Source organism: Oryx dammah, unplaced genomic scaffold (assembly GCF_014754425.2).
Source record: "Oryx dammah isolate SB20612 unplaced genomic scaffold, SCBI_Odam_1.1 HiC_scaffold_20, whole genome shotgun sequence".
Classification (NCBI taxonomy): Eukaryota; Metazoa; Chordata; class Mammalia; order Artiodactyla; family Bovidae; genus Oryx; species Oryx dammah.
In genome coordinates this window covers 63,020,282-63,092,370 of record NW_024070204.1, presented here as the reverse complement: position 1 = coordinate 63,092,370, position 72,089 = coordinate 63,020,282, and the positions used below count along the sequence as shown (strand labels likewise).

Sequence of the window (72,089 nt, the reverse complement as noted above, 5' to 3'; positions counted from 1 at the left end):
TGTTAAGGAGAATCTACGTGGTCCATTAGGGAGAATTCTATGTAATGCATCCATAGGTCCAGCAAGTCCCTGGAGCACCAGGAAAGGATGGATCTGAGGCCATGGGCTTTGCCGGGGTCTGTCTGTCCCAGAGGGAGACAGATACAACGTATGGAGTCTCTCTTAATTGCAACTCTGATCAATAACAGACTGGCAAAGAAAGGGGGAGCAGATAATAATTATGGCAGAGAGCAGAAGCTTCTTTGAGCACTAGCTTAGGAATTTCCTTTAATATAACTAAAAGGCTGATATTTTCAGCAATAAAAGGTGTGACGCATTTTCTGACAAGTCAATAATGAAGGATTATTATGAATGAACAATAATTTGGTTTTTGATTTCTATTTTTTTATGCAGAGTTTCATATATATGAAAATGACTGTGACAAGACTGTATTCTGTTAAATGAGGGGGGGGAAACCACAAACCAAAAAAACCCTCCAGAGATTGCAACAGAAGAAATAAGACTCAGTTAAAAATAAATATTAGATCAGTTTTCTTCACACTTATTTATATTGGGGGGGGTGTGGTGATGGGTTTTGAGAATCAATAAGCTAATTTATATGAAAATATTTTGGAAAACATAAAACCTACACACATATATAGACATGATTCTTTTGTGGCTTCATTCCCACATCCATATTCTTCCAGGAAATGAAAAACCTCTAAACTTTGGAGTAGACCCAAATCCTTAAATTAGTTAAGAGAAACTTTTGGCCTCATGTAAAGCTCATCTTTCTTCAACATTCCCACCCTATGTATGAAATAAACCATTATTTAACCCTTTCTAGAAATAATGAGGAAAAAAACAGGTGGCATTGTGTTTTCTCTTACCTCAGTCAGATGTATATTTGGACAGATAACTTTCTCCTCCCTTCTAAAATAAACAAAGTGATGGTGTTTTAAATCCCTCTTCTAGTCTCTTGTTCTATTTCTTTTCTCTAATTATTTACCTACTGATCATCTCTTTAACCTCTAAGCTTTGAAAAGTGGGATTAGTCTGCAGTATTTATTGAGCACCTGCTACAATGCAAATCCCTTTATTCCCAATTTAAATACAGGGAACAAATGCAAGAATTCCCACCACCAAGTTGCCTCTGATAACAGAAACATACACTCAGGCAGCAAGAGGAATGAGCCATTTCAGCAGCAAACAATGGGGTGGAGGGAAGGCTAGGAAGATCTTTTTTCACTTCTCCACTTAACAGAACCATAAAAAAAAAACAACCCAAAAAACCCAAACTCAATTATCTGTAAACTAAACTGAAGTTGCTTCTTGAAACTATCTTTCTGGTGTGGCAGTTCATTCACAAAGCACCTAAAAGAGCTTGGTGCCTATATGGTATGGAGGCACTAAACTCCTCCACTCGGAGAACTAGGAATTTGAGTTTCTTCTCAAGTTTTTAAGGCTTTTTACCAATCATTCACCCATCAGTCTTATCCCTAGCCACCAGTTCTAATCAGTGAAGAACTGAAAAGGAGGCAGAGGATCTTCATGATCAGGCTCATCACAAAATGCTCACACTACAGTGAACTGAGGCTGTGACCTTCAAGGAAAGCGTTTCTGTTCACATGCGTTGGTGGAAAGACTCATTTACAGAGGCACAGTGAAAAGCCCTGGGGCACATTTTTCTTGTTCTTAAACACTGTATTCCAAATCAAAGAAAAACTTAAAAATACATTTTTAAAAATTTTAAAGAAAACATTTTCTTGTATTCTTTTCTCATTTTAAAATATTTTCCATTTGCAGACACTGTAGACACACTAATATGCAAACTCCTAAGTCAGGGTTCGGAAGAGTTTTTCAGGACTCAAGCATTAAGCTCACCTTAAAGTTCTAAACTGAGGAGGGCAGGTCCCCAAGTTTGGGTCTTGTTTTCCTCTTCAAAAGGAACCAGGGGTACAGAGACCAAAAATAAGATGTCGAGGCGCTGTGTTCTGTTGGTCTATTTAAGGAATTTAATATTTCTCTGCCTTCCTCCTCCTTCCCCCACTCTCCTCCCATATGCATATTTAGCAGGACTCCAGCAAACCATCCCCCACATGTCATTAGAACTGTGTGGGATGGGATCCCTTATTTTGGGGAGTTGGTGGGTGCGAGTTGTTATTGTAACTCTATTCTGTAACTAAAGCTCTGGCATGTAATAAATCTCTCCCCAAAGACTTTTGGATCTTTGATTTGAAAAATCGGATTCCTTTTGTGGAAACAGTTGACAGGAACCTAGGAGGATTAGTTGCATTCCACACAGGATAATTTTTACTGGCAACATTTTGAAACGATTTGGTCCCTTTCAGACCTTAAATAATGTCCAGAAAAATGATCTAACGAGACTAGTATTGTTTTCCTTTGTCTGTGAATCCGTTTGCCCCTTGTGCCAACGTCTCCGTAGAGTTTTGACAAGGTGCTGCTTCCGAGCAGTGCACCAAATTAATTTTTGATCGCCCTTTCTACTTGGGTTTACCTCCTTCGGCCAGGGGCGCAGCAGTGTTTTCCCCTCGTCAGCCCCTGAAATGAAGCGGGAGCCGGTGGTCTGTCTCTCGGTGGCGCCGCGTCTGGGAGGAGGCGCAGGGACTCGTCGCGACTCAGCGAGGCCCGCGCGCCCCGGGCGCAACGGCCGGGCCCTCGATCGACAACAGCTCCGGCTCTCGGACTGGGCAGGGGTCGGCGAGGCTGCGCGCACTTCCTAACCCTTCGCCGTCTGACAGTCCTGGGCTCTCTGTCCAACAGAACGCGATGCTGAAAGCGAGAGGGAGAAAAGGGAGATAATTTTGCTTCTCCTTCCTCCCTAAGTACCCCCCTGCCCCGAAAAAGAGCCCCAAACACAAACCCAGGAGAGGCCTGCCTCCTCCCAGCAGACGGCCGCCGTGCTGCTGCGCGCGGGCCGCGGGCAGCCGCGCTCCCCGCCTCCCCCAGCCCTCTCCACTGTTTATTTTGTTGTCAGCGGACTTATCAAGATGTTAGTTTGCTGGAGGTTCTGACCTGCCCGGGCGCTTTGGCTGCTCAGCCCAGGCTTTCCCCTCTGTTTTTACACCTGCACAAACTCCACCGCACTCCCCTGTCTGATTTATGGCCCAATTAAAGGTTCAGTGTTCTTGAAGCCACCCGCGCTGCTCCGGGCCACGGCGGGCGCAGGAATGCGCGGGGCCCTGCCGCTCTGCGCGCGACAACCCGGAGCGCGCGGCCGCCGGGCGGCGCGGGTGAGGGGCCTGCTCGCGGAGCAGGGCGAAGGAACCTCGCACGCACCCAGCGTACGGCCGCACGCAGCTAAGCCTCGTTCTCAAACCGAAGTTCTTTCCTTCTTGGGGTTTCGGCTTTATTGAGACGAAACACAGCTCGGACAGCCCGCGAGGCCCGGGGCGGGAGGGCGCGGGGAATGGCCACGTGGCGCGGCGGGACGCAGAGGCCCCGCACCGACCTTCCGGTCGTGACCCCCGAAGTCCCCGCTGCCCGGCCCGCCGGCCGCCCAGGCCGCGCCTCTGCACCGTTTTCCGCGGGAAGAAGGGGCGGCGGCGGGGCGCAGCGGGCCGGAGAGGCTCCAGGCCGGGGCGCGAGGCCGTGCGGCTCTCGGCCTCGGCCCTTCCTTCCAGCTTCTCTCCGCAAAGGCTGTGAGAAGCCGGAGGTGCCCGCTGTCTGCTCCGGCAGAGCGAGGGAAGCGCGGGGTCAGCGACCGCCCAGCTCGCGGATCCCGCGGGAGCCGAGCCTCTGCAGGGCGGGCTGGCTGGCTCCGGCTCCAGCCTCCTTCTTTTCGGCCTTTTCTTTCTGGAGAGAATAAGCAGCGACCCAGCCGAAATTGGCAGCATTGCGCATCTTCCTAACTCAACTCTTGTCTTCTTCCCATCTATCAATCCACCTTTCTAATTAGACTAATTAGGAGCGCTCTGGAGTGTCGCTAGGCCCGGGGACTGAAACGCTTAGAGGTTGTGAAAAGAGCCCTGAATGGCCACGCTGGGGGCCGGGCGGGGGTCTTCGCGACCCATTCAGCACAGAGTAACAGTGGCAACATTTATCCCTGGCCATTGAAAAGAGGCTCGATTAAAACGTTTGGGAACTAACGCCCACCCTGCATCCCTCCTCTAATTAGAGGAGCCCGGGGCGATTTCGAGAAGGTCGGGATCCCGCAGACACAAGCCCTGAGCGCCACTGCTTTCCGCCCTTTCATCTCAGTCCATTTCCTTCCCGGAGACAGAAGTCCGCCACCTCCCCACCTGCTGCTGGCCTGCCTTTCCCGCGCACCGCTCGCCCCTCAGTTTGCCCAGGCTGGGGGCCCAGACAACTGCGGTAGGACATGCAGCGGGGCGGAGAAGTTGAGGGCAGCCTACTGGAAAAGCACCCTTTAGCATTTGGCAGGCTCCAGATTTTCCCCTCCATCCTCGGGAATTTTCACACTGCCTCTGTATAGGTTACTTTCCCTTTCTGTTAAAACATGAATTTTCCAAGTCAAGATTCTGGGAATGGGAGTCTCAGGTGCCCTCTTGATCTACTATGCTAGCATGGCACGCTGTTACAGGAGTTCTTCACGCACATAATTATTTGTACCTTCTCTTACCAGGCTTTTAAATAAACGTGTATTATGTGCCTAGCCAGATTCTTACTGTACACGTCGGCCTTCTTCCTTCCGTATTGGCACATGCCAAGATACGCCTTGGGACTTCCCTCGTGGCTCAGACGGTAAAGAATCTGCCCGCAAAGGCAATGCGGGAGACCCGGGTTCAATCCCTGGGCTGGGAAGATCCCCTGGAGAAGGGAAAGGCTACCCACTCCAGTATTCTGGCCTGGAAAATTCCACACACAGGGGAGTGTCCCCAGCTGTGGGCTCGCAAAGAGTCAGACAGGACTCAGAGACAAACGCTTCATATACGCCTTAGGAAGCTAAACTTGACTTGGTTCAATTCCTCAAGCAAGTTACACATTCTAGCCACCCCCGCCCCCAGGTTTATATGCAGGTGTTAGCTTTTTCATGGCTTAGTAGCAAGGTACCAAGACACAAGGTATTAGGAACAAGTGACAGAAATGTGAAATAGCAGACACATTGCAACTACAGATTTTGTGTATGTGTAGGGTTATTTGTTCATTTTCTTGGTGAGAGGGTAATATCTGATATTTTAAAAAATTTGAAACACATTTTGCCCTAGAATAAAGTAGACTGAGAAGGGTTGAGTTTTCTCCTTTTCTTCCTTCCTTTTTCTCTCTTTTCTCCCCGCCTCCCCCTTTTTGTTACCTTAATCCTTCTTTTTGGAAAAGTGCCAGGTATACAAAGAAATATCATCAGGTCACTCTTCTTGATCTTGTTAATTTAGAAAAGTGGAACCTCAGCAAAAGATGCTATTAACTAAATGTCAACCCACAGCATGTAAAATTCCTTGGACCCAAACTTCAAAAAAAGGAATGAAGGATGTCATGTGAATGAAAGGAATTGTGGAATTTTTAAAGGCCTAAAGTGATCTTAATAAATTTTTATTGCTTCCACACCCTGCTTCATAATATTTTAACAGTTATAATATGCATGGCATTGCAACAAAAATCTAACTTGTTAAGAAGCTGGGAGGGGCAGAGAAAACGAGGAGAGACAAGCAAAGTGGTTCACTTACAATGGGGAAAATTATAATTTGCAAAATTTTAAATCCTGGAAGCATAGAAGTGAGAAGCCAAGACTGATTCTGGTCTGTGATTTTAAATCATCAAACCTCTTACTTTTTCATTTCAGTTGCTAATTTAAATTTTAATTAAATAACAGCAACTAAAGTACTCAACTCCTAAGCATACAACTTGGTAAACTGTGTAACCACTACTTAGATCAAGTTACTGAACATTTTAAACACCCCAGAAGATTCTTCCATGTTCCTTTCCAGTCAATACCAACCCCCCCCAACCACTATTCTCATTTCTATCACCACAGATTGTTTTTAAATGTTGAACTTCAGATAAATGGAATTATACAGTTTGTATATAGCTTTTTGTTTGGCTTCTATTACTCATCAATATATTTTTGAGGTTCATCTGCTAAAACTCCTATTTATAAGACAATTTAAGTGGTAAGTCAATTTATATAGATCAAGAAGGGCAGACAGACACTGGAAAGCTTTAACTTACTCCCAAATTGAAAACAAGCAACATTAAATTAAAAACAAACATCCCTCCCAGCTCTACCCCTCCTCCTCCAAAATACATCATTATCAACCAGCAGAGGTAATTTTATGATTACAAGTACATAAGTAAACAAATAAGATGAAATGGTTTACCTGCAACAACTGTTAGTTACATCATTATCAAGATGTAATTGTGGGTGAATGTAGAGGAAGCAGAAGCCACAAGCTGCTTTTGTCATTGGATTCTGTTTCCTACTCACCATTTCAACAGTAGGAAGTACTTTAGGCCTCTTCACAAAGAATGGCATGAACTTGAGGAGGGAACATAAATGCATCCAGCTTGTTTTATCTCAGACATGCAAGTACTTAGTGCAACAGCCTGTCAAGTGCACTTTGAATTTTGTTTGAAAGTGTTCATTTTGCAACTAATCTAGCCATCTATACTTGGGTCTCATCCATGGGTCATCATACAAGCCAGTTAACTTTGAACAGAGAAAACTGCACCCTATGAATGAAAGAAGCACAGCAAACCTATTGGATTATGACGGTCCTGCTGTCCCCTAGGATCCCCAGCAATCCAGCCACAAAGACTGCTCTCTCACGAATTCATGAGGGTGACCAACCAGAGACAACCAGTAAGCCCATCATTAGTGCTCCTTCCCTCCAAAGAAACAGTAGAATGCAGCCACTACTGATTTTTTTGCCCAGGAAGAACAGCATTTTTAGGCATGGGCATGTTTGTGCCATGGGATAAATTATGAGATGAGATAGAAGAGACTAAAGTGAGGTTTTGATTGCTTATTAGTGGACATTGGTAAAGTTGAAGAGAAGATATATTTTTATAATGTTAAATCTAAAAAGTTAACATAAATATAAAATAAGCCATGAGCTTCATATTCAGGAAGGCACTGTGAAGACAAAAAGTCATTTCTACTGAATTCGCATCGTACCAGTCATAGTAATTGAATCAGTAATTTCCAGAAATAGGCAAAAAAAGAAAAACACTACATTCCTATTATAATAGCCAAAATTGAAAAGAACCATAACACCAGTTGCTAGTGAGGATGCAGAGAAACTGGATCTCTCATACATTACAGGTATGACTATAAAATGGTAGTCACTCTGGAAAAGAGTTTGTCAGTTACTTACAAAACTAAGTATGCACCTATCATACAGCCCAGCAACTATACTCCAGGCATTTACCCAGGAAAATGAAGATTTATGTTCACAGAAAAATCTGTGCATAAATGTCCACAGCAGACTTATCTGTAATATCGAGAGGGAAAAAGAAGACAACCCAAACGTCCTCCAGGGGGTGAAATTCTGGGATATTCATACAGTGCAGTGCTGCTCAGCAATGAAAAGGAGTTAACTGTTGGGCTTCCCTGGTGGCTCAGATGGTAAAGAACCTGCCTTAATGTGGGAAACCTAGGTTCGATCCCAGGGTTGGGAAGATCCGCTGGAAAAGGGAATGGCAGCCCACTCCAGTATTCTTGCTGGGAGAATTCCATGGACAGAGCAGCCTGGTGAGCTACAGTCCACAGGGTGCAAAGAGTCAGACACAACTGAGCGACAAACACACACACACATTAGTGATGCAAAAAAAAAAAAAAAATCTTAAATGTGTTATGCTTACTGAAAAAAGTAAACTTCAAAAGATTATATATTGGATCATTCTATTTATATAATGTTCTTGAAATGACAAAACTATGGAAACAAATTGGTTGTCATGGGACAGGGGAAAGGGTGGAAGGAGTTTATAAACAAAAGTGTAGCAGGAGCGAGCTGTAGTGATGAAAGAGTTCTGTGACCTGTTTGCTGTGGTAGTTACATGACTCTATAGAGGCCCCAGTGACTCAAGAGGTAAAGAAACCGTGTGCAATCAGGAGATGTAGGAGACACAGGTTTGACCCCTGGGTTGGGAAGATCCCCTGGAGGAGGAGATGGCAACCCACTCTGGTGTTCTCACCTGGGAAAGCACACAGACAGAGGAGCCTGGAGGGCTACAGTCCATGGGCTCACAAAGGGTCGGACACAACTAGGCACACACGCAACACAAGCAGAAGGGAGTTCTAGGGATGAAAGAGTTCCGCGCCTTGTTTGTTTAGTTACATGAATCTACAGATGGGATAAAACTGCACAGAACCACACACACACATGAATGCATGTAAAAACTGGTGACGATTAAGTCCTCTTGTAACCTATAAGCTACTTAATGGTGTCAGGCAATGTCAGTTTCTTGGCTTTTATATTGTACTGCAGTTAGTTATAGGACATGTCACCACTGAGTGGTGGAAACTGAGGGGAGGGAACTGAGCGAAGGGCACATGGAACTCTATGTACTATTTTGGCAACTACTGAGTCTACAATTATTTCACAGTAAAAAGTTTAAAAATAAGTAAGAGATGCTTTAGTCAATGTCCTGTTAGTAGAAGGCTCTGTTGATGACAAGAGCTTTCATTGGTTGGTTTCTCATAATTAATAACAATGAATTTAGCCCTGTCCTTGCTACAGATATTTTATAGGCAATGTTTAAAAGACATCATTTAACACTGAATTTTCTATTGATAGGCCCAATGCTGAAAATTTCTTGGAAACTAAAACAATCCGCCCATTTGTTTGAAAAACTTCATTCTTTGAGGGTGGATTTGATTTTTGCAAATAGCCAAATGCCACTGAGAGTTAAATACCATGAATAAGACAGATGACTACATGGGGTGAAACAGCTTTTTTGCAAAGCCAAAGTGTACCTGAAGATTTATCATCTGGTGTAAACCAGTCACAAAAAGAGTCCTCAAAATGGCCTTGGGAGTGAGAGCATCACTGGTATCACGTGACCTCCTATGATGACTGCTCAAAAGGAAACACTCATTTTCATGCGTAAGATCTGACGAAGTTTTAAAAATCTGATTTCATTTCTAGAGCATGGCTGTAAATTAAGTCCTTAGAAATGTGTGTCTTATTTTAAAAATAGTATGTTAAACAAAATAGGGAGTGTTCAAAGGGTAGCAGTTACCAATCTCTCTTTAAGCAAAGCACTACTCATTACCATATCTGTTTTGTAATTGAACTATGGCCAATGAAACATTAACATTTATTAACTCAAGACATGGCTGTGACTCTCTTACTCCCTCTACCAAAGTGTTTAAAGGTGATTCAACCAGTACTACCACTAGTTACGTTGTTAAACATCTCCATCGACACGAAGAGTGTGTTCAGTCCTCATAATCAAGAGTTGGCACGAATATGGCTCTGACTCAGTGCAGAGCCCGCCCAGGAGATTTGGTCTGCCTATTGGTAAGTGGACCATGACATAGAAACGATCTTAAATTCCCACCATAAGCAGACCCAATCATGAGTGACTGGATTTCAGACACATCAGTTTTGAGTCCTGATGCCACTGTTTTAACTATGGTACTTGTTCTTTTCCTTGAATGTTTTATTGCTTTATTATTTTATTTCCTCTAGGAATTGTGGAGTTCTAAATATTATTAGTGGTTTACCACTTTTGCACACATGTATCCTATTATTTTTGCAGATTTATATGTGGAGAGAGAGCTTGGCCTCTTTATTCCATCCATTCATCTACCTGCTCACATATATGGGCTCCCATCTGTTTAAAGAGGCAAGAAGGGACCACACAGAATCTAAGACTTGAGCAGAAGAACTTGGTCATGAGTATCTGACAAAAATTCACTTTTATTATAGAAAACTCTCTAGTACTTTATCAAAAAATTTTCTTACTTATTGATTTACTTGAAAACAGTTTATTATTTTAAAAATAAAGCAACTTAAGAAATATTACTTGGCATAATTTCAACCAAACTTCTTGAAAAGAATGTAAACATTTTCATTTAAAATTGTAATAAAATACATGAAAAAAGTAATAACAAACTAAAACCACTTCTTATGAAATGCTATAAAAGTGTCAAAACTTGGGAATTTGTTACCAGATTCTTGGGTCTATATAGTATTACAAGCATAACATATATTAAAGATTGAAGAAAGTACAAATAAAGACAATATTAAAATATAGATATTAAAACTAAAACAAACGATCAAGGCTAGCCAAAGACCTACATTTGATTTTTCATTCATTTACCCATCTTGCATTGAGTGGACACCTCAGTATGTCTCAGCCATGGTGTGATGTGCTGTGGATACAAAGAAAAAATAACACATCTGGTTGGAGAAGTTGGGGGAGAAGACATGCATACTAATTCAAATATAAGCTTCAATAGAAGTATGAATTGATTCATGTAAGATCATAGTGAAAGAAGTAACTATGCTAAGAGGATCAAGAAAGGCTTTGTAGAGGGAGGTAATGTTTGAGATTAAATTCAGAAAACTAAGATAATGGCATCTGGACGGTCACTTCATGGCAAATAGATGGGGAAACAGTGACAGACTTTATTTTCTTGGGCTCCAAAATCACTGCAGATGGTGATTGCAGCCATGAAATTAAAAGACACTTACTCCTTGGAAGAAAAGTTATGACCAATCTAGACATCGTATTAAAAAGCAGAGACATTACTTTGCCAACAAAGGTCCATCTAGTCAAAGCTTTCGTTTTTCCAGTAGTCATGTATGGATGTGAGAGTTGGACTATAAAGAAAGCTGAGCGCTGAAGAATTGATGCTTTTGAACTGTGGTGTTGAAGACTCTTGAGAGTCTCTTGGACTGCAAGGAGATCCAACCAGTCCATCCTAAAGGAAATCAATCCAGAATATTCATTGGAAGGACTGAAGCTGAAGCTGAAACTCCAATGCTTTGGCCACCTGATTCGAAGAGCTGACTCACTGGAAAAGACCCTGCTGCTGGGAATGATTGAAGGTGGGAGGAGAAGGGGACGACAGAGGATGAGATGGTTGGATGGCATCACCAACTCAATGGACATAAATTTGCGTAAGCTCCGGGAGTTTGTGATAGACAGGGAGGCCTGGCATATTGCAGTTCATGGGCTCGCAAAGAGTCAGACACGACTGAGCGACTGAATTGAACTGAATGTTTGAGATGAGACTTGAAGAAGAAAGAATATTATACAGGGGAAGAGAATTATAAAAAATAGCAGCATGAGAGGGCAGGATAAAAAACAGGATGTTTTCAGTGAGCAGATAATTGAACACTAAAATCTCATCACATGGAGTCAACCAAATGCCTATAATCAGTGGATACTCCTAGTCTGGTCAACAAAATCTGAGGTTTCTTTGACAGGGACTAGAATCACTTCAGAGGTGAAGAGCAGGGAAAGGGTGGACTAGGGATCCCTTAACTTGAGTATGTGGTTAATTCTTGTACAATTAACACTTCCAGCATATTTCTATTACCCTGACTTCAAAATGGAGAAGTTCTATGGGGCGTATGGTTTTCTGAATCAGGGAAGGAGAAGGGTGATTCCAGAGATGTCGCAGACATCTAGAGCCTGTTCTTAATGTCCACCTTGATAAAAGCTGGACAGGGATACAAGGGTAGGGGTGAGACTACTACCTGGGGCCTGCTGGAAAGAGTGAAGAGAGTCAGCCAGGCCCCGAGGGGTCCTTTTGATGAGTCACTGTGGTACCACTCACAGCCATTGCATCAGGCCTTCTCTTACTCGAGGGATAACCAGATGTCATCCCCAACTTCTCCAAGCTCTAATCCTAGTTTTCTAATGACTGTTAGACATACCCAGGATTTAGTAAGGCTCAACTTTAACATTTCTAAAATAAGCCTCTTTCCATAATTGGCTTCCCTTTCTGACTGCTTTACTTCCAACAGTAGTACTCCATTTTCACATTAACCCAGGCTTAACATTTTCATAATCTCCCTTTATTTCACATTAATTCTCACATCCACTCATCTACCAAGTTTGGTCAATTCTTCCTCTGCAAAGACTCACTTCTCCTTTTTCCACTCTCACCGTCAGATATCAAGCCCCTATCACCCTGTCCCTGTACCGCTAAAATAATTTTTTTCCTCTGGTCTTCTTATCTCCAGTCTCCCCACTGTCTAGTATATGCTACAGATTACCTATCCCAAAACCTCTTTATCATGTCACACTTTGCTCAAGAATCAAAAGTCATTCTTTATAGGTTGCATGATGGAGTAGTAAGTTTACCTTATAAACAAGATCTTTCACAACTGGGCCAAACTTACTGTCTCAGCAGATACTACAATCTTCCTGCTTTTCACACTATTATTCTCCATACCTGTACTATCTTTTCTTCTTCTGTGGTCTCCACACCTAGCTGAGATACTTCCCCTCTCCAAGAATACCACCACTACATGAGAAGCAAGGCTACACAAATACTGTTATTACATGAATGCTGTTACTACATAGTTAACATGTACGGAGCTCTTTCTGCTGAGTGCTTTGCTAATTATGTTATGCAAATAATCTCATTTTAATTCTCACAACCGACCTATAAAGTACATCCCTGGTTTTCACAGGGGAGACGTAAAGCATGATAACATTGAGCAGCCTGTCACTGTCATATATCCTTAAGTAGATGAGCTAGGGTGAGGTTCTGATTTCAGAACCTGGGCTCCATTAGTCTTCATTGCTCCCAGAGAAGGACTTGTCTCTCCAAACCTGAAGAATTTATTAAATGTACTACTTAATTGGCATTAATTCTATAAGACACCATCACGAATAAATCACATAGGGCTGTTGAATTAACTATTTAGATTAACAAATTTAATACATTATATAATCAGGGAGGGTGATTCTTTGGGAGAATCATCCTGGTGAGATATCTATTAAGAGCTTTTATGATGTGTTCATATGCACTGTCCTCTATTAAGTATCCACTGTGTTTTAAGCTGCTTAAAAGAAAGCCTATACCTTATAATTCTCTGTATTCCTCTAATGTCTGGTACATGATTAGCATTTGATAAATATTTTCCAACTGATGAATAAACTGACATCTATCATTCAATTGGAAAATCTGGGTAGAATCATTTGGAGTTGACTGGCTTTGTCTCTGATTCAAAGGGCTTCCCAGGTGGTGCTAGTGGTAAAGCGCCTGCCTGCCAGTGCAGGAGATATAAAAGAGGTGTGTTTGATCCCTGGGTCGGGAAGATTCCCTGGAAAAGGGCATGGCAACCCACTCCAGTATTCTTGCCTGGAGAGTCCATACAGTGCAAAGAGTCAGACACGACTGAACTGACTTGGCACGCACGCATGCACTGAGGCAAAACAGTGAAGAAACTGATGTAACCATAAAATTTAGACTAATGGATCTATACTATCCAACTAGAGCAGTAGGGCTATGATGATTCTTATTCCTGGGTATCTGACATTTTTACTACTACTGAGTGGTTTGACCAAAAGTCATAGACAGTATGAGTGTTTCCATTTCTTCATTTACCTGACAGGAAAGAAGACCTCTTATCATTTTTGGGTACAAGAATTTTTAAAGCTCTTCCCATTCAAAATGAGCAGATTTTTTTCTTCCTACCTTCATTAAAAGTTGATTTGTATTAAGTGAACAAAAGTTATACTTTCACATCTACAAATCAATAACTGAAAAACAAGCATTCACTATATGTCTTGGGGGCATTATAGTATTTTAAAGTTCTTCTTAATTATAAGGCAAGGAGTTGATCCAACAAGATATTTTTTAAGTGAAAGAATATCATAAAATTGCACTAGACTATTTGCTACATTTCCTTCTGTTCATTTTAACATGCACCTTTTAGTGAAGTCATTGAAGTCAGTTAATAGGATGACTGCAATAGCAGTCATTTAGGCCTGTGGCTCACACAGTAAAGAATCCACCTGCCAATGCAGGAGACCTGGGTCTGGAAGATCCCCTGGAGAAGGAAATGGCAACCCACTCCAGTATTCTTGCCTGGAGAATCCCACGGACAAGAAGAGCCTGGCAGGCTACAGTCCATAAGGTTGCAGAGAGTTGAACAGGACTGAGTGACTAACACACAGGCTTTCGCTTTAGCATTTGGCCACAGAATTGCCAAAGTAGGCCACATTCTTCAAGGCTTGGAAAAGTTAAAACGTGCTAAGGCCACAAATACTAAGTGGCAGAGTTTAGATTTGAACCCACATCTTTTAACCCCAGAATCTGTATTTTAACAGCATCATGGAGGTCTCCCAAGATGAGTTTGAGAGGATAGTATAGAGACCAAAGGAGTAGAGAATTTTCCACAGCATTCTGTGGCTATGATGCAACTCCAGAGTGTGCATTCCTACTGGAAGGACCTAATATATAGAATCAGTTTTCGTAGCCATTTTACCCTTTAGAAGCACACTTGTGGCCACTAAAAACTTTTTTTTTTTTTTAAGATCAGTTACAGAATCTAAAAAGAAACCTCTTAGAGACTCAAGATACGTAAACAATCTGGCATGGAGATGACTGGATGAATTTTTTCCTATTGAAAAAATAGCTGTTTTGAAGCTTTGTTCAAGTGATAAAGTTCTCTTTGGTCCCCAAACCTACAAAGCACCAGCTTGTGGGGTTAGGTCCATGAGCTCCATTATGTGGAAAACCTTAAATCTGAGGTAAATGAAAAAACTCTCTTCTAGACATGCCATATGAGGTACCGCTGAGAGATGGCTCTTGATTTGTGTTGCAAATCATCATCACAAACCATCAGTAACCACGAGTACACTGATGATGTGGGTAGATCTTCCTGTGACTGAGGTCTTGGTCTTGTAAGAGAGAAACTGGGAAGGTCCAACCAGCTCTGAAGGCAGTGCTTCTCAAATCTCATAATGCTCAGAATCACCTGGAGAGCTTGTTGGCATGCTGGGCCCCATTTCCCGGAGTTTCTGATTCAGTAAATCTGATTTGGGCCTGAGAATGAGCAACTGTAACAACTTCCCAAGTGATGCTGCTGGTGTAGGAATCACACTGTGAATATTACCGTCAGCATATGAAGTGGGACCCAGGATGCCAGGGAAACAGACTCCTAACTGTCGGCAGCTTCTGACATGGTTCCCAAGGAAGTAACTCCCTCCCCTTGAGTGTGAACTGGTCATAGTGATTTGTTTCCATCAAAGAGAATGCAGCAAAAGTGATCAGAGGTCCCTTCCATGCTCAAGGTATGAGAGACCTTGTCTTCCATCTTGCTGGTCTCTTTCTGACTTACTTGCTCACTCTGATGCAGCTAGCTGACATGGGAGCCACTTGACACAGAGGTCCATGTGGGAAGGAACCTAGGGAGGCTGCCAGCTAACAGCCCTGGAGGAACTGAGGTGTCAGTTCACCAATTAGCAAGGAACTGAATCCTGCCAAAAATTACATTAGTGAGCTAGTGAGGAGATCCTTTCCAGTCATGACATGAGATCTGCCTGCAGCCACGTGACTGACCCAGAGCCAGAAGATCCAGTTAAGTTGTGTGCTCAGAGTTCCTGACCCACAGAAACCCTGAGATAATAAATGTTGTTGTCTTAAACTTCTAAGTTTGGGGGGTAATCTGTTACATAGCAATAGATAACTAATACGAGTGACCTCCTGCCCTTCGATGAAGTACTAGATGGGCAGCAGGACATGAGTGGGAGGCAGAGACTGTGCCTGAGCATGACTGATGAAAGCCTTCCTGTACACCAAGCTACGCTGGTACTGTACAACCTATTAAAAAGTCTCTATTCTTTCAGTTTTAGCTTATTTTGTTCTTAGAGTATCATCTTTAAATGAGACTATTGATTCAGATAGTCTATTGCTAATTTTTAGAAGCTTTTTCTTTGCACTCTAAGGACTGCTATCTGAAAAAAATGCTAACAGAGTAACTCTGTTAGTTTGTGGTGTTACTGCACACTTAAGCATCTAAGAATCATGAGTAGTTTATAACAGATTTATATCTTTTAGAAGCTAATACCCATAGACAGGTAAGAGCTAAGAAATTTCTCATCTCTAACAAAAAATTTACATGTAAAGCAAATGACCAAAAGGAACATTTCAACTCACATGGTTATAAATGTTGCTGTGTATTATTTAGGTAGAGTCTTAGATTTTTCTTTTCTTTTCCCCATGGTAGAGAAACAGATCAAAGAAAATATTCTTAAATGTTTTTCATTCATTTTGTCAACGTATCTTTAGACAATTTATTAATGCAAGTTGTAATAGAATTTTATCATGAAAGACAGATTATAGGGCTTTTTTTTTATAGTGACTACATGACTTCTGTAGATTAAAATCAGGATGATCTAAATATTAATAGATTAATTTATGTGAAGGAAAAGTTACAAATCATTCACTTAAAAACTGGCTTTGTGCCCACATTCTAGAGGCACACTAGGGAGACTTGTAGCTGCACAGCTAATGTCTACACAGAGTGAATTTCTGAACATAATTTATGTAGATGAAGTGTGCAGAATGTTTTTATTTGTTCTACATCGCACTGTCTCACCTCTGCATGAACTTCCCAAACCCCGATCTACTCCAAATACTCTAACTCCCCTTCTCCACACTTCCCTCCAACGTGTTTGCTTTGGCAACTTTCATGTTCTTACAAACAATTCTTCCAGTGAAATCAATCACTCTTGCACCCAAAGAGAAATACTGTGGACTCAGTGCGATGACAAAATGAAACATGTTTGAAGCAAACCATGTGTTCCCGTGTGTCCGGAATTACGCTATTTGCTCAAGGAACATGTTCCTAATGTGTTTGGTTTCTGTTACCCCTTGTGATTGCAATGCTCATTGTCTTTGGAATTTATGATTTCAGAAGCAACTGCTCGGACTCACTTAACAGGACACTTTTGGAATGTGAAGCCTGGGGGATTCATCCAGCAGCATCACTCTGTTCTCCTTTCCAGGCAAGTCTGGCCCATATATGGGCACCTGGTGTTTGAGGGATTCTGGGGGGACTGGTCCTCTTTTCCATTTGAAGCCCCGGAGCCTTATCTAAATGACATGGATCTATCATGATTTGAAAGCGATTCTGTTCATCAAGACAGAGGATGAGATGGTTAGATGGCACCACTGACTCAACGGACAAGAGTCTGAGTAAGCTCCGGGAGTTGGTGATAGACAGGGAGGCCTAGAGTGCTGCAGTCCAAGGGGTCGCAAAGAGTCGGACACGACTGAGCGACTGAATTGAACCGAACTGTTCATCAGTCACATTATCAGAGAAAAAATACTTTCTGGTGATGGAGTAAGGCAATGTCATTTTCAAAAAGAACTTTCCTGCAATGCTTTCCTCAGAGGCACCCAAGGTGCTTGACCAGATTTGCCTCTCAACTTGACAGCATATTTACTTAGAAGAGAAGCACCACTGTTACCAATTCCACTTGTGTAGGCAGGAGACCCATGAGCTATTCAAGATCCCAGGCCCTGTTCTCTTTCTCCACTTGATGAATGTCCAACCCTAACCCCAGGGATTGTTACAGCAGGAGCCATTCCCAGATCCCTTGAGCATTTTAACTGGGATTTTGCACTCTTTTCCCTTGAAGCTCTTCATACGCTCCAGGTTCACTTCCTGCCTCAAGTCCAGCTACCTCCTGGGGCCCTGGGAAACTCAGTTTCATGGAAGCCTGATTTTTCCCATATATCTCATCAGTCTTAGATTTTCTTTTAAGAACAACAAATGGGATAAGTAAAATTTCCCACTAGTCTGGTGTTTAATACATTAAAAATTAAAGCTATCAATCACTCATTGCAGCAAACAATGATGCAGGCTCAGGGAAAGCACACAACTGAATCTGGTTATAAGTGATGGAGAGAGACTAGTTTTAAAAATGGAAGGGGCCAAGAATGAATACATTCTAGAGGCTGGAAATATAATTTTTCCACTCAGTAAAAAAAAAAAATGTTGATGTGCAAAATTCTAGCCTTTCTTTGAATCCCAAGGGCACTGAAATGAAATTTTATATTACCATCCTCCACAGGCATTTGTCGGGGGGGCGGGCACCGTGTGGGTAAGGATGGGCTCCTATGACAATGCACAGCTTAAGAGCTAAGGCTTGGAAGGCCAATGGATTGAGACCTAGCTCTAGCACTTATTAACCTGGTGAGTATGCTACTTAACCTCTCTAAGCCTCGATTTTGTCATTTGTAAAAGAGCACTAATAAATAATACCTACCTCACAGGTGTGTCGTGAAACCATTACATATGATGCATGCAAAGCGCTGGCACAGGAGACAGACTGAATCAGCATCAGCTGCTGTCCTCATCATATCACCAGTTATCGACATAACGTTCCAGCTGGGGGCATGGGATATAACTGATCCAAAGAATCTTATGCTAGACAAAAGTAAGTGCTTTTTCAGAGGAATAAGGGGTTTCGGAAAAGGAAGATGGACAAAGCTTCAAAGTGGGAGGCAGGCCCCGTGTGGGCGTGGTCTCCACCCTGAAGTGGGGTCTGCCACCTAGTCCTGTCCTGCTGCTTTGAACCAACAAGGTAGTGCCTCCCTGTTGGAGACTGAAAGTTTGTGTCCTTGACCGTCTGCCCCCAGTTCATATGTTCAAAGCCTCATTCCTGATGGTATTTGGAGGTGGAGCCTTTGGGACATAATTAGATTTGGATGAGATCATGAGGATGGGACCCCCGTGATGGGTTAGTGTCCTTTACAAGAGGAGGAAGAGCCTGGAGCTTCCTCCCCACGTCCTTGTGAAGACAGGGAGACGTCTACAAGCCAGAAAAGGGCCCTCACAAGAAATGAACCTGTCAGCATTTTGACCTTGGACTTCTCAGCCCCCAGAACTCTGAGATACAAATGTCTGTGTGTGAGTCATCCAGTCTGTGATATTTTGTTATTTACAGAGGCCTGAGCGAAGACACTCTCACATGGAGGTGAAGGAGTATCAAAAAACAGCTTGGGCATGGGAATGTGTCACCTTCCAGATAGGCAGTCTCCTTGGTTTATTGGACATCCAGGCATTTTATTGATGTCTTTCTCTTGACTGGCAGGAGCAAAGTATCCTCTCTTGGCTGGGGTCACTGAGTAAAGGAAATTTGAGTTTGAAATATTGAAACCTGTTCTCTTCTTTGATGCCAAAGAATTTAAGCTCCTCAGCTATGATTTTTTTTGGCTCTCTCAAACTTTTGCTTTCCTTAGTCCCTTCATCTCTGCCAACTGGTTTCAAAATAATATGAAATGTGGGCAATTTTTATTAATGCTGTCTTTCCTCTCCTTTTTTTAAAAATTCAAGGCCATTGATCTCTTTGATCAAAAGAAGTCACAAGGTCTTTTCACACTTCATGGAGACACAGATAATTCAATTTTGATCTAGCAGAGTGTTTGAACCAAAATTAGACAAGTGGCAAATGTCACTAAATCATTAAGATCTGGACACTCAATGACCAATGTAAACCAAGAAAGTGAAGGAGGTACAGGAGAGAAAGGAAGCTGTTTTAATTCTCTAGATCTCTTCAGTTGTGGCTCCCCAAATTGAGTGAAAAGCTTGAAAAAAGGGAGAAGTGGGTTCGTGGTTCCCAATGGTTCATTTCATTTCCCTTATCCCAGTATTATGTTTGCTTTTGAAAGTGACCAGATTGCATTGCCGAGTGATATTTGGCTTAGGATCTCTACAGCTTTTTAGGTATTTTATTTCTGTATGTATTTGAATTAGGCCTGTCTCATCTTGCACTTGATAAATTCTCCTTTTTTGTGATAGATAAATTTAGTTTCTGCTCCTCTGATCCAATTTCATATTTTACACATCTGCTCATTTACACATTCTGCAGGTACTCCTTGACTGTGATGCTCTGCAGGCCTCCTTTCAGAAGAACCCCTGCCCACCTTCCTCCTTTCTCAAGGCAGAGCCAAGGAGAAGTCCTTCTCGAGGAAACATTCTTTAACCCCTTGTTAAATTGTTCAAGATTAATTCATGCTACAGCAGTCCTTTCTCTTAATGACCATTACTGCTATGAATTAGGAGATTTAAATCTCTTTTTCAGTCAACATCATTTAAAAATTATTAATATCATCCAGTATTGTTGCAGGTATCTGTACAATCCTAGGATGTTTACTATGCACCATCATTTGTCCGTTTTCAAACTTGATTCAACTTAATCTTTCAAAGGGTTTCCTCTTTAGTCATCAGTGGTTTTGCAATGACTCGAATTCAAGTATGTCGTTGCTTCAGTAAATGCTTTCGAGTAGACTCAGTAACTGTACTTCAGTGAAATTAAAAATGAGTCTCGAGTATTGGGAGGAAGAACGACAGGGAGGAAGGAAAACTCAGCGCGTTGGAAGGATGTACTGAAGTAGACGTGTTGTATGAATCCAGTTGCGTTGTTAGTGTTTACGACAGAACCTCTGAGCTTGGCTTTCCTGTCTCAAGACTGGGATATTTCCCGCTATTTTCCCTTTTGTTGCTCGGATAGGAAACGGGGTGCGTTCCTCTTTTCACTCAGCCCAAACATAATACACGAAAAAAAACCAAAACAAAACATAATACACGAAGCCTCCCATGCTTTGGCGGAACATGTGGTTGTGTTTCTAAGCGCCATCTGCAGAAAGATGTCCTGGGAAAGCTTCCTCCCCAGAAAAGAGAAACGTCTCCGGAGCGAGTGATCTCCGGCGCGCAGATTCAATAAGCCCAACCGCACTTGGCTGCGTCACAAACCTAATACGGCAGCCCGTATTGTTGCTCGGGAAGTCTCCAGCCAAACCGAGTTCTTGTAAAAATAAATACTCATCAGCAAATATTTTGATTAGTTAAAAATGTTCGAAATGGCGACCCCCCCACCCCCGCGCCCCTGCACTCCCCCACGGCGCGAGCGCGGAGAAGAGGCTCCCTCGCCCCCCGCCCCGTCCCGCCCCGCCCCGCCCCGCGCCCATCCTCGCCCGCCCGGCGCTCGGCCGGCCTCCGGGGCGCACGGAGCCTAGGGCCTGCGGGGCGCGGGCGGCGGGCAGCAGGCGACCTCGGCCTCCCCGGGGCCCGCGGGCGCGGCCGGCTCCGGGCTGCCGCCACCTCGCTACACTTACTTGCCTTAAGCTCTTTATTAACTCCCCCGGAGCAGCGCGGCTGCGGCCGCGCCTCCTGCGCCCCGGTGGTCTGGCTCCTCCGCGCGGCGCACATGCTAAACAGATTAACGTGCCTTGGCTGACCCACGCTTCGCAACCCGCGGATTGGGTTTCTGCCGCTCCATGTGGAAATTAACCTATCTGTACCCGTGGTCAGCTGCGCCCGGCCGCTCCCGCGCCGCCCGGGCAATCCAAACAAACCCGGCCGCGGGCTCCCTTTGTTACTCTTGGCTCCCCTCCCCCCACTCCCGGCCAAATATTTATTGGAAAAGAGGTTCTTCTCTTTGGCCGAAGGTCGGGCACATTTCTGAGAGCTCTTTATTTGTAAATGATTTTTGGCAGGGCCAGGCACCCTTAGGAGGGGGTGGCAGGGAACCCAAACTCCATGCCTGGAGGGTTTCTGGCCCTCCGCAGGCAGGGAGGTGTTTATGTTTGCACAGGGCACCCTAGTCCTGGTCATTAAAAATACATGCACTGTCTATATTTTGCTTTTATAACAGCCCCTCTGTTTAATATGGTTGTTTGCTTTGTTCTAGGGCAAGTTTATGCCCTCATCTCCCATCCCCGCCTCCCATTCACACCCAATAAGCAAAGTGAGGCGATTCTTCTAGGCTTTTTTTTCCTACTTAGAAGAACTGAGAAGTCAAACTCGAGGCTAATGGATACCAACCCGCCTGAAGTTTAATCCAAAGCATGCGTTCATGCTAAGTCTCTCAGACTATTTGCAACCCTAGGGACAGTAGCCCGCCAGGCTCCTCTGTTTACGGGGTTCTCCAGGCAAGAATACTGGAGTGGGTTGCCATGCCCTCCTCCAGGGGATCTTCCCTACCCAGGGATCTAACCCGCGTTCCTATGTCTCCGGCATTGGCCGGTGGGTTCTTTACCGCTCGCACCACGTGGGAAGCCCAAATACAAAGCATAGCAGCATCTATCTTGGAACTGCTGCCTCTTCCACCAGTTTGCTCTCACTGAGGACTACTAATGGACCTCTGGTCTACTTGGTAAGCATTATCCTCCTTAATCCTACTATTTTATAATTACATAGGCACAGTTTAGTTTTCATTAAATATACATTGGAAGTATCTTCAGTTGGCAGGGACTCTATAGTGAATACTGCTGCCAGGACGGTGGAGATGGATCTTCATATTGCTTTCCATCTTGTTGGTCATGAAATGTCTCCATTGTTTGGGAACCACAAGTGGCTATTTTCTGGGACCATTGCCACTGGAGATTCAAACATGTTGCCTTGTCCTGTTAATCAGCCCTAGCAGTCTGATTTGACCCGCTGTGCCATCGTTCCTCACTAACATCTAGCTGAAGATCAGATTGTTGCATCAGATTGCTGGGGTGGTTTGGGCGGGTACTTGAGTGCTGTTTCTCAAGGCCTGTGGCAGCTATCCATCCTACTTGCATTTATTTTCCAGTCAGCCCTTACTGCAGTGCCCTTTGCCATCTTGGCATCAGTAAACCATGCGGGACCCTTAGGTGGCAGGGATCGAACTGTGCAATGGTTCCATCCACGTGGCAGGGCCATAATGGTCCCATAGTCAGTGAGAAGTTGGGCACTGCTGCCCCTCAGCAGCTCAGTGTTTGCCAGCCCACTGAGTGACAGGCGGACTCTGCTGATTCATTCTGTCCTTTCAAATCATGTATTTCTTGGATAGAGGGCACGTTCCTGAGGTAAAAACTTTCAGAGCTGCAAGCTTCCAGAAAAACAATCAGGAACCTACTAGCCACACATTTCAGGGGTTTCAGTCTGACGCTGAGAAGATGAACTAGAATTGGCACCAATAATATGCCCACAGCAAGGAACTCCATTGAAACTGAGCTAAAAATAAATGTGCTGAGGATGAGGGAAACGAAGGTCCCTCCTCCCCGCAATAGGCACGGCCATGAGAAACCTGCTAACCACTGAGCTTGAAAAGAAATTAGGCTTAAGGTTCAAGGCAACACAAGGCACAAGTCAGTCAAGAGCTGGAGGTTCTTTTTTCTTCTGGTTATGGATAACATCTCAGAATTCCTTCCAGCTTTGCAACTGTGCGGTTTAATCAGAGAGCATTTCTCTGCATTCCTCACAGGGCATCTGGCATCTTGATTCCTGGTAATTCCATTTTTTTTGTCTTCATCAGCACCTATACTCAATATTGTCCATATGGATCACGTGTGTGGGAACACACAAATTAGAGCAACTTTTGTCTTTTGTCGTGAAGGGCTGACAGGGTAATAAACACATGCAGCCTCCCCTCCTCCAGGAATTCCTCATCCTCCCTGTGTGGCTCTAGCCCTATGGATAATATCATTACAGGACTAAACAAATAAACAGTCGATCCGAATCAACCGGGAGGCACTGGGGACTACACAGTTCCTCTCTGCAGAGATGATACAAGTAAATTTACACTCACAGCTTGGAAGTGCTCCAGCGGCTATGAATAGCCGTTCAGTTCTGTCAGGCTAGGGAGGCGCTGGGGCACTGGGCTGACCCCCTAGCTCTGTCTTTGCTTCAATCAATGTGAGCTTTCAGGGTTCTGTTTTCCTTACTATCCTCAACTGGGAACATCAAGGACCAGTAACACTTTTTATGAACCCTGAGCTCAAAGAAGAAGCTTTTACTATAAAGTTAACATATTAAACCCAATGACATGGATGAAAGGTTAATACACTTCTGCCAGCCCAGAGCTTCCCCTTAGAAGGTGATTTCCTGCCCTCAGGCTGGCGCTGCCATCGCCTCTGCCACAGTCCCAACCAACAAGCACATGGATCCAGAAGATGGATACCTTATGCAGCATCAGCAGCAGAACAGAAACTGACTGTTCTCAGGAAAACGGTGAATGCTTATTCTCATCCTCACCTACAAATTCAATAATATCATTTTTTTTAATAGAAAAGGATCAGTTACAATGATACTGTGAATACCACATGAACTTTTATTTTCCCAAGTTGAAAAATGTAGCTTTCTTGTTTCCTATCTTTAGACATGTGTCAGCAGTTCCTGGGATGTGCAGGCAGGCCTCTTATGCCTCTTTTGGTGAGGGGATACTTTCTTTTATAACCATTACTTTTCCTGAAATGATATAATAATTTTATGTGTTTTTTTTAAAGATAGAAAAGATATATCCTAAAAGAGTGGTCCCCAACCTCTGAGAAAGAACCTGCCTGTCAATGCAGAAGGATGAGACACGGGGTTTGATCTCTAGATCAGGAAGATCTCTTGGAGGAGGGCATGGCAACCCACTCTAGTATTCTTGTGTGGAGAATCTCATGGACAGAGGAGCCTGGCTGGCTATAGTCCATAGGATTGCAAGAGTTGGATATGACTGAAGTGACTTAGCACACAACCTCCGAGATGTAATGCCTGATGATCTGAGGTGGAGCTGATGTAATAATAATAGAAATAAAATGCAGAGTAAACGTAATGTGCTTAAATCATCCCCAAACCGTTCCCAACCCAATCGATGGAGAAACTGTCTTCCATGAAACTGGTCCCTGGTGGCAAAAAGATTGAGGACTGCTGCCCTAAAACATTAGCAGTGGTGGCAAGATTACATTTTTATAAATTTATTTATATTTCCCTGCTTTTTCTCCTGTCACATTCCCCCAAATTTGGTTCAAGAAGTGAAGCTATTTTTAGAGAGAGATAAAATTAGTTTTTAACAAGGTTATTCTTTAAGCAATGTTGGTCCTCTTGAGATCCGCACGAATTTCAGTTCAGCATACTCAGCAAAGGTACCAAATTACTGTCTGGTTTATCTGTTCAAAATCTTCAGGCATTCAGAGGGTCTGCCTGCATTTATTCAGGGAGGTGAAGGTGGGCCGATGGAGGAAAGCAAATAAAACAGAGAAAGAAAGAGTCACACACACACGTATGAATAAGATAGCGTTCCTTTCAACAGGCACTTTCTGGTATTTATGACACAACTCCATCTTCTTCCAGTGCCGAGGGACTTGGGCAGGGGAGCCTGGGCTAGGTCAGCATCTGCTTTTACATCTTAAACTGTGAAGGTTCGGGGTGAACACAGAGGTGTAGCGCAGCATCTGGGGACCAACAGGAGGCTGGCCAGACTCCGAGGGCAAGGGAGGGACAGAGGTCCCCTGGTGAGAGCAGCCTCGCTTCTCGGAGGCCACCATTCTAGAGAAAACGGGTGGAGGGGCAGAGGAATGCTGAGCGATGAGGGAAACAAGTCCAGATCTGGGCATTCAGTAGTTTGAGTTCCAGGGACATCTCTGCCATGGAATGGCTGTGAGAGCCTGTGAAAGTTCCTGAACATTCTCTGGGCCTCAGCTCCCTTCTTTCAAAATGAAGAGGTTGATCTGCTGATCCCAGGTCAGTATGTCAGCTCCGGTCTCGTGGCGTGAGGACTCTTCAACATGTGGTTGAAGAGCTTTGGTGAATAGAGCTGTCTAGTCAGGAAGAGACTTTACACTTCCCTGAGAGAAAGGCCCTAAGGTGCCGCCAAAGTGGGCGGGGCAGATAACCAGAGCCCCAAAGCTTGCCATGACAACCCCAACGACTTGAAGAAAGTGCAGCCCTCAGATCCAAAACCGGGATTAAGTGGGAAGACGTTGGGTTGCTCTGATCATTTGTGTGAGGCAGAGGCTTAAATTCTCACCCAAGAGACATTACACTGAGCCCCAGGATGTGCCAGGTACTGCGTTGGGCAAGGGGGCAACAAAGAAGACTATCCTCTGCTCATAGTGGATGACTGTGGGCCACCACCCCCCAAGCCCCCACAAGTGCCTGACTGAGGAGACGAGTGCTTCTGGGTACTCTTTATTTGTTTTTACTTATTTGCTTTTGGCTGTGCTGAGTCTTTGCTGCTGCGTGGGCTCTTCTCTAGCTGCAGCGAGCGGGGGCTGCTCTTCGCTGCAGCGTGCAGGTTTCTCACTGCAGTAGCTTCTCCAGCTGTGGAGTGCAGGCTCTAGGGTGAGCAGGCTTCAGTAGCTGTGGATTCCTGGCTCTAGAGCACAGGCTCAGTAGGGGCACATGGGCTTAGTTGCTCCGTGGCATGTGGGATCTTCCTGGACTGGGGATTGAACCTGAGTCTCTTGCATTGGCAGGCGGATACTTTACCACTAAGCTACTAGAGAGGCCCCTGGTTAGTCTTTAGAAACTCTAGTTTGGTAGGGAAGAGCCAGCTCCTGGAGGTTAGAAATCAAGCTGTGGTCTGAGGCCACTTGGCAGAGATCTCCAGGGAGCAAGGAACGAAGGTGTTTCTGATAGGGCTCTAGTCCTTCCATTGCTGTTGACATTGACTCAGAGTTCTCTCTATACTCTGAAAGCCTAGTGACTATTATTGTGTCACCTATATTTTCTTTTGGTTTCCCATCATATTCAACTAAGTCATTTTTGAGTGCCAGCCTGTCTTAGCTGCATGAAGAGACACTCAAGAAAGGGGGTTTACTTGTGCCCAGGCTGAGCTGAGGAGGAACTGGGTGTTCCATGAGGCCAGGCATGGCAAAGGCAGAAGAAATATAACTCTGGAAATATCTGAGATTTGGTGATAGAGATAGAAAATAAGATTCACTTGGACAGTCATTTTTCTCACCTGGAGAAATCTTCCAGAAAAATCTCTCACTTTATACTATGTTTAATAATCTGCATTAAAATCGATATATATGGAACCCTTCACAAATCTGTAAGTCATCCTTGGGCAGGGGCATGCTAGCCTTCCCTGTATCATTCCAATTTTAGTATATTTGTTGCAGGATCAAGCCCGTAACCTACATTTGTAATCAGCCCCTCCCAAAGTTGGATTGGGTTAAATGGTCCTTAAATCGCACATTGAGAGCTGATGGGATGGATGACTGAATAGGATGGATTATTAAGGGATTCACTAAGCTTTCTTTTTCTGATACACCTTATAAAGACATTTTGCTTTATTTCATTTAAACACATAAGAGATTATTATTTGTTTAGGGGAATGTACCAGGTTGAATAGTGTTCCTCTCACATGCATGACCTTCCAAATCAGCTAGCACCTTGATCTTGGCCTTCTAGCTCTTGTAGACAGAACTGTGAGGGGAAAAAAAATGACTGTTGCTTAAGCCACACAGTTATCATATTTTGTTATAGCAGTTCAGGCAGATTAATAAAGCTGGTCCATGTGAGAACAGGAGGAGATACACAGGGAGAAAGCCATGTGATACAGCCAAGTAATACAAGGATTACCAGCGGCCACCAAGGCGGCGCTAGTGGTAAAGAACCTGTCTGCCCGGGATATAAGAGATGCAGGTTTGATCCCTGGGTCGGGAAGATCCCCCGGAGGACGGCACAGCATCCCACTCCAGTATTCTTACCTGGAGAATCCCATGGACCGAGGAGCCTGGCAGGCTACAGTCCAAAGGGTTGCAAAGAGTTGGATGTGACTGAAGCGACTTAGCATGCATGCACCAAGAAGCTAAGAAGGGAAAAGGAAGGATTCTCCCTAGAGACTTCAGGAAGCAAGGCCCATGGACACCTTGATTTTGGACTTCTAGTCTCCAGAACTGCGAGAAAATATATTTCTGTTGTTTGAAGTCACACTGTTTGTCATACTTGTTATGATAGCCCTAAGTGACTAATATAATGTTTCAGAAATAATCCTGCCATTAGAGAAGTAGATGAGCTCTCAATATAGGCATTTATTGTTTTCTAGACTTGTTTGCTTATATTTTGAAGGATACTGGTACTCAAATATTTGGAATTTTCATGACCTAGACTGGGCCCTGGTGGCTCAGTTGTTAAAGAATCTGCTTGCAATAGGGAATGGCTACCCACTCCAGTATTTTTGCCTGGAAAATTCCATGGACAGAGGAGCCTGGCAGGGTACAGTCCATCAGATTACAAAGAGTTGGATGTGACTGGTCGACTGATATGTTCACAGTGGTTTTTCACAGTTCATAACATCTTTGCCTTAAATTGTCCCCTAAAACAGAACCATACATGATCTTGAATATTTGAGACAAACAGGTGTTTGATTTTTTTTAAATAAGATTAAAGAAGAATAAATGTACTTATTTCTTATAAAAAACAGAACACTTCAAAATTTCATAATAGAAAATAAATTCATTTTGAGGTTCAGTTGTCAGTCATGAGTAGATCTGAAGTAGTCACTTTCTCCTCTTAAAATTCTAGAAGTTAACTTCAATAATAAATCTGATTTTCCATCTGTTTGAGGTGATGGTAAAAATTTGTTCAGTGAGTTTAACTACCTGAATGAAACTTCAGTAACTTGAATGTAGCAGAAAAACTCATGCAAGAAATCAAACTTATTTCAAGACATGTTAACAAAATCCTCTCTTTTTTGGTAGTTGCTTTGTAATTGTTGAATTACATGAGTAGATTTTACTTCTCAATGCTGAAAGTTCCTTGTGTTTTTTGGTGGGTACCTTAGTGAACCTAACATCTGACAAACCATTGATTTGCTAGCATTTAACTTGCAATCTCTGACTTCTCAGGGAGGTGCTATATTATGGTGTAACATGATAGAGAAGGGGCAAAGAACTTGGACTGTTGCTGGCCTATCAGTTCTTTCCATTAATAAAACACTCAACTGAGTCATTTTCTGTAACCACTTTTCCATTATAAAAAAAACTTAAATCAAAGGACATGACTGCTTTTATTGGCAAAGCAGTAGATAAATCAGAGACGTAAAAATGCAAAAAGAAGTGGATATACAGAGTGGACTTGCTGGGTGAAAGGTTTATTCTGTCAGTTTTCCTCTGGAGACACTTAGGTTTAAGGAAATGTTTGCACTGTTCTAGAGAAAAAGTTGGCTGTGTGTTTTTCTTTTGTGTTTAGGCCACTCTGGAAGTAATTCCTTTGGGCACAATTATCTAACATATGGTGCTTTAGAAAAAGACCAAAGCAGAGGTCATTTGGATGTTTTAGACAGGAAAGAAGAAATATCCATCTTGGAGAATAAAATGAAGTCAGGAAGGGCTTATGGTCAAAGCAACTTGAAAAAAGTGAGATAGACTTCAGGCAAAAAATGCAGTTCAAATTTTTTGGTTTTGCTTTGTTGTTGTTTGTTTGATTTTTGCGTGAGAATTGTACTTGTGGAGTTGACCAGAAAACCTTGATAACAGAGAATTTTTATGCTGGACAAGGCACAGAGGAGATGCAGGCCAGCTTTCAGCCTGTGTATGTGACCTGTCCAACCCCACAAGGCCCTATGTATATATGAGCTCTACCCTTTGTTTAATGTTCTACTGTTGTTCTCTTGAAATTCTTAATAATTTTTACACCCCATATTTTTACATATAAATATAGGAATATAGGAATTTTATACCCTATATTTTAATTTTGCCCTGGGACCTGCAAATTATTACATAGCTAGTTTTACAAAAGATGGTCTGTTCTAAACTTCTCTCTCTCTCTTTTTTTTTTAAGATGAGAAAATGAGGTCCAGAAAGAATAAATGACTTGCCTGGTGGAGCTGGGGATAGAACCAGTTTCTCTGGGTGAGCATTGCAAAAAGAATTAATATCTTAAGTGTCTAAACAGAGAGAAATGCTTTTCACCCTCATACTGAAAAGAAGCTTCTTCATGCACCACAAATGAGCCAAGAAAAACATTGAAAGAATCCAAAAGAAAGAAAGCTCTGGACCCAGTTGGAACACAAATTAAGAAGACCTCACATTGATTTTTCCCATCTCTCTTTGAAAAAACATTGGCTGCCATATTAATATCCTTCCCTTCAGCATCAGCTTTTCAGAGCCTCTGAAGATGGGGAATCCTGGCACATACTTCTTATCTTCTGAACCAAAGAGCCAGGCTGTCAGTACATCTAAGCAAATGATGACTACTCTCCTGCTGTGGAGAGCTGACAGCCCTTCTCTATGCATCTTCATCTGTGCTGCTGTCCCATTGAAAACTGATGGCTAATTTTAATAATGAAGCACTTTTCTTCTTGCATGATCAGGAAGATAAATTAAAATCATCCGACATGAGCCAAGCAACAAACAACACTGCAAATCAGAACTGAGTTCATGTGTTATTGGGCCAGTACCTGTCTTCCAAAAGGGCACCAAACTCAGAGGGAAGTAGCCTGGGGAGCTTTCTCACTCGACTGGGAAACGTCCTGTAATTGTGATGTTCTGTATGTTTAGGCTGTCATGGCTATCAGAATTTATGCTTCCAGGGGATTCTAGATGAAGCAAGCTATATTAAAGAGTTGGTCTTTAAACTTTAAGATTGGAACAAAAAAGCTGCTTTTAAGCACCATGCGTGTGTTAGTCGCTCAGTTGTATCTTCCTCTGTGCAACGCTATGGCCCGTAGCCCGCCAGGCTCCTCTGTCCATGGAATCCTCCAGGCAAGCATACTGGAGTGGATTGCCATTTCCTTCTCCAGGGGATCTTCCTGACCCAGGGATTGAACTGGTATCTCATGTCTCCTGTACTGCTGGAGGGTTCTTTACTGCTGAGCCACCAGAGCAGCCCCTTTAAGTACCATCCTCCCACTCAACTCTCTATAACTTTCTGATGATGAGCAGCATTTATGAAAATAAAAAATGTAGGTTTGCAACTCTGCCCAGAGGTTGTCAACTGGAATTCTGTTGGATCGGAATAGGCAAAGGAATTCTCAAAACCCATTTTTTTCCCTCATGAGAGACATCCTACTTCAGTCCTTTTGGTATGAGTCAGGATGAATATCTAGACCGGCACCCACCTCCTGAATGACAGAGAAAAAGACATGTGAAACAGACAAATGTGATACCAGACCGAAGGAACCGGAATGAGAATGCGCGCTCTTTCTAATGTAATGCTTCGTTTCTGTGTTTTGAAGTGGTGTCATGGATTTTTACTGGCCAAGAGGGGCCAAAAGTATAGAAAGTATAGCTCAAGCTCTTTTTAAAAGAAACATTCCCAGCTTTGTCAAGTGTCTGGTGAGGGTGTGGAGGGGTGAGTCAGCACATATTTTCCACGTGCAGGTCCAGTATAGAGGGAGATGTGGAAATGCAAGATAAGATTTGCCTCGGCAGGATTTTTACATTATAACTTCTTGGAGCTGAAAGACCTTCTATTCTTCCACTCACATTTTATAGATGAGGAAACTGAGGTCTGGGGAAATTGTGAATTACCTGAGGTCCATGGGCAGACTTCTTTACAAAGAGTGCAGCTTGGGTGAACTCTAAGTCTGGAAAGGTTCTGGGGAGAGGAAGTGGGTCTCTGAGGCACAGTGGTGTTAACTCCTGTAGCCCTGAAGGTCTGAAGCGTGTATCTTGGGGCTGTATTTCTGAACTGGCTTGGGGTTTTGAATACAGAGAATTTATTCACAGCACCTTTTTCAAATCACTCCACACCAAGACCACGGCGGCAGACAGCAAAGGGGAAACAAAGAGAGAGGTGATTGCCATACCACAGAAACAATAGCAGTGATGCTAATTGAGGTCCAGACTTGCTACCTCCCAAAGGGTTCTATTTCCTACACTTGAAGTTCTTTTCTGACCTCAGAAACCTCCAGCCTCTTAATCTGACTACATTTGGATGAACAGCTCAGGGAAGGAGGCTGAAGCAGTACATATTCAAGCAATGATTACAGTCCTGTATGTGTAGAAGAGGAGGGCACTGTCACGGGAATTTGGGGGGACAAATGAATCCCCTCCCACTAACACGATAGTCGTCGGAATTGCTATTTTACCAAAGGTTGTGCTTTCATTTAGTTGGTTTAGAAATAAAGAAAATGATGCTTTTTATAAAAGTAGTTACAGCCTTTGGATCTGTTTGGTCTATAGATTGTTGTTGTTTAGTCACTAAGTGGTATCAGACTGTTGTGACTTCAGGGACTCTTTGCCAGGCTCCTCTGACCATGGGATTTTCCAGGCAAGAATACTAGAGTGGTTTGCCATTTCCTTCTCTAGGGGATCTTCCTGACCCAGGGATCAAACTTGCATCACTTGTGTCTCCTGCATTGGCAAGCGGATTCTTTACCACTGAGCCACCTGGGAAGCCCTTATAGGTCTATAGGTACATAAACTTTTAAAATAGCACTAATTAACCTGGAAAATTGAATTAGTAAGGGTGGCTTTCCATCTACTCATTGTCATAGGATTTTCAAACTTACAAAATTTGCTTTCGAGAATTTTCCTTGAAATATGCAAAATTTAGCTAAACTATGATTAACTGTCACTATTTCTATCAATACGATAGCAACTTATCGTAATTATGTGTGCTAAGTTGCTTCAGTCGTGTCCGACTGTTTGCAACCCTATGGACTGTAGCCCACGAGGCTCCTCTGTCCATGGGATTCTCCAGGCAAGAATACTGGCGTGGGTTGCCGTGCTCTCCTCCAGGGGATCTTCCCCACCCAGGGATCGAACCTGAGTGTCTCCTGCATTGGCAGGTGGATTCTTTACCTCCAGCACCACCTGGGAAGCATGGGCTTTCCCAGTTCCTATAGCTTGTATTCAAAATTCAGTTCTCTCCCCACTGAAAACTTGAACCAGTCCTTACTCTCCAGTTCTCCATTCTTACGGCTTGACTTCACTTCTGAAAGTAAACTACCTCCATGCAAACACAAGTCCGAAAAAGCTCTTTTTTAGAAAGAAGAAAATAGGTCTAAGACATTTCCCACATTTCTTTCAAACTGCCCCACCCCACCCCCACTGGCCTCTCCCATACCCTTCATTTAGCAGTTCAGTTTCAGTCTTTTACAATTTTTCTTAATTCTGACATCCTGTATGGCTTACAACCATCTTATTTAGTCCAGATTTTTAGCCTAGTTTTCTTATTCAAGCCTAGTGTACTGATGCCTCCAATCCTTTCAAATCCATAGCTATAAAAATGCCTCAATTCTCCTCTGAATTCAAATGCCCACTAATTTCAGTGGATTTAGCCCAGGATAAGGTGAGGATAGCATTGTGTCTTTAATTAGGCACTTTTCAAATCTCCTGTGGTATGTAGAGTTTGAATTACTAAATTATGCCAAAAGCATTTCATGTGAGGGGGGTGTGAAGATTAAGAAGTCGTGGTTTCTAAACCGCTTTAAAAATCTAGATATGCAAGGTCTTTTGCAAACATACGGCAATGCCTCTAGTAACAGACATTGCCTCAGCCCACAGGATAAATTCTCTTTGGGGAAAATGTCTTGGCCCGCTAAGCCTGGAGAGGGTAAACATACTGCAGAACTCCACACTGCGATAGCACAGGCTTCAGCAACCCATTCATTCACCCATTCAAAGACACTCATTAGATACTTAGCATACGTCAGTAACTGCACTAGCACCTGCAGAGTGAAGGCATCAGTCACCTCTTGGTTGCTCAGATACCAGGATGTGCATATGCATGTATTTGACAGGGTTGAACAGTACACAATTACTACATATCTTAAGGAGGAAGCAAAGTGCTAGGAAGGTTTAGAAGAAGGAAGATGCTAACTGGAAGATTCAGAAAGGCATCACAGAGGAGGTGATCTTTGGATGAAGCTTGAAGGGAAAGCAGAATCTTATTTAATACGTTTTTAAATTTTGAAATGTTTTGTTGTTGTCCAGTCGCTCAGTCGTGTCCGACTCTTTGTGACCCCATGGACTGCAGCACACCAGACTTCCCTGTCCTTCCCCATCTCCCGGAGATTGCTCAGACTCATGTCCATTGAGTCGGTGATGCCATCCAACTATCTCATCCTCTGTCGTCCCTTTCTCCTCCTGCCTTCAATCTTTCCCGGCATCAGGGTCTTTTTCAATGAGTCAGTTCTTCGTATCAGGTGGCCAAAGTATTAGACTTATGGTTTTGTTGGGGGGGGGTGGGAATCACAGAGAAATGCCCTTGTTATCACACTATGTCAGGGAGTACCCCAAATCCACAGAACATCATAGCCAAGAAATAAGTTTAGATATATACACAGTTTTTAAAATGTTAGAGCCTTGCATGTATTTCTCACTTGGTTTCCCCCATTCTTAACACCTCGCATTCCCACAGAACACTTGTTAAAAGTAAAACCAACATTGATGCATTACTGTTAACCATACTCCACCCTTTGGGGGCATCGCCAGTTTTCCCACGGAGGTTCTTTCGCTGCTCCAGGATCCCTTCCTTGCGTTTGGTTGTGATGGCTCTTCAGACTCCTCTGGCCTACGACAGGTTCTCAGTCTTGGGTTGTCTTCATGACCTTGACAGTCTTGAGCAGTGGCCACGTAACCCAAAGCATGTCCCCCAATCTGGATTTGTGTGACGTTTTTCTCATGGTTAGGCTAGACTGTGGGTTTGCGGGGAATCACACAGAAGTGCCCTTGTTATCACACTATGTCAGGGAGTACCCGATATCCACAAGACATCGCAGCCAAGAAGGAGAATTTTAATGAGGGAAGTTGACCCACTGGTGAAAAGGGTCTGTGTGAGCAAAGTGTGTTTGTGGACTTGTGAGCAGTCCCGGTGGGCTGACAGGTAGAGTACTCACAAGGGAGCAGAGGGCGATAAGGTGAGCGTTGCACCAACCGCTTTTAAAAGATCTTGTGGAAACTAACTTTTTCAAAGCTTAGGACTTTGTGGTAAAGTGCTTGGGTGGATATTGCAGCCCCCAGTATTAAAAGGTAAGAAAACTGAGGCTCAAGCATTTAAGAGGATCGCAGAAGGCTACACGAACAGAGGCAGAGGCAGGCCTTAGGCACCAGTCTGATTCCCACCCCAGGGTTCTTTGTTCTTCATCTTGGTCTCTGTTCCCCGGGAAAGGCCCATGGATTAACTGTTGGGAGTGATGAAACAGTATATGTGAGTCTGACAAATCTATTAAGGCTGGACCCCCCATGTGAAAGTGAAAGTGAAAGTGTTAGTTGCTCAGTCATGTCCGACTCTTTGTGACCACATGGACTGTAGACCGCCAGGCTCCTCTGTCCCTGGGATTGTCCAGGCAAGAATCCTAGAGTAGTTAGCCACTCCCTTCTCCAGGGGATCTTCCCAACCCACAATGGAACCCAGGTCTCTTGCTCTGCAGGCAGATTTTTTACCGTCTGAACCCTCAGGGAAGCCCCCCAACCCCCATGCTGTACCCCACTGTCCATCTACACTCTGCTCACAAAAGCAGAGCAAAGTCAGCTCTTCTTTTGAAGAGATGAAAGCTCTTCCATGCAGATCTGAGGAAGTCTCCAGTGTGCTACTTCATTTGGTGTTTGCCGCAGTATCCATCCAGAAAGGGATTGTGCCACCGAGGTTCTAAGGGTGGAGAATCTACCACGTCATTCCTACTGGCAAATGTTCGTCCATGCGTTCCGTGAATGACTGGGGAAATAGAAGGAGCACAGCAGTCTTTTGGCCACTGGAAGTGAACTGTGTGTCTTGGTTGACTCAGGTACAGATTGAGGGGACAATGTGAAAGACCAGAGGAGTTTCTCTTCCTTTCTTTCTCACTGAACTGTGGGACTGGCCCCTTAATATGTCAGAAAGGGAGCTAAAATTGGCTAATAGAAAGTTTCCTTATCCCACCTTTTTTAGATTTAACATTTACTTCTTTATTTCACAAAGATGTATCATGAACTCACCATGAATCTGGGTTTGTTAGGCAACAGAAATGTAAGATAGACAATATTAATACGTCGTCTTGCTTTCAAGAAGCTCACCACCAGGGAAAAGAGTAAGAAGAAAACTTAGTGGGAAAGAGAGTAATTAACTGTCTGGGCTTCATAGGAGAGGTGGTGCTGGAACTGGGTCTTGTAGGAGTGTAAGGGGTGGAAACCAGCACACGCAAATTCATGGTAGAGAGCAGCGGCATGCGTGCCTGGGGGAGTAAGAGCATTTGGTCTTGCTGGGGCACAACCCGAGGTGCTCCAAGCCTCCATCCAGAGCCATCCTCTGGGGGTGAGGGTGGGCAGAGACCTCCAAAAAAGAGCCCTCTGGCGTTCTACCTTCTATGATACTGTCCTTTAGACACCCGAGCGCTGGGCTCTTCGGGATTTTTGCCTGACTTCCCATTATTGCAACTCCATCTTGGAAGTGCATAGCTATCTATAATGCCTAATCCCTTAAAATGTGTTGAAAGCATAACAGCATTTGGTCTGTGATCAGCAACAGACTCTCTTGCAACTAATTTTTACGCAGCTCAAGACTGAGTGGAAACATCCCACTGTACTTAAATTAATGCAGGGTTCCTGTAAAACTGCAGGGTTTTGTGTGTGGCGGGGGGGAGGTTATCTGTTGATCTTTGATATTCACTTGTTCACAGAGCTCTGTCATTATACTGTGTCACATGGCTCCGTTATAGTTTCCAAAGCCATTAAATGCTAAAGAAAACAGGATTTTTCCAGCTCTGATCTCATTATATGTACAAATTCCAAGAGCAGCCTCCCAGAAAATAAAAGTTTTTATACAACAGAGTGGATGTGTTCATGAAAGATATATTGTTTATTTTCTTGGCACAGAGTTAACTCTAAAATAAGATTACTTAATTGAAGAAAACATTTCCTGACATGCTGAGAAGCAACATTTGAACCAAATCTCCTCTCTCTTAGATTAAGTCTAGGGTGGATATGTTCTAGGCTATTTAATCCATGTGAATCTCAAATAAAATCATTTTAACTACTGAAGCATTTAGTTGGTAAGGCAAAATGTAACTCAACACTGTAGGCAACAGCTTGTAATCAATTATAATTTTTAGTTGGGGAAGTTCCTGGGGTTTATTGTTACAGTAGTAATTTATTTATTTATTTATTGGCACAAAAATTTTCTTAAATCTGGAAGCATTCAATTCAATTTTTCATTGCACGGGCTGCTTCTGGCTTTGGTTTGCAGGGTAACTCAGCTCATTTTCTTGGTTCTGTTTGCTATTTTTAGGACTTTGGGAGCAGCATCATAGTATATAATATTACCTATTATATATTACACTATAGTTATATCTAGCATGACATATAGTCTGTATATGTATTATATAACATCTATAATATATAACATTATATATTATTTATAGTAACATATAATATTATATATTATACATAGTCATATTCACACTATTAAAACTATTCTGTATATATGTGGCTGAGGCAGCTAGTTGCTAACTAAAATGCCTTTTCCCTTTGGGCACATGGCTGCCCACTAGAACAGATTTATGATCATACTTGGAGTTGGGTAAGGGCATATTCTCATCTGCAGAACGTGAACAGAACGTGATACTGGCTGCCTCTTCTAGGGCCAGGCTTTCCATGTGAAATAGATCTCCTCCATACCCACCTCCCCTTTTTTTGTAGATTTTTGTTTTTTTGATGTGGACCATTTTAAAAGTCTTTATTGAATTTGTTACAACATTGCTTTGGGTTTTTTTTTTTTTTTTTTTTGACCTTGAGGCATGTAGGATCTTAGCTGCCTGACTAGGGATCAAACTCCCACCTCCTGCATTGGAATGCAAAGTCTTAACCACTAAACCACCAGGGAAGTCCCCCTCATACCCTTCTGCTGGAGTTTGGATGTGGAGACTCAGCTTCCCCAGCTGGTAAAGACAATGCCCTAGGATGGTGGTACAACACAGTGAAAGGAACTTGGGACCCTGTTCGCATGGAGCGGAGCTGTGCTGCCCATCTGGATTGCTCACCTTTGAACTGAGAGGGAAATAAACTCCCTGATTTTTTAAGCCATTGCATCAATCAGGGTTCATTCGGAGAAACAAAAACACAAGGAAATATAATGTGATAAGGGATCTGTTACAGAGATTTTTATCTTAAGCAATTGGGGTAGCTGGTGGAACAGTTTCTGTTAGACTTGGCTCTGTGACTGACGCTAGAAATCGAAGTCTGCGGGGCAGGCAGTGGGGAGGGAAGGTGGGGGCAAAACAGGGTAGAGCAAGAATAAAGCGGAACCCATCAGCACCGGCTGGAGCTGTGGCTGTTCCTGCTCTCGATGATACGAGCGTCTTTCAGAAGAAGCTGACATGCTTCATCACAGACCTAACACGCACCGACTCAGGAGTCAGAGAAGCCAAAGGCAAAGGCAGGAGAAGGAGAAGTAGCTCAGGCCGGACTCCCACATCACACCATCAGGGTGGACCAGGAGATCAGCAACAGCAGCTGCCACTTCTCTTCGGCCTTCCAAATCTCACGTGAGAATCTCTCTTGTGATGCATTCTAACTGGAGACATACAGGCAGTAACATTCTGGGAAATAGAATTCAGCCTAGCTACGCTGAACATAAGGCCACCACAGTCAACCCTTGTCAGCTTACATTATCCACGGTTGCTTAAACCATATTTTATCTCCAAAACCATGATACAGTTGTGCTTCAGCCAGATGGGATACAACCATCACACATACAACCAAAAAAACACAGTGACTCTTTCCCCAGAAGAGGATACAAAGTCAGTTGTTTTGATTTTTGATGTTAATTTTTCTTCTAACTGATTCACAATCTCTGTGCTTTGAATATTTGTATAAAGCTAGTTACTATATAAAACTTTTTGGGTTAGGTGATATGGGGATTAGAAGGGAAAGAAAACAAAAATTGTTGGTTAATATATATAATGTATAAAAATATAAATATTAAAATGAGAAAGAAACTCTGACCGTCCTCATTCACACAATGGTCCCATGATCACTGCTGGCATACAGCATTCCTTTCTTCTACCACCCATTCCCTTTACCCTAAGCAAGCACTTCAGTTGCTTATGGTTCCTTTCCTGATGGGAGGACTCAAATATACACTCTTCAAGGGTCTGGGTTATTCGTGATCCTGCCTCAATTGGGTTGTTGTAGTTTTCCATTGACTTTAACTCTAGGAAATAGAGATAGTAAGAGGTGGCCCAGAGAATCTCCTGCACTCCAGATCTATTGTTCCTTAGCCCTCTTGGGTAGTAATTCCAATTTCCCCATGATTATCAGGGTCAATTCCCACAGCTAGTACCAGATCCTCTTCTCTGCTCATTGATTCATTGGCGTGAACAGTATGCAGGTGGCAACCTCAGCTTCCAGTTCAGTGGAATCGTTGCCGTATCCCTTGGTGGAAGCATTTTCCACCTCTAGTTCCTTTTGAAGCTAACATTTTTAAACCAGCAGAGTCAGTTGCAGGGATGGGAATAAAAAATGTTGCTATGTTGCTAGTGAATCACTAGAGGGTAATTAGTGATAAGAGTCAACTCCATGTCCTCCCCTTGATTCCCACACCCATAAGTCCAGGCTATAGGAGAAAACCCACCATATATTGGACATCAGTTTGATGCATATCCTAGAGGACATTGCCCTAGCCCTCCAAGGCATTGTCACCTAACTGGCACCCAAATGAGTTTTCAAAAGGCTATTCCATTATTATATCAAGTCAGCTGCTTTAAGATGATGGGGAGCATGAATTTTATGGGCATGGGCCCACTATTGCAACTTCTTTGCTGTAAAATGAATTCCTTTCAGAAACAATGCTGTTTTTAGAATACCATGATAGTGGATGGGCATTCTATAAGTCTAAATGGATAATTGTTTAGGAAGAAACATGGCAGACAAGGAAGGCAGGAATTGAAAGCCTCCATTCCAGTAAGAACAAAGTTCTGCCCCTTTTATTTTGAAAATAATCCAATATAATCAATTTGTTACCAAGCGGCTGGCTAATCCCCTGGGGAATGTGCCATATTAGGAATGCAAAGCCTATTGGGAGTTTGGGCACTCAGCAGTGGCTGTAGCCAGATCAGCCTAGACTGGAAGTTCATGTTGCTGAGTCCATGCATAACCTTTATCCCTACCACGGCCACTTTGTTCATGAGCCCACTGGGGAAAGCCAAGAGTAGATAGAGAAGGATGCTGATTGATTTCCACAGAAGGGTCTGCCTCTCCCCCTGAGGTCACCTTTCTGTAAGCATCCACATGAGACACAAATATCTCACACTCCATGCTCATTCAGAGAAGTTATCCACATACTGTTTCCTTGTCCTTAACTCCAATTTTTAATCATGTTCCGTCCAAGTCCCTGACCATTCAGTCCCACCACTAGCCATAACCCATGAATCCCTGTGATCTTACCTCTGCCCATCTCTCCTTCCAGCTATAGCAGGTGGTACTTGCTGAGCTGTTAACCTAGGAGAGCTAACTTTGGCTATTTCCGAAGGATTCCCCACACTCCTGGGAAAGTCTTAGCGAAAAATGGTTTCCAGGTTGCTTTGGTTTATAAACACTGATCTTGAATACTGCAGCACTTACATACACACTGTAACACAGTCTTACACATGGTAGTGCAATGGATGGATAACCTGGACCATGCTACTGCTGAGCCTGTTAGCAAGTATCCTGATGCAGAAGAAGTTCACACATCTGCTCAGCAGCTGAGATTGCTTAGCACATGACCACTTATATCCAACAAGACTGTATGGATCAGCTACTATGTACCCAGTTCCTATTCCACAGTAACCTTTTTATACCATTGTTGAGCTAAGCTAATTTTAAGGACACATGACATTAATTACATAACATTACATTTATTTCTTGTTCAGGTTAAGCTCATGTGTATATCCAAGCCTGGAGTCGTAACTACTGCCTCAGAAGTGCTCAAAAGGGAAAAAAGGAATTTATTGTTTCCTACTAATTAAATATATAGATTGCTGAACTGATATACTATTAAGCTCTGGGAGGTTAAAGCCCATTTCTGACATTAGTCTTTTTTTTTTACATAAAGGGATTAGTTCTATATTTATCTGTTTATGGCTGTGCTGGGTCCTCATTGCTGTGTGCAGGCTTTCTCTAATTGCCAAGAGCAGGGGCTACTCTTGTTGCGGTGTGTGGGCTTCTCCCAGTGGCTTCTCTTGTTGCAGAGCGCGGGCTGTAGGTGCTCAGGCTCAGCAGTTGTGGGTCATGGGCTCAGTTGCCCTGTGGCATGTGAGATCTTTCCAGACCAGGGATCAAACCAGCATCCCCTGCTTTGCAAAGGGGATTCTTAACCGCTGGACCACTAGGGAAGCCCCTGACATTGGTCTTATTCAACACTCTCAAGCTTTCTTTGATGTTCAGCGCATGACAGAGCTTTATAAACAATCATTGAGAGAATGAATGAGTTGTTCACCAAGTTCATGTCAGAAATTTTCTGAGATACCTCAAGGAGCTGAACTATGGGCCCAGTTCAGTTCAGTTCAGTCACTCAGTCATGTCCGACTCTTTGCGACCCCATGAATCTCAGCACACCAGGCCTCCCCGTCCATCACCAACTCCCGGAGTTCACTCAGACTCACGTCCATTGAGTCAGTGATGCCATCCAGCCATCTCATCCTCTGTTGTCCCCTTCTCCTAATCCTTCCCAGCATCAGAGTCTTTTCCAATGAGTCAACTCTTCACATGAGGTGGCCAAAGTACTGGAACTTCAGCTTTAGCATCATTCCCTCCAAAGAAATCCCAGGGCTGATCTCCTTCAGAATGGACTGGTTGGATCTCCTTGCAGTCCAAGGGACTCTCAAGAGTCTTCTCCAACACCACAGTTCAAAAGCATCAATTCTTCGGTGCTCAGCCTTCTTCACAGTTCAATTCTCACATCCATACATGACTACTGGAAAAACCATAGCCTTGACTAGACGGACCTTAGTCAGCAAAGTAATATCTCTGCTTTTGAACATGCTATCTAGGTTGGTCATAACTTTTCTTCCAAGGAATCTTTTAATTTCATGGCTGCAGTCACCATCTGCAGTGATTTTGGAGCCCAGAAAAATAAAGTCTGACACTGTTTCCACTGTTTCCCCATCTATTTGCCATGAAATGATGGGACTGGATGCCATGATCTTCGTTTTCTGAATGTTGAGCTTTAAGCCAACTTTTTCACTCTCCTCTTTTACTTTCATCAAGAGGCTGTTTAGTTCCTCTTCACTTTCTGCCATAAGGGTGGTGTCATCTGCATATCTGAGGTTATTGATATTTCTCCCAGCAATCTTGATTCCAGCTTGTGTTTCTTCCAGCCCAGCGTTTCTCATGATGTACTCTGCATATAAGTTAAATAAATAGGGTGACAATACACAGCCTTGACATACTCCTTTTGCTATTTGGAACCAGTCTGTTGGTCCATGTCCAGTTCTAACTGTTGCTTCCTGACCTGCATACAGATTTCTCAAGAGGCAGGTCAGGTGGTCTGGTATTCCCATCTCTTTCAGAATTTTTCACAGTTCATTGTGATCCACACAGTCAAAGGCTTTGGCATAGTCAATAAAGCAGAAATAGATGTTTTTCTGGAACTCTCTTGCTTTTTTGATGATCCAGCTAATGTTGGCAATTTGATCTCTGGTTCCTCTGCCTTTTCTAAAACCAGCTTGAACATCAGGAAGTTCATGGTTCGTGTATTGCTGAAGCCTGGCTTGGAAAATTTTGAGCATTACTTTACTAGCATGTGAGATGAGTGCAATTGTGCAGTAGTTTGAGCATTCTTTGGCATTGCCTTTCTTTGGGATTGGAATGAAAACTGACCTTTTCCAGTCCTGTGGCCACTCCTGAGTTTTCCAAATTTGCTGGCATATTGAGTGCAGCACTTTGACAGCATCATCTTTCAGGATTTGAAATAGCTCAAATTGGAATGCCATCACCTCCACTGGCTTTGTTTGTAGTGATGCTTTCTAAGGCCCACTTGACTTCACATTCCAGGATGTCTGGCTCTAGATTAGTGATCACATCATCATGATTATCTGGGTCATGAAGATCTTTTTTGTACAGTTCTTCCACCTCTTCTTAATATCTTCTGCTTCTGTTAGGTCCATACCATTTTTATCCTTTATTGAGCCCATCTTTGCATGAAATGTTCCCTTGGTATCTCTAATTTTCTTGAAGAGATCTCTAGTCTTTCCCATTCTGTTGTTTTCCTCTATTTCTTTGCATTGATCGCTGAAGAAGGCTTTCTTATCTCTTCTTGCTATTCTTTGGAACTCTGCATACAGATGCTTATATCTTTCCTTTTCTCCTTTGCTTTTCGCCTCTCTTCTTTTCACAGCTATTTGTAAGGCCTCCCCAGACAGCCATTTTGCTTTTTTGCATTTCTTTTCCATGGGGATGGTCTTGATCCCTGTCTCCTGTACAATGTCACAAACCTCATTCCATAGTTCATCAGGCACTCTATCTATCAGATCTAGGTCCTTAAATCTATTTCTCACTTCCACTGTATAATCATAAGGGATTTGATTGAGGTCATACCTGAATGGTCTAGCGGTTTTCCCTACTTTCTTCAATTTGAGTCTGAATTTGGTAATAAGGAGTTCATGATCTGAGCCACAGTCAGCTCCTGGTCTTGTTTTTGTTGACTGTATAGAGCTTCTCCATCCTTGGCTGCAAAGAATATAATCAGTCTGATTTCGGTGTTGACCATCTGGTGATGTCCATGTGTAGAGTCTTCTCTTGTGTTGTTGGAAGAGGGTGTTTGCTATGACCAGTGCATTTTCTTGGCAAAACTCTATTAGTCTTTGCCCTGCTTCATTCCGTATTCCAAGGCCAAATTTGCCTGTTACTCCAGGTGTTTCTTGACTTCCTACTTTTGCATTCCAGTCCCCTATAATGAAAAGGACTTCTTTTTTGGGTGTTAGTTCTAAAAGGTCTTGTAGGTTTTCATAGAACCGTTCAACTTCAGCTTCTTCAGTGTTACTGGTTGGGACATAGACTTGGATTACCGTGATATTAAATGGTTTGCCTTGGAGACGAACAGAGATCATTCTGTCATTTTTGAGACTGCATCCAAGTACTGCATTTCAGACTCTTTTGTTGACCATGATGGCTACTCCATTTCTTCTGAGGGATTCCTGCCCGCAGTAGTAGATATAATGGTCATCTGAGTTAAATTCACCCATTCCAGTCCATTTTAGTTCACCGATTCCTAGAATGTCGACGTTCACTCTTGCCTTCTCCTGTTTGACCACTTCCAATTTGCCTTGATTCATGGACCTGACGTTCCAGGTTCCTATGCAATATGCTCTTTACAGCCTCGGACCTTGCTTCTATCACCAGTCACATCCACAGCTGGGTATTGTTTTTGCTTTTCCTCTGGGCCCAGAGGGAGTATGAAAGAAAAGTGAAAGTATTTTTTAGTCACTCAGTTGTTTCTGACTCTTTGCGACCCCATAGGACTGTAGCCTGCCAGGTTCCTCTGCCCATAGACTTCTCCAGGTAAGAATACTGGAGTGGGTATCCATTTCCTTCTCCGGGGATCATCCTGACCCAGGGATTGAACCCTGGTCTCCTGCATTGCAGGCAGATTCATTACCATCTGAGCCACTAGGGAAGCCCCAGAAGAAGTACAGGATAGTAGAAAAGCTCTGGGCCAAGGCCAGGGCAGCTGAGTTCCGGTGTTAGCTCTGCCACTGCTGGCTGTGTGAACCTGAGCAAGGCACGTATCCCTTTTGGACCTTATTTTCGGTCTGAGGACATTGGAGAGTTGAATAGCAACTATGAGAGGACTCTGATTTGTTTAGACAGCACAGTGTTCCAAAAGACTGTATGTGGATGCCTTTGGGGCACACAATCTGTGGTTTTCTGAAGCCACCACCCATTCCTACCCTTTGTGCATTTTTATTCCCAGTCTGGCCCTTGGAGCCGTTTGAGTTCATAACTACTGAAATGCTAGACCCCAGCTCTGATATTCTCTGAGTTCATGCTACTGGAGTCTAAGTGCCCTATGGGCAGGAGTTTGAGCCTGTTTTGATCACCACTGAATGCCAATCCTAATATGGTGTCTGGAATCTGACAGATGCTTTGGAAGTGTTTGATGAATGAGTGAATGCATGCATGAGAATGAAGCAGAACCACGTCAAAAGGGAGGGGGACCACCTTGAGAGATGTTTCCCTCCAGTTTGGATGTTTGTTTTGCGTATGATGGAGTAGGAAGCCCTGTAGTCTTCTCTAACTCCTAAGCTTGTCCGGGAGGTCTCAGGTTGAGTGTGATTAACACAAATAACATCTCTGCAAAAAAGCCCCCAACATCACATCAAATAACATGAGTTGGTTTACATATTAACTGGCACTGCTCGTGAGCTTCCCGAAGAAAACTGGTCATTTGTGCAGGAGTGTTGCTGTGGGTACTTTCAGGAGCCTTGTCCTGGATACCTCTGCCTGAGCTTCTTGCCTGTATCCTGACCTGTATCCTGACCAAGTCAGTGCTGCCTGACTGCTGGGTCCACTTGAAGAACTTCCTGCGAGCTTCCTACTGCATGTTTTGAAAAATTCCTTTCTGAGATTTCAACCCCACAGCGCTGCTGTTAACACTTAATAAATTTTTTTTTCTGATAGCTCTTAAACTTTAACATCAGATTATAATACACATCAGCAGAAAATTCCACACAGGTCTTCCTTGCTAAGCAGGAGTGAGTTCCCTAAACTCATCAGCTTTGGGGAGAGTAAAAACCCAGCTCACTTTCATAGCACCTGGGGAGAAACTCTAGTAAAACAACTTCCGGTCCTTCAGAAACAGCCCCGGCAGTTAGAAGATTAAAATGCCTCTTAGGCAAAAGAACAAGATGGAGTTAGAGGCTTGAGACTTAAAGAAATCATTTAAAATTAGGAGTGAATGCTGAATTACTCCTAAGTATATATGCTATTTTCTTACATTTTCCCCGCTCTGATGATATGTGGTACACATCTTCAACTGGTGAGTTAAAAATGTAAATAACTCGACAAATTTTGTTTAATAAATCCAGACTAATACTTGTTTGGATTCCTGAAGAGAAAAACTTGTGTTCAAACTGCACAGAGAGAGGACAAAGCAAAACCAAAGAATTGAAGACAGCAATAATGATCGTGGCCTGGAAACTGAAGGTCCCAGTCTGTGCTCCAGACCCCTCTGGTGGAGTAGCATTTCATTTATAATTTGGAGGCACAGGTGGCACAGAGCTGGGGATGAGCAGAGCCGTCCTTTCTGAGAGTAGGTGGTGGAGGCTGTAAGAGAAAATTTCTGTGAACACGGAGGAAATCCTCTTTTCCTCTACACTGTTGGTTTTCACAGGAAATATCCCAGCCAGAGTTTTTGGGTTTGTTTTTTTTTTTTTCACTTGTCATTTGTAGATGAATCAGCCTAGATGCTTTTACTCTGTACTGCCTGCTCATCAGGTCACAAAGTTAGAGATATCTTGGAAAGATAAACATGCAGAAGAATAGAATCTGACCCACATATTCGAAGGCTCTGCCTTTGCAAATTAGACCCCCAAACAGCACAGTGTTGTGTCACGTCCTTACAAAGAACAGCAAGTCTGAGGTTTGTTCATGCATCTCTGGCTTATACTGCGTATGTTATAATCAGGATCTAACCACCTAATTAAAAATAAGGATGTGAATGTGAAAATTCGTTTTAACTGAGAGGGAGAGTAGTTCAGTAGACTTGAAATTTAGAACAAAAGTGATCAACTGAAATCATTTCAACTGTATAGCATTACAGGGTAGCCTTCAGAAGGACCATGGGAGAAATTAGAGGCTAGTTTATAGAAATGATCCTGCAAAACTCTTTACTAGTTTATAGAGATGTAAATGATAACACGGGCAGTTGAAGAATAATAGCTTCATCTTTTTCTTTAGCACATTGTAAAAAATATTGTTTTTCATGGTCATAATCCTCTTCATCATCTCCCAAACCAACAAAGTTCATTCAAACTTAATTATTATATGTTAAGCATTGCTGGTATCAGACTGAATTTATAGCCCAAAGAAGACAGCAACGACACAGATTCCTATGCAAAACACACACAATTAAATTAATTACCTAAAAAGAGAAAGGATTTTTCTCAAGAGAGAAAATCTATGATCAGAGGTAGGTAGTCACAAGAGTGTCAGAGGTGGTAAAATTCTTAAGGCAAGCCCCTTTTCAGTTCATTTTATATTTCCCATAGCAATTAGCACAATGCCTTGGACAGAATTCGTGTCAGGAAGATTCTGTCAAGAAGACAGGATTTGCAAACTTTGTTTGGAAAATGGCATAACGTTTCCCTTCAAAACATCTTAAAGAAAATATAAGTCTTTATTCTGGTTCTGTTTTTATGTATTCTCTCGAAACTTTCCTCTTTAAAGAAGAGGGGAAAAGTGCTCCCTCAGTTTGTCCCAAGTCCTTCCTTTTAAACTGGGATCCTCTCATGGATCCTCTATTGCTCCCACTTCGTGGAAAGACGCGTTTCCCCTTGTGGAGGCTTTTCAGTGACTGCTTCCTCACAAGAGAACCAGAAACAAATCTGGAATGTCCATTCTTGGACCCCTCACCACGTTGCCGTCTGGACAATGTCTGACTTGTATTGTCTGTGCAGCTCACACTGGAAAATTTCACAGGGACTGTGCTTCTGAGTGAACTGTTTTGGACTGCTGACATTAGTTGACCATGCTTGAGAAAGACAGGCCTGTGTGTTAATTGTTCGACTGTGTCCAACTCTTTGTGACCCCGTGGACTGTAGCTCACCAGACTCCTCTGTCCATGGGGATTCTCCAGGCAAGAATATTAGAGGGGGTTGCCATGCCCTCCTCCAGGGGATCTTCCCAACCCAGGGATTGAACCCATGTCTCCCGCATTGTGGGCAGATTCTTTACTATCTAAGCCACCAGGGAAGCTTCCAGGGAAGCCATAAATAGCCCTAATTCTTCGACTGATTTTGAGGGTAAGATTACTAAATGTCAGAGTATTCATAACTAAACATGGAAAGTAAAAGAATTCCTAAACATTCTGGGTTTGATATTATCAACCACTCTTGTCACTGTCTTCTCTTTTCTCCTGAAGAGGCTTTCTCTTGCTTTTCTGAAAAGAGAGTGAGTGCTGTAGCTTCCAGTTCTACATCTAATTAATCAGCCTCACCTTGCGGAGGTGATTCTGAGGAGTGTCATGCTGGGTTAGGAAAGCAAGAATAACCGTTGAAGTTTCCCACTAGAATTAAAACATATGGGTGCGTGAGACCACCAAGGCTTCTAGAAAGCAGCATCTATCAGTCTGTGTTCAAAGCCAACAGTCTTCAAGAATGTGCTATGCAGAAGCCCTATGATGATGTTGTTTTACCAAAGGTACCTGTGCACACTTGTAAAGAGGCAAGGAGTTGTTAAAAGGCTTGCATGAAAAAGAAAAGCCTGGGCTCTCTGTCTCTTCTCATTCTCACTTTCTGGAGACAAACTCACTCTATTTTTCCAAACAACTATTTATTTGATATCCACATCTGACGATTTACCTCCAAATTAAGTGAAATTATTGCTACTTTTTGAGCTTTCACTCTTAACTATTATCTTTTGACTTCCTAGAGCAGACTACAAGGATCAAACACTCTTTCTCACCCCCTTCGATCGCCCATATTCACGTGATTCATCAGTCTCCAACCCCGCACTCCCAAATACTTCTACATGCTTTTAGTTTTATATATATAGACTTTTTCCCCCATTTTATGACCATTTAAATTGCTATTGCCAGCTGAGCTATGTAGTACACTATGATTGCTTTTCCTTTTCTCCACAACTTACTGTTTTCCCTGGCATCAATAATTGCCTTACTGCTTTTTTTCTTGGTTTTCTATATATTTATCACCAAATGAGCCCAAACTCTCTTCCAGTTATGAAACTCTCCTCTTAATAAGCTCAAATACTTTAGATAGTCCATTAGATGTCACCCCCAAAGCCTTCTAAACCCTTCCAATCTTGATTACTTTGTCTTTAGGCTTGTTGCATATCTGTTGTCTTGGGTTTTCCCTTCATTACTATCTTGAAAGTTACCTTGGCCTCTGTTGAATTCTCTGTTTCTCAGATCTCATGTCTTCCTCTTTCTTGGTTTATTCAATTGTTTTGATGGAACATATCTTCCAGGAGTTTTCTGAGAAAGGGTAAATGGTGATAATGTTTTGAGAATTGCATATTTCTGAAAATATCTCTATTCTACCACTCCACTTGATTAGTGCTGGGGCTGGGTATAAAATTCTAGGTTGGAAATAATTTTCCCTCAGGAATGGAAGACATTTCTTCTTGGCTTTTCTATTTCTAGCATTGCTGTTAATGGGTCAGATGCTATTCCAATTCCTGGTACTTTGTACCTGATTTGTAGGATCTTCTCTTTGTCATAAAGTGTTAAAATTTCATAATGATGAGCCGAGGTGTGAATCTATTTGTATCCACTTTGGCCAGAACCTGGTAGGTAATTAACTCTGCCAGTTTTAATGAGTTATTTGATGATCTACCCCCTTATCTGTTTTCTTTGTCTCTTTCTGGAACTCCTACTCATCAATGATAAATGTATAGGGCTGGTCCTCAATATTTCTTACTATTCTCCTATTTTTCTATCTCCTTACTTTACCCTTAGGGATATGTTTTAAATTTCATTTTCAAAACTTTTATTGAGATTTTCATTTTTATTTCTTATATTTAATTCCCCCTTTTTAATGTAACATCTTGTTCTTGTTTCATGTATGTAATAGTCATTTGTTAAAGGTTTCATCTCCCTACATTATTTTCTTCCAAGTTGTATATTTGCCTGATTGTTGATTTGGCCTCTTTTTTCTTATTAGAATTCTCTCTCAAATGTTGGTAATCTTGCCATCTATTGGTATGTAAGAGTAGGATGCTACAAAGTTGAAAGGAAGTTCTGTATGCAAAGCAGGGCTTGTCAAACTCTGAGCTTCACCTCACTCTGGGGTGATCTGGGTAGGCCATTTCATAGGCGAATCCTTGATGTTAGTTTCTAGGTCTTTTCTCCTAAGCTGGCCAGATTTTTTAAAGAAGTCTCTTCTAATTAGGATGACAAAATACTGTGGGATTAATTTCAACATTCAGTGTGTCAGCTTTCACTTATTCACCCTTTTTTTTGTGGGGGGACACATTTCCACCTTGATTTCTTGGTGTTCCTCAGCCCTACAGATTCTTTGTCTTATCCTGTTTAGGGAAAACATTTCTATCTTCTTTCGGAGTATTGGAGGAGACGTGGTGTGGGGTTGGTCTCACTGCTTCTCAAGCTCAACCAGTCTTCTGGATATTAGCCCCATCATTATCCCCACTTCCAGAAGTAATTGGTACTGCCAATGCTTAGACCTATTGGGGATTTCATACCTCTCAGCTTTTCCTTGGGCTTCCCTGATATCTCAGTTGGTAAAGAATCTGCCTGCAATGCAGGAGACCCCGGTTTGATTCCTGGGTAGAGAAGATCCCCTGGAGAAGGGATAGACTACCCACTCCAGTATTCTTGGGCTCCCCTAATTTCTTGGGTCTGCTAAGTCATTGCCACTCTTTCAAGTGCTTTTCAGCTGCTAAAAGCACTCGTTATTGTTTCACCTCCTCTCTTTGTTGACCTTTTGTTTTTTGTTTGTTTGATTCCTTAGTTGTCACTTTAGTGGAATTTATGGAGGAAGTGGAGGCAAATGTGTATCTAATCAGCTATCTTTAACGGGAAGTTCACTCAGTAATCTGATATATTTATTAAAGAAAAATAGAAGTAATGTTCTACAGAGAAAGGTTCCCTTTTGTGCCTGACATGTGTAGAATCTGGGGCTTACCATACATTGCTAAGTGAAATAGAAAATAATATCTTTATCAGTTCTCTGATCTGTAGGTTGCATCCTTGATTCACATCCCTGCCATGCTGGCCAGAAGTCCTGTGGCGGTCCCACACCATTGGGCCTATACTAACAATACAAGAATCTTAGAAAGGATTTCAGCCTCTCATTTTAGCATGCCATTCTCTTTACCTGCAGACAATTACTGGGTAATAACAGGGATGGGCGGAGAAGGCAATGGCACCCCACTCCAGTACTCTTGCCTAGAAAATCCCATGGACGGAGGAACCTGGTAGGCTGCAGTCCATGGGGTCGCGAAGAGTCAGACACAACTGAGCAACTTCACTTTCACTTTTCACTTCCATGCATTGGAGAAGGAAATGGCAACCCACTCCAGTGTTCTTGCCTGGAGAATCCCAGGGACGGGGGAGCCTGGTGGGCTGCCATCTATGGGGTCGCACAGAGTCGGACACGACTGAAGTGACTTAGCAGCAGCAGCAGCAGCAACAGGGATGGGAGAGGAGGGCCTGAAACTCTAAGAAATGCACTACTTCCCCTGCCTTATGGCATAGCCATGAGTTTGCCCCTCCAGCTGCTCTTCTTGACCTGCCTTTTCCCTGGTCACCTTCATGGCTCCAGGACAGAGGGAGAGGCACACGCTTCAGCAGCCCATGAAGGACTGCCCAGTCCATGGAATCAGGAGCTGGATTCTGCCAGGTCACTATTCTCAGAAACCCAGTGGATAAAGACATGGCTGCAAGGAAGCAGCTTATTTGCATCACTTCTTTGGAAGGGGAGAAAGAAAAAGATTTAAAAGATTTTTAAGCCAAGAGCTCTCAATAGGGTCAATTCTTTGTAGGTGAGTTTACATGTGGGGCTTCCAACTATCTATTGATACTTACATATACATGCAGACACACACACACACTCCCCTTAATGCTTTTATGTAGGGCAAATGAGACCTACATGAGTACCAGGCAAGCCTGTAATGGGAGAGAATCCTCAAAGTGGGAATTCCATAATCTCAAGACAGTGTTCATGGGATGGGGGAAGGGAGGACCCTTGGCTTGGCAAGCGTGGGATGAAAGTCTGAGTGCACTGACTATATAGACAGGCCTCAGGATTGCCTATATGTTTGCTTTTTAAAGTACCACCTAGGGAATTCCCTGGCAGTCCAGTGGGTAAAACTCTGTGCTTCCACTGCAGGGGGCATAGGTTTGATCTCTAGTTGGGGAACTAAGATCCTGCACGCCACACAGCAAGGCCAAAAACACAACAACAAAAAAATAAAAATAGACCTGGCTGTCTAGTATCTTAAGCTCCACACCCTGGGCATTTGTCAACTTTCGATATTTAATAGCTGTGTTCCAGCCATATCTCTGGCTCCAGAGCCGAGGCTTGCTTGATTTATGATTTGGATGATTCACACAAAAACTTCTTGACATTCCTGCTTGGGTATGGAGTGTTGGCAAGAGCTCTCATCTAATGGGGCCTTCCTTTATCTTTTCCCCCCAGCGTGCTCCTGTGTTTTGAATTCAGATTTCTATTACTCAGTCTGTTGCACGGCTCAAGAGCTTGGGAACTGGAGGAATTCCTGAAGGTACAGGGAAGCTGCTCAGGCTTGGACGTCAATGATACTGCTTATTTCAGCTACTTGGACAAGTGCCGCAGGCTCCATCCTGCTCTTGCTCCAAGCTTCTTTCAGAGCCAACACCATTTTGTGCATGTGTGTCTTTATACATAATTTTCAGTAAACTTTGCAGGCAGCTGTCTTTCTACATAGGGGATCATCTGCCAGAAATACAGGAAACCACACAGCCCAGAAACAAAAAGACACTTGAGGTATTGTTTAGAGAACACATGTAAGATGTTAGAAACCACAACATCCTACACCTGTAGCAACATCTATTGCAGATGGGTATGTGCTTTGCAGTCCAGTTTAGACTTTAATGCGAATGACTTCTAAGAAACAAACTCAGGCTTTCTTTCTGCCAAGTTCCCTGCTGTAGATGATTACTCCTGAAAGACCGCATACATTACAACTTTACTACCTCTGGAGCAAAGAGGAGACTTTATTTGCGAGGGTTTGCCCAACTCAAGCCAAGGTCATCAACTGAGGTTTCTGTCAGAGCAGTTTTGGCCCCAGAGATTCTGCTTGCTCTTTCAAAGTAAACAGGAAACCCAAACAAACCCTATAGGGCTCGTGCCTAACAAAAAGCAGACCCACTCAGTCACTCCCTCCCTCATTATTGTCCAAAAGTAGCATTTACCACGTCAATATTAGTTCTAAGAAAAGCACATTAGCTCTGTGAGTTTTAACTCCCTCCTAATTGCGTTTTCTGAGGCTGGACCCAGGGCTCAATGACAGATTCAAAGAACGCACAGTGCAGCAGGAAGCTTTCCATTGACTGGGGTTTGAGCACCTTATCAAACAGAGATTTTATCTTTATTAGTTTCCTATTTAAACCCAAGCTATAAACACCATAACCATTAACAGTTTCACTGTTCAGAATACATGAATGTTCTTAAAACTGATGACTATCTACAATTTTGGGCAAGATCCAAGACTATAAACTTGTGTGCAATGAGAACCACAAGGGCAGTGAGGCTGGGAGCATCGGGAGTGTTATGTGTGGCTGACTGCCTCTTAGGAGATATTTTAAAATTAGGGGCTCTTTGGGGATTTCTTTCATTTTTGTTTTATTTTGTATTCATTCTGGGTTTTTCGGCCTGAGCCAACTTCTAAACAGGGATACTGGAAAGGCTTGGTGAAAATGACCCCGAATGTTCTTCTATTAATTTTGTCCCTGGCTAAGTTGAGTACCTTGGGCATGTGTGTCTGATGATCAGTTTTCTGAGCTGGTACTTTATTCCTCTCCCAGTGTTGTGTGTGTGCCAGCATGCTCAGTTGCTTCAGTCATGTCCCGCTCTTTGCGACCCCAGGGACTGCAGCCTGCCAGCGTCCTCTGTCCATGGGATTCTCCAGGCAAGAATACTCGAGTGGGTTGCCATGCCCTCCTCCATGGTGTTGTGTGAGGACCACATATGTCTCTTTGAAAAACATAAATTGATAAATCTAAGTCTCCTTTCGCCTTTAAAGTGAAGGTTATTAAATTACCCAGTGTATTAATTTATCTATTGCTATATATCAAATTATCCCCAAACTGAGCTGCTTAAAGCAATGAACACTGTAAAACTTTGTTTACTTTATTGAAGTACAGTTGATTTGCAATGTTGTGCTAATTGCTACTGTACACCAAAGTGATTCAGATATCTCTCTCTCTGTATATGTATACATACATATATATATATATATATACGTTCTTTTAAATATTCTTTTCCTTTATGGTTTATGACAGGATAGTGAATATCATTCCCTGTGCTCTATGGTAGGACCTTGCTGTTTACTCCTTTTATATAAAATAGCTTGTGCTGAGTCCCAAACTCTCAGTCCATCCCTCCCTCATCTCCTTTTTCCCTTTGCAACCACAGGTCTGTTCTCTATGTCTGTGAGTCTGCTTCCCGTTTGTATAAAAGCTCATTTGTGTCATATTTTAGATTCCACGTGTACGCGATATCATATATTTGTCTTTCTCTTCCTGACTTACTTCACTTAGTATGATAAGCTCTAGGTTCTTCCATGTTGCTGCAAGTGGCCTTATTTCATTCTTTTTTATGACTGAGGAGTAGTCCACTATATATACATATACATATACGTATATATAAAAAATATTTTTTTAAATCCATTTGTCTTATAAACAAAAGTGGGGTCTGGGTACTCACTGTTCAAAAGCCATTAAAGAGACAAGGTTGGTGGAAAGGAAAATTTGCTTTATTTTGGATGCCAGCAACCAGGGGGAGGGTGAACTCCTGTCCAAGGGCTGACTCCCCCAGAACTGACAATCAGTGGGCAGGAGATTTCATAGACAGGAGGGGGTTACAGGTAAAGACTGTACAGTTAGCTTTGATAGTCATCTTAAAATTGGTCATGTGGTGCTCTGCCCAGCCTCAGTTAGTCTTCACTTAGGTACAGTTAGTCTTCAGTTCTAGGGTTGGTTTGTTCCCATTTCTCTGCGGTCAGTTCTTGGAACTGTGGCAGCTTATATCATGGCTATAGTCTAACCATCATGTGGTTAACTTCTTCTACTTGGTAGGGGTTTCCGTATCTATGACAGCTCACAGGATATGGCTCAGAATATGATCTATGGCCCATGAAGAGGAACTAAACTATTATTATTTAGTCTTATTGTACTGTTTTCCTTTGTTTCTGCATTTTCTCACTTTTCTGATTAAATTTATTCTTTGGCTAAAGTTTTTCCACAGACAAAAGGCAGGCAGAAGACAATGGAGGGGAGGGCAGAACACAGGGTCCTTCTCCATTTGAATCTGTTGATGGACATTTAGGTTGCATAACGATAAACACTTATCTCATAATTTCTATGGGTCAAGAACTCAGGAGTAGCTTAGCTGGATGGTTCTGGCTCAAGGTCTTTCATCAGGTTGTAGTCAAGTGTTGGCCAGGATTGCAATTCTCAGATGTTTGTCTGGGGCTGGAGGATCTACTTTCAAGATGGCTCACACACATGGATATTGGCAGCAGATTTTGATTTCTTGACACATGGACCTCTCCACAGGGCTTCTTCAGTGTGTGTGACACACCAACTGTCTTCTCCCAGAGTGAGTGATCCAAGAGAAAGCAAGGCAGAAGCCATGATGCTTTTATGACATAGCCTGGGAAGTCACACATTGTCAGGATATCCTGTTGGTTACATAGGTCAACCCTATTCACTAAGGGAGCTACACAAAAATGTTAATACCAGGAAGTGAAGATCATTGGGGGCCATCTTGAAGGTTGGTTACCACAAATCAGAACTATATTGGCAAATAACTAAGGGAATTAAAAATGGTTATTAAGACCATGTTTTAACTCAGCATACTTCAAACATTTTCCCATGCTCCATTCACATCTGTCCTGAGTACAGAGTCAGAATAAAATATTCAAACCTTAGAGTCAGAAAGTAATGGTTACAAATCTGGCTAATTCATGTACTTGTTGAGCCAAGCGCATATGCCCTAATTTGCAAAATGGAAGCAAGTCTGTATTTATTTCACAGGTTTATCATAGACATTAATCAAAAGAACAGTACCTAAGTACTCAATCAATAGTAGGCATTTATATTAATTATTATTGCTTTCACTATACAATTCAGCTTGAGAGATGAGCTCAAGTGCCCAGCGTTTGCATTCTGGCATTCTTGAAACAATAAGTCTGGATATTGCCTAGGTTCAGGTTTGAGGCTCATGTACCTCAATGGCTCAGTGACATTATCAAGTATGCAGGTTCTTTTTATCTTTCTTCTCTGCCATCCTTGATATTTGTGTTCCATCCTTGATAAGATACTGCTTCAACTTGGAGCATCATGTCCTCATACAACTACATACAAATGAAGAAGTCCCTTTCTTTTACTTCTTTTTGATGTGAAAATCTTCCCCAACCCCTAGTAGAATTTTCCTGATAGTTAATTGATCTCAGTTGTGTTACATGCCTATTTCTAAGCCAATCATTGGCAAAGGGCAAGGAATTACAACATGTTGGCTTAGATTAATCAAAGGTACTTCTTGGAGCTGGGGAAAGGCTTGACTTCTCGGAAGCACATGGCTATATGATGCCTTAACAAATTAAATGAAAGAAAGATGGAGATGGCTTTTGGGTGAGTCAGCAGCATCTGTTTCAGGGTACAGGGAGATAAAACTTTTAGAATTTTGCATGCCTGAAAATGTCTTAATTTTGTTTGCACACATGAGTAGTTCGGCTGGCTGTAGAATTCTGGACTGGAAATTATTTTTCCTTAGAATTGTAAACACATTGCTCTATTCATTATCTTTTCACTTCTAGTGTTATTTTTGAGAAGTTCAATGCCATTCTGATTTTTGGTCTGGGACTTGTTTTTCTTTCTGGAAGGGTTTTGGAGTTTCTATTTATTCACAAGTTTCTGAAATTCTGTGAGTATGCCTTTTAGTATAAGTCTTTTGTTAGTCTTTGTGCTGTGCATTCAACTGGCCCTTCTGTAGTCTAAGAACTTAGTAAGTTCTGGGAAATTTTCTTGTAATGTTTCTTTGAAAAAAGAAAAAATCTCCCTCTATTATCTCTGTACTTTCTTCTTGGAATTTAATTTGAGTGTAGGATTTCCTGTATTGATCTTCTAGTTTTCTTATCTTTCCTCCCCCTATTTTCCATCTGTCTTGTTGTTCTTTCTGACAGATTCTTCATCTTAACTCTCTTTTACTGAATTTCTTTTTTGCTACCCTATTTTTAATTTTGAAAATTTCTTTCTTGTTCTTTTACTGTTTCATTTTTAGAGCATCCTTTTTACATTTTCTGGATGCAATACCTTTTCCCGTCTCTACAAGGATTTTACTTGGAAGATTTGTGCGTGTGTGTGTATGTGTGAACATTTAAAAAGTTCTCTAATTCTTCTCAGCTACTTATTTTTCCAATTTGGTTTTTGTCTTTTGTTAAATATCTTCTTTAAAATATCTAGTGACTCTTCTTCACTTTCTTACATATAAAAGAAAAAAGCACTTTACTCACTTCACTGTCTGCTCGTAAGATACATCGTAATAGAGCAGACAGGAATGCCAAAGGCCTAATGACATTATGATGTAGTGCTCCCAGGTGAAATTGAGAGCAGTATTTGCTAATGTTTATTAAGTGAGTGTTATTTTATCTAATCCTCATAACTCTGTGATCTATGTATTATTACCATCCTCATTTAGCAGGTGAGGAAACTGATGCTCATAGGGTTATACAATTTGTCCAAGGAGTTGATGAACATGAGCTCTAAATCATAATACCATACTGCCTCTTAGTTGGTGAAATTTGTCCTTAGCATGGCCCGCTTTCCCTCTCTCTCTCCCGGGCCCACCATTGAGTGTTCTTGCTTCCTAATTCTTTGGTGCCCTCCTGGTTTCCTTAGGTATCCTCACTTTGTCTTGATACCCATTCCTATTATTTTTCAAGATGCTCTGCCTTCCTATATTTCTTCCCCTCCTCCTCCCTTTCTCCTCCTCCAATCAAAATGTCAATTTCTTTAATGGTACTATCTCAATCTGGCTTCAGAAGAAAAACAAATATATTGACATATCTCAGAATGAACACCCACCACTACCACTCCAGTAACTAGCCTTTTAGAAGGGACTGTATTAATTCTAATTAGTTGTGAAGTCAACATAGGTATCATTTCTTGATCCAGCACTGCACTGTAGGACAACAGAGACAATTGGTCTTGGTCATTGTTCCTAATGTGTTAAATTTTTAGTTGAGAAGACAGTTTGCCAAAATGGTAATCATAGTACATCAAGTATTGTATCCTACTCTGTGAGATACTGAACACCTTTAAAGATAGTGACTGCTTGACATCATAAAGGCAACTTGACCTTCCAAGTACACTGAAGTTTCAGAGGAAGGTGTGGACTCAGGGCAGCAAAATCTGCAAGGGATGGTGCCCAGAAAATGCCTAGAGGGATGTGTGTGGAATCTAGAGAAGGGACAATGATGAGTAACTGGGGTGTCATGAGAGGTGACCTAAGGCTATCCTTACTCAGGTCATCAGAAGAAAAGGGGTCTGTGGCAGGGTGCTCTTTGAAGCAAGGATGAGGAAGATGCGGAAGTGACAGGTGATTCAAGGTAAATGTCACACCAGTTGCTCTAACTGGTTCTCAACAGCAACAAAGCTGTAGAAAGAGAGGGCTTCTTCTCAGAGCATGTCTCTTCTGAACTTCTGAATGTTTTCTGAATGAAATGCTTTCTTTCAGGCTCTCCAGGTGGCTCAGTGGGTAAAGAACCCATCTGCCAACGCTGAAGATGCCGGAGACGCGGGTTCCATCCTCGGGTGGGGAAGATCCCCTAGAGGAGGAAATGGCAACCCACTCCAGTATTTTTGGAAAATCCCTTGGACAGAGTCTGGTAGGCTACAGTCCATAGGGTCGCAAAGAGTTCGACAAGACTGAGCATGCTCGCACACTTTTTTAATATACCTGTAAAATCTGGAAGAAATACGATAAATCAATGTCGTAATTATAAATCAATTAAGGCTTTATCAGCTTCAAATTTAATCATGTTTCTTGAACCGAATTCCTCATTAAGAGAGCAGACCTTCAGTCAGTTTTCAAGACTTCAGGATGAACTAGCAGATAGATCTTCATTCAAAACAAATCCCTTTTCGACTTTGATCTTTGACTTTCAAAACCGAGCACCAGCCGCAGATCGAAAAACGCCTTCGGAGTTGGCCTTCCAGACCCTTGCTGCTGGGAGTGGGTCGTGGGTCCGTCTGGGCGCGCTAGGAGTCCCGGAGCCTCGGTGTTAGGAGGCACGGATTCGAGGCCGCAGCTCTAGGCGCCGCAAAGACACCGAAGGGTCGCCAAGCCGCAACCCAACGACCCGTGGTGAGCACGCCTGGCCTGTGCGGCTGGGATGTTAACTGTGGGGGGTGTGTTTTGGGAAGAAAGCGGGACAGACGTTTCTCACAGAGCGGCAGGTTTCTCGGCGAGGCCTGCGCCCTCAGGGCCAGTGGGAGAGGGCGCGTGGAGAACTGAGCGCGGCCCCGCGCGGGCCTCGACGTCCCCGGCCGCAGGGACGCCAGGCAGCCTCTGCACTCCTGTGGGGACCCCCCCGAGCGGCCCCCAGCTCATTTTCCACTCGACTGCTTCCGGCCGAGCTGTAAACCCAACCTGACGTGGGCTCATTAATTTGGCAGCGACTGGAAGCCTGGGCCAGGCCGGCGCACCCGGGAGGCCTTTGTGCGCTCAGGGTCAGGTCAGAGGGCAACCGAAACACGGCTGAACCCTGCACGCGGCTCCTGGGCGCGGGGCGGCGCGGCCCGAGCCGCTTCCTCCCGCCTGGCCGCCCAGCCAGCGCGGCTTCCGGAGCCCGGGAGCGCGGTGACCCGGGCCCAGCGCAGCGCCGGGCGGAGCTGGGAGCCGGCACGCTCTGCCCGGCCTCTCTCCTCCGGCCCCGTCCGGGTGTCCTCCGGGAGGGTCTCGGGCGGGCTGGGGGCGCCGGCTCCCAGGCTTCCCGCCTCGGAGATTCAGTCCCCTGCCTAGGCGACTCCCTTGAGTCTCCGCGCCGCGCACCACCCCGGAGGCGCCGGCCGGGCCCGGAACTCAGAGCTTGCCGCGGACTCCGGGGAGAGGCCGCCCGGTCCGGGCTCTGCCCCCGAAGCCCTGGGGCCGGGTCCTGTGGTCTCTCCGGAGTTTTCTTGGGGATTTCGGCCCGGCGCCCGCGAGGCCGGGCTCTGTTCTTCACGCACACGGTGCAGCCCTGGCTTAATCGGCTGGCATCAAGGCAGCCTCGTGAGCCTTTGTGTCCTCACTCGAGCGGCCGAGGCGTGCGTGCGGGAGGAGGGACGCACCGGTCCCGGCGGGGAGAGGAGACCGTGGCCCCTCTCCGGGCTCGCAAGGGCCTGCCAGATTTCCTTCCCCTCCTCCAGTTTTCTCGACGGGCGGGTTCAGACTTCGAAACCCTAGAGCCTGGATCACCAACCTAAACTGTTCTGCCCTTCCCAAGGGCCTGGAACCCGGCGGCCTGGGGCGGTGGGGTAGGGGCTGGGGAGTGGGGGCGGGGCAGAAGGGTGACTGGTTTTCACAAGTGACTCCAGCAGAGATTAATTCTAGTAAGTTTCTCAAAAACAGAGCGGCTTCCTTCTGTGCCTTTAGGTGACTTTTGTGACATTTAGCAGCAAAGAAAACTATTTCCTCTGCCATTCAGAGCTAACCACGTGTAATTGGCCCAGAAGTCTGTTGTATTTTGGGAAACTGTTTGCGATATCCCATCTGTTTTCATCTCGCGGTTCAAACGAGTCTGTGTTTACCCTTCTGTCGGGGAAATTGGTTTACATGCGTAGCAATTTCAGTGCGACACCGAAATATTCCCTTGAACTAACGCTACGGGTCGGACAGGCTTTGTACTGCTAATAACCCTCCATTACGTCTGTCAGGAGACATTTACACAGCCTCTCGGTCGGTCCCCTATAAAGGAAATTTAGATCCTAGGTTTATCTTACTTATTTGAAAACCAATTGGTCTTCGGCAGTGGCCAGAGACGCAGACGCACGGGTCGAAGGAGGCGGCGGGGCAGCCTGGGAGCAATCGGGTCGCGGTGGGCAAAGCTCTGATGTGTTCTGGCTTTTGCGGGGTGGGCTAGGCTACGCTGACACTGAACGACCCCCGCAGCAGCTCCTTGCTTCCACCCCGCAGACTCGTTTGCGTCTCTTTCCTGCATACGGCGATCCGCAGCTTCCCGCCCAGCTCCCTGCGTGTTTCGCGGATTGAGGATGGGTTGGAGGCGTAGGCGGCTCAAGCCGTCTAGTCCTTTGGGGAGCCGCGGGAGATGGTTCGGGGCTCGCAGGAGGAACACGGTTTCTTCCCAGGCCCGGGGCGAGAAAAGGCACCCAGGCAATGGAGCGTGAAGCGCCGGCCGGCACTGGTGCGGGTGGGTGGCGGTCTCGTGGTTTAGGCCTGCCCGCGGCCGTCAGGTGGCCTCGTAACAGGCTCCGCAGCCCGGGAGAGTGCGCTGGAGTCGCGCCCCGGCTGTCCTGGGGCTGAGTAATTGGAGAAATTGCCCTGCAGTAGTGTCGGCTGCCTTGGCTGAGAGGCCCGTAATCAGCCCTTGGCATGTGTGCAAATGCTGATTTTGCGGGTGTTACTTAATCCACGCTGGCGGTGAAAAGCCTCGGATTGGTGGCAGGCTCACGGGCTTCTCGGTCCGGTCTGAAGAGCAGGACGTGGGGTGGGGTGACCGGGTGAGAGTGCGAGTCCGACGTTGGGGCTTCTTTGGTCCATGGATTGCGGACTGAAAAAAGAATGTGAAAACGAAGATGTTGACAGACGTCTGCCGCCTTTACTTGGGCGATTGTCGCAGTGTCCTGGTAGAAATTAGCCATTTCCTCTGCAGCCCATGCTAACTTACTCTTTCAAGGGGAGGACTAGTTGCTACAGGAAAAAACGATAGTGATTTACACACAGTACAAAATGTGACTGAGGTCGACTTGAAGAAGGTACAAGAGGAGCAATATCCATTGATCATTTAAACCTCTGTACCAGAGAGTCTGTGGAAGGCCATAAGATCAATGAAGGGCTCATCTACAAAGCAAGACCCAAATTTTAGTCCTAGCGGTTAAAGTGACCTTTGCTAATTCCATTAGGGTGGAGGCCCTCTCCTGGGTAAAGGCAGATAAGGCCAGAACCCATGTCTCCACAGATAAAGTGTCCATCTTTTCCAAAGTTGAAAGGAAAAAGCTCCCACACAACCTTCATGATAACCAGCCCCCAGTTTCCTCTACTACCCTCGATTCCTTGTCATGTGACTTACTTTTATACTGGCAATGAGTAGTTTAAAAAAGCAAGATATTCTGGGAGAAAAGGAATGAAAATTCCAACCCACTTCATCCCTTAAATTTCAAAAGGCAAATAATCCTTTAACTCATGACTGTACTTCTCCCCACCCCCTCCAACAAAGGAGTGAGAACTTAAATTTATGTAACAACTTGGCTTTGGTCTCAATTATAAGGGGCAGTCTCTCTTTTCAGATCCTTGAGCATTTTATTTTGTGGCCTTTCCAGTACTTTCTACTGAAAACAAATCTACAGAGGATGTGAAAGGATCTGAGGTAGTTTTAGTCAATTGGTGAAGACAAATTGGAAGGTTTGCCCTGAAAAGTAATAATTTTAAGGTTAAAATTATACTTTTTTATTCATAATTAGCATAGCCACAAAGTATGAAGAAAGACAACAGAATTATCTCAGAGTATAGTAAAGACAAGGTGTTAGTTTAATAAGGTTTCTTTGTAGAGGCTGACTGCCTTATTGTCATTCTTGATATTTCCTTTCCTTTGTCCGCCTTACACATTCAGTACAGCTGACAAAACTGACACCAGAGAGTCCTCACACAATTTGCTTTTGAGAGACTGCTATTTGCTTAGCACTAGCAATAATGATGGAGAAGGCAATGGCATCCAGCTCCAGTACTCTTGCCTGGAAAATCCCATGGACGGAGGAGCCTGGTAAGTTGCAGTCCATGGGGTCGCTAAGAGTGGGACACAACTGAGCGACTTCACTTTCACTTTTCACTTTCATGCATTGGAGAAGGAAATGGCAACCCACTCCAGTGTTCCTGCCTGGAGAATCCCAGGGACGGGGGAGCCTGGTGGGCTGCCATCTATGGGGTCGCACGGGGTCGGACACAACTGAAGCGACTTAGCAGCAGCAATAGTAAAGGATATGAAAGGAACAGATGTGTTCCCTGCCCTTTTGGAACCTCTGATTTGCTTTGGGAGAAAAGACTTAGAAAATTTAGGGTATTCATGTCCCTTAAAGAGATAGGAAGGGCTGCATAGTACTGTTAAGGGGACGAAGTGAGGAGAGCAGCAGTTAGAACATGAAGAACGGCACAGTTCACAGGAATCTTTTCTGGGTCACCCAAGTGGTCCACAGGTCATGTTGGAGACAGAACGGGATGAGTAGATTGGGAAGCTAGTATCCAGATGGGGCCTGGCTCAGCTTTGCACTTTTCCCCCTGACCCTTCTGCACTTGCAGTGGGCACTGGAAACAACTGAAGGACAAATCTAGAATTCATGGTGTGTGTCTGCCTTTGTAGGGGTGAGGTGGACAGGGAAAGGCCAAATACATCATCTGATCATTCTTTATCTGTGTGGATGTTGCTGCTGCTGCTGCTGCTAAATCACTCAGTTGTGTCCGACTCTGTGCGACCCCACAGACGGCAGCCCATCAGGCTCCTCCGTCCATGGGATTCTCCAGGCAAGAGTACTGGAGTGGGTTGCCATTGCCTTCTCCAGTGGGGATATTAGGGAGCTCCGTTTCCTAGCTGTTGACCCAGAGCCACTTACCTTGCTACCTGCATGGCTAGGATGCCCAAATGTAACCTCAGGAAAAGAAACTAACTGAATTATGAGCTAAAAAAGTCATGTGGCTTTTTTTTTTTCTTTTCCCTGCCAGGATCTCAGCAGCTGTGTTGACAAACATGGTCCAACAAGACGGCCACCATCACAGGATGAATCTAAAGGACTTAATTGCCTGTGAGTAATTTACAGAAAGTACTTGAAATTTGGTATGTGATTAGAAAGAATAATCACAGTAGCACATCAATTGCATTTCTAATCATTTTAGAGACCATATTTACCTGGTTGGTGTTTGAAAGCAAAATAATTTTCTCTGCTTGAGAAACATGTTTGATTCTGTTCCTCCACATGCATTTATTTGGCAGAGTTAAAAACACATCCGGATAGAGTTGCTGTTTTGATTCTGCTCCCGCATCCCCCTCCCCTGCCACCCTCCACCAAAACCTACACTTTGTCTGGTTTGATTTTTCAGACCACACACACAGAGGACTGAATGGTCCATACGTGATCGTAGTCTTATCAGTTCTATAGTTGGCAGAAGATTTGATCTTTGGCCACTTGCCTGTTCATGTCATTGCTCTGTTGGAAGAGGTGCCCCTGTCCCTTAATAATATGGGATGTAGTAGGATGACCCTCATGGCCCCTCACAGCTAGGTTAAGTCTAGTTGGTCTGAAACCTGCTTTCTTCAGATCTTGCCCAAGATTTTAACCATAATCATCTGCAATGAGCCTATGCTTTCAGATCTACCAACCTGTGCTGTGTCAGAAGGCTGGGGCCCAGGTTGTGGTCAGCCCACGGCCTGGAAGAGGCCTCTGGGTGACATACCTTTTAGGCACTTCCCTAATCACCCCATTTTGCCCTCCCCATCTGAGGGCTAAAAGCCCCACCTGCCCCTAAAATATCTGAAACAAAATACACATTTAGAAACTTTTGTTCACCTGTAAGTGGTTAAATTTTTTCCCCTGAATGAAATCATCAAGTGCTTAGTTTTTATTTCCTACTTGAATGGCTATTCATGGGTGCATGGAAATCTTGCCCAGCACACAGAGCATTGAGCAGTCAGTGTCTTCTCTTTTGAAAAACCACCTATGCAAGTTTTCAGAGATGGACAGGGAGACCCAAGCACATTCCTGTGCAGCCAGTGAGGCCCCAGCTGGTGGATAGCAGTGGATGAGGTAGGTAGAGGCAGTGGACAGGGAGTGGGAGGAAGATTGGTATGTGATCTAGAAAGTCTAGTTTCTGATGTTTCTCAGCTGGTTCTGACTGTGATATCCTAAAGATGGTAGCCCTTCAGATGTGGTAAAGATTATAGGTATTAGGTGAAAAAGAACAAGAAGGCCACTTAAAAAAAAAAAACCTCAAAAAGAAAAAAAATTATCGTGCTTGTTTTGATTCTAGTAAAGCAACAATCATATGTAAATAAGATATAGTTATTCCTAATGCATATATGTTTTTTTTCCATCTATATTTCTTCCCTCTAGATACCCAAATAAAATACAAAATCAAAGTCAGCATTTACCATTTATCATATCAGTTCTGTATACTGATTTTTCCTTAAAATGTACAGAATTTTTATTCTATGGACTTCTTTTGGGGCATAAAACTCACTTTACATTCTGAAAAACACTTTAAGTTGTTTCTTTAGCTACATTAGCTTTGCCCGTTTTATTAATTACACTTTTATACATTTGTTTATTTTTGTGATTTATAAAAATGTCCTCATCATTTTAATAGTCACCCCTGGGTGCATAGGCAATGGTTTAGAAAACTTCCAAAATATGGTAATACTACTATAGCAAAACACCATTAGAGCAACAAAAAGCACAAACCCACTGAACATGAGCCCAGAACAACATTCCTCCAACTATCTGGGGAAAATAAACCAAAAAGAGCTATCTTTCATCATGCCTGAAAGGTCAACTAACCAGGGCCCTCAGGAGAACAGAGGAATGGTATTTTACAGAGGAGGGCCCCTTATGGAAGACCCTCTGCTTCCAGCTCTCTAGAAATGCACTGCAGGGTGGGGTGTGGAGACTGAGCTCATTCGAAAAGCTGAGGAAGGAAGCAACAGAGAGCCTGTCTTACCTCCTGTGGATATCTGGGGCTGCATGGGTGAATAGTCACATGTGGTCCATTAGAGCTGATAACCACTCTTGTCCCAGGTGCTGAGGTCTGAGCTCATTTTTTTTTCTTTTTTTTTTTAGTTATTGTTATTTAGGGCTAATAAAGGGCTAAAGGAAGGATTCTTCCTTTGTGTTGCAGCATCATGATACAGAGATGGATTTTGAGTCCCAGCTGTGATTTTTTTGACTTTTTATTTTATATTGGAGTACAGTTAACACTGTTGTGTTAATTTCAGGTGTACAACAAAATGATTCAGTTATACATACAGATGTATCTATTCTTTTTCAAATTCTTTTCCCAATTAGGTTGTTACAGAATATTGAGCAGAGTTCTCAGTGGTATACAGCAGGTCCTTGTTGATGTCCACTTTAAATACAGCAGTGTGCACATGTCAATTCCAAAGTCCCTAACTATCCCTCCCTCCCTTCCCCTCTGGTAACCAACCATAAGTTCATTCTCTAAGTCTGTGAATCTGTTTTGTAAATAAGTTCATTTTCATCATTTTTTAAGATTCTTCATATAAGCAATGTCATACAATATTTCTCTTTCTCTGTCTAACTTATTTCACTCAGTAGGAAAATCTCTAGGTCCATCCATGCATTGCTGTTTACACTAGCCAAGACATGGAAGCAACCTAAATATCCATTGACAGAGGAATGGATAAAGAACATGTGGTACATATATACAATGGAATATAGCTCAGCCATAAAAAGAATGAAATAATGTCATTTGCAGCACCCAGCTGTGATATTTACTAAATGTTTGATCTTGGGTACATCACAACGTTTTTCTTGGATTTTAAGTATGTCTCAATGTTAGAGACAATAGTGATGATGGTTTCTCAGAGTCGATAAGAAAATTAAATGAAATAACCTGTGTGGAAGTACTAGAGTCATATATTGAAAGTGATCTCTATGAGACTGTACTGCTACCCAAATTTCTTCTTGAGTCTCAATCATCTGAACTCTCTATTTATCTTTACTTACGTGTAGCCAGCCTTTGCTGTTGTGAACTGGATCTCAGCAAATGCCTGAAGAATCTAGAGAAGGGAAGGGTAGCCAGTCCAAGAAAATGGCCCCATGTTGCACTGCGTCTGACAGCACTAGACATGCAAATAAAAACTGAGTCACTTGGGGGTGCAGCACAGATTCTGGCAGAGCCTGGAGTGAAAGAAAATGTGGTGGAGCCAAAGGAAAGATGGAGGGGACTAGAGGATGTTCAGCTGACTCTTACCAGCCATGTGGGGAAGCAGTGTGGGGTCTTCACTTTTCACTAGTGATTTTTCACCACCTTCAGCTCTTCTATTTGTGTTTTCCCTCTTCCTACTGCTTCTTCAGTGTGACCGAGGGGTTCTTCTGAGTTCTGCAGACCCTCAGGTGATCTTGCGTTAATTAGACCAGGGATGCTCTTGGTTGGGATAAACCCATGGGTGATGGACTCACTGGACAATGCTTGATTTCTGGTTTTTATGAAATCAACAAGAAATGAAAAATGGAGCATAAAATATTAAATGCCCTGTTGGTTTCTAGTTAATCCAATAATCTCATTCTTCATGCTACTATAGATCCAGAATGATACCATCATTATTTGAAGAGACGGAGAATAAATACTAACACCTTCCCAAAACATTGCAGAGCTCTGCAGTTTCCTCTGAAACCTCTTTTCCATTTGTGGATGGACTTGAACTCAACAGACCATGGAGCATCACTGAGCACGCCCACTTTCATAGCAGTCTGAGCTTCATAGGCTTATGGCATCCCTTTATGGTGGACATGGCAGAAAGTGTTGGACATGCCATTTTAGACTGAGCTCTGATCTCCAGACTGTGAGTAGTGTAATTCATATCCTCCATGTAGCTTTGCCATTGACAGTTATTAGCCAAAAGTGTTGCTGCCAACACAAGTTTTGAGTAGATTGTGGTATAAACAGATTTCCTCTTTACACATTCTAATCAGTGCAGAAGGATTGTTTTTATTGAAACCGTATCTCAGCTTAAGTTTCTCCACACATGTAGGCACACATGTACAGAGTTTAAATTATATTTATGGTTGGTAAATGTTCTAATTATGGAGCTGCATGTGTTCAGAGGGGAAAATTAAATCAGTGAACACGGGAGGCCAGGATGCCCTTCCGCTCTGGTTTAGGTTCTTTATGATTTTAGGCTTTGAGAAATCGATGCTGTGAAACAGTGGGTGACAATCCAGGAGGACGTTTGACTCCTGACTGATTTACAGTGTTATCTATAGATTTTTTTTTTTTTCTTGATGAGGTAGAGTCTGATTCCTTATTGCTTGTGTCTTCTTAATGTGTCACAGAGCAGTTTCCAAAAAGCTATTCTTCTGGAAAATGTCTTGGTCCTCTTTTTCCATATTAGAGTACATGAAATGCTAAAATAGAAGAGGGATGTAATTGACCTTGTGCCCACTAACCCCTTCCCACACTGCTGCCATGATGATGACAATGAGTAGATTACTAGTCACCAACCAGTGCCCAGTCTTTGGAACTCACTAAAGAGAGATTTTGACATCTTCCCCAGTGCCACTAAAGAATGCAGTCCTAACTCTAGCAGGCCAGTGTGTGCTAAAGGGATTTGAAAGTAGCTGCTGCCACTGCTGTATAGTTAGCTAAAGGATGTTTTAGTTTGCAAAAATGGGCAAAATATGTACTCCAAGGATATGTAGAACATAATCTAGCCAGCTCTACTCAACCACAGTAATTCTGCTGCTTCAGGCAAAATGCCTTCCTGGTGTAAGTTCGAGCTGACAGATTACTGAGGGAAATTTTTGTCTCACCCACACTCCCAGATTATTCAGCTCACTTTTTTTTTTTTTTTTAACACACCACTCAACCCTCCATGCAGACTGTGTGGTGTAGACCTGGCACCCTAAACTGAATAATCTCCTTGCTGACAGCCGAAAAGTAAAGGCATCTGTGGCAGTCGGATGGGGTGCCTCAGGTTGGTTCCAGATGTCAAGCTGATTAATGTTAGAGTCAGGGCTGCCAGCAGCTAGGCCTCATGAGTGCACAGATCCTGGTGGTTGTGGCATCAGTGGGTAGAGACGTATGCTCATGTACTGAACACATGCTAGTCCTTCTGTAGGAGCTCAATAGAATGCCCAGAGAATCATGGATTCTTCCAGCATGCGAACTCCAACACATCAAACTTTTCCGCCATTTTCATGTTTACTAACCTAGTGGGTTTGTTCCCTTAAATTAACATCAGTATTTCTATGCTAAGAAGTCCAATCCAGGAAGGCCCTAGTGGGAAAAGCCCAAGATAAAGGTTGGATCTTTGTGATAACAAGGCAATATATTTCTATGATATTTCGAATTTTCCAAAGCATCGTTGTGTTCACCTCCTTTCTCACTTGTAGCTTTAATCCCTGTGAAGAAGGCTGAGACAGGTGTACTCATGTAAGTGATCCAGGGTTTGTGTTTTGAAATACTATGTGGATATAAGGTGTTATTGACTCTCCACATCTTCATGAGCCCTATGAGATGGATGAAAGGTCTACTGTAGGTCATGCAGTTTAGTCAGCATGAGAACTGACCCACCCACCCTGCTTAAATCAGTGTTTCTCAAAGTGTGGTCCCTGGACTAGTAGCATCAGCATTATCCCAAACATACTGGGTCAGAGCCTCTAGAAGGGGGCCCAGCAGTGTATTAACAGAAGCCCTTGAGGTTATTCTAATGCACACTCAAGACTGAGAACCACAGGCTTGTATCACTAGTTCCCAGGTCAGGTTTCTTGGACGCTAGAGCTCAGTGGACATAATGATAAAACCCCATAAGTGGTCTTCAAAACTGCATGAAACTTAAAGAATGAAAATCATACTTTTAAAAAACTGTATATTTTACTACACAGGGGTGATAAATGAATGTTGGGAAAGGAAATTGGTTGTTCATCAATGTTGTTTGGTATCCTTTCATTCATGTAATCACTCATTTAATCATTTATAGGTTATCTAATATGCTCTGTGCTAGATACTGAGAAATTCAAAGATGGTATAGTCCCTACTGTTTTTTTTTTCTTGGTTTTTTACTTTTTAAATTATAAAAGTATGATGACACATTTACAGGAGACTTGGAAAATACAGAACAAAGTTACATATAGTTCCACTATATATTACAATTATTTTTTTAAGTAGATAAATATTTTTAGTTGGAATTTCAGTGTCAAACTCTCAGAAATTAATAGAATGAATAGACAGAAATGTAAAAGGATATAGTTGACCTGAAAAGTAATGAACCAATTCAACATAATTAAGATTTATACAATTTTCACGTAACAGTGAGATACAGATTCTATTCAAATTCCCATAGACTATAAATATGGAGATACTGTGGTCCCTACTTTTGAGATAACATAAGCTTGTAAACAAATTATTGCAATACAATATACTAAGTACCAAAAGGCGCATTAAACAGTACTGTTGTAGAAAAAAAAAATCTTCTGAACTTGGGGGAAATAATCTTCAGACCTGGCCATGTTACTGTTACTTTGTTACTTTAGGGCTTTGTGCTTGAACTTGGACAGTTGAGATCGGGAGAGATGGGATGGCAAGACAGCTCCCTCTTGATTCCCAGCTACTCAGCTGAGAACTGGCAGAAACACGAGCCCACCTCTGGGTTCAGGATTTGCCCTCTTCTTGGAACTTCCTTTGTTTCCTGGGCTATAGCACTTCTGATTATGAGGAGTACAGAGGGAGTGTTTGGAACAGGCTCACATAGGCTCCGTTATGAAACGGAAAAGGAGACCTGCAGCATATCTCTATAGACTTGCCTCATCTTTTATTATAATGGGCAGTTACTGAAAAGGCACTTCTCTGTTTAGCCAAGGACTTGAAACCAAACGAAATGTCCTCTTGATTCAGAGTCTGCTTGAACATGTCAGTTTTCAGTACAATTACTTTGAAAAATAATAGGTTTAATTTCAGTTCAACTGTTTCACAGGTCTTTGTCTTAAAAAAAAAAAAAATCCGTGATTATGTGGAGGGGAAAAAAATACTCTTGAGTTCATTTTGCTTTCAAATTATAGTGAGGTTTGTTCCTATTTGTCAGTTTCTTGGTTCTAGAATCATAAGCCTAAGCAGACGCAGGGCCCACCTCTGTGCTTCATCTCAAGTTTACTTTCTGTCTGTAATTCCACTTCTAAATGTCTGTATGCATGAAGTATATCCAGCGTAACTAAAACAAGAGGGAAGGAAAGGGGCAGGGCAGAGATGTTAATACCGGGAAACTTCATATGTAACAACTGAAACTTACATGGAGAACATTAGCAATGGCTTTCTTCTGGTGGGGGAGTGCTTCTGGTTCTAAATGAGGTGTTAGTGTTTGTGGGGTGATAACCTTGTCCCACTGAATTATGATGAGAAAACAACCCAGTTGCCTACAGAGCCAAAAACAAATCTCAGAACTGCTTAACTCATCCGTCAAACAAATTGTATTTTAGGAAATGCAGGACAGAGAAAAATGCACAAAAGAAAAGAAGATTTATTTATTTGTACAAAAGTAGAACGACAGGCGTTTGAGTGGATCCAAATAGCATTTAGGGAGGAAAAAAAAAATGTGATTCATTGCCAGCTATTAAATCTTGTTTATCCTTCTTTAAACTAACCAGAAACACATTTTGGGAAAAACGCTAGTTAGCAGTTTAAGCACTGACAGCCTCCTGTTGTGCCGCTTTGCCTTCCCTGCCTTCCAAGGGGAAGACGATGGGGTGAAGCTGGGAGCCTTGTTTCCTAAGCCCATGGCAAGGGATGAATTCCAGTCCTGCTTGTGAAGCTCACCCTCAGACTCTGAGAGAATTCTTGTCAGTTTCCTCAAAGAGGAATGCTTACCTCACGGTGGGGGCAGGAAGGTCGGTGTTTACATGATAGTTTCAGATGAAACACCCCGAAGGACACAAGACATTAATCAAAGACACAATGACTGATGAAATCATGTGTCCTTTAGAAATGCCGTTTTCCCGGTAGCCAGTCATTATTACAGTGTCTCCCAGACCAACATCTGACCTCACCAGTGCTGGCTCCATACACAGCTCTGTGATCAAAATTCTTCCCAGCACTTGATAAGGATATGAAAAGTTTGCTGAAATCCCACAACCCCCAGGTGGGAGAAAGTCCCTCAGGTTGCAATATATGTGGTGGGGGCCCCTTCCAGCCCTGCCCTTTGCCTTCTTCCTTCTACAGGGCTGCAAGGGAGCAGCCTTCTATGGCTGCTTCTGCTGCCCTGTCCCCTACTCCAGCACCCCTTTATTAAATATATTAGTATAATTATTTGGGTTGTCAATGCCCTTGGAATTTAAGGGGGCTGTACCTACCACAGACTGTTCAGTTCAGTTCAGTTCAGTTCCGTTCAGTTCAGTCGCTCAGTCGCGTCCGACTCTTTGCGACCCCATGAATCGCAGCACGCCAGGCCTCCCTGTCCATCACCATCTCCCGGAGTTCACTCAGACTCACGTCCATTGAGTCAGTGATGCCATCCAGTCATCTCATCCTCTGTTGTCCCCTTTTCCTCCTGCCCCCAATCCCTCCCAGCATCAGGGTCTTTTCCAATGAGTCAACTCTTCACATGAGGTGGCCAAAGTACTGGAGTTTCAGCTTCAGCATCATTCCTTCCAAAGAAATCCCAGGGCTGATCTCCTTCAGAATGGACTGGTTGGATCTCCTTGCAGTCCAAGGGACTCTCAAGAGTCTTCTCCAAC

General features: G+C 43.3%; 1 long non-coding RNA gene and 1 other non-coding gene across 2 annotated transcripts in view; one reads left to right on the top strand and one right to left on the bottom strand.

Moving 5' to 3' along the window:
- Nucleotides 1-26,641: 26,641 nt before the first annotated feature.
- LOC120879735 lies at nucleotides 26,642-26,743 on the bottom strand. The gene has a single exon (XR_005724880.1). It is a non-coding gene; the product is annotated as a U6 spliceosomal RNA (small nuclear RNA).
- Nucleotides 26,744-63,260: 36,517 nt separating this feature from the next.
- LOC120879646 overlaps nucleotides 63,261-72,089 on the top strand; it is a 12,133-nt gene continuing 3,304 nt past the window's right edge. The window contains exons 1-2 of the long non-coding RNA XR_005724842.1: nucleotides 63,261-63,434; nucleotides 67,017-67,207. This is a non-coding gene — a long non-coding RNA (uncharacterized LOC120879646). The remainder of the gene's footprint in view (nucleotides 63,435-67,016; nucleotides 67,208-72,089) is intronic.